Source organism: Corvus cornix, chromosome 7 (assembly GCF_000738735.6).
Source record: "Corvus cornix cornix isolate S_Up_H32 chromosome 7, ASM73873v5, whole genome shotgun sequence".
Taxonomy (NCBI): Eukaryota; Metazoa; Chordata; class Aves; order Passeriformes; family Corvidae; genus Corvus; species Corvus cornix.
In genome coordinates, this window is record NC_046337.1 from 38,259,498 (window position 1) to 38,320,445 (window position 60,948).

The 60,948-nt window shown below is 54.1% G+C and overlaps 1 protein-coding gene across 5 annotated transcripts; it reads left to right on the forward strand.

Moving 5' to 3' along the window:
* Positions 1 to 24,038: 24,038 nt before the first annotated feature.
* Positions 24,039 to 56,824, forward strand: SH3BP4 (SH3 domain binding protein 4). 5 transcript variants are annotated; one of them, XM_039555174.1, is made up of 6 exons: positions 24,039 to 24,127; positions 44,197 to 44,278; positions 46,086 to 46,264; positions 48,057 to 50,419; positions 55,712 to 55,900; positions 56,251 to 56,824. In XM_039555174.1, the coding sequence occupies exons 3-6, from the start codon at positions 46,147 to 46,149 to the stop codon at positions 56,473 to 56,475; spliced, it is 2,895 nt and encodes a 964-aa protein (XP_039411108.1). In that variant the 5' UTR covers positions 24,039 to 24,127; positions 44,197 to 44,278; positions 46,086 to 46,146; the 3' UTR covers positions 56,476 to 56,824. The 5 variants fall into 5 exon arrangements, with proteins under 5 accessions (XP_039411108.1, XP_039411109.1, XP_010406209.1 ...); XM_039555175.1 differs by having other exon boundaries at positions 44,200 to 44,278; XM_010407907.4 differs by lacking the exon at positions 24,039 to 24,127 and adding an exon at positions 40,676 to 41,040.
* Positions 56,825 to 60,948: the final 4,124 nt, after the last annotated feature.

A 60,948-nucleotide genomic window follows, 5' to 3' on the forward strand; every position in this document is an offset into this window, starting at 1 on the left:
CTGGATAAACTCCTTGCCAGGCTGAAGTGGCTGTTACCCTTCCCTGCAAGGGTGAAACACAGGGGAGAAGGAAATGCAGCACTCTCCAGAGGGGCTGGCCCCAGGATCTCTGGGAATACAATGCTCTCCTGAGTTTTCCAGGTGCAAGGACACCTCAGAGCAGGCTTTGAGTGATGTAAGGCGAAGGAGCTGAGCACTGGAGGGCAGGACTGTGTTTCTTGGTTCCCTAAGGATGTGCTCCTCCACAGAGGATGGGACACAGTCACCAGCCAGGCTGGGATCTGCTGGAAATCCCTTCCTCATGGAGCTTCCTGGGGGTTTTCAACACTGCTGTTGTCTCACCCTGGTGGGTGCTGAGGGTCATGAGCTCAGGGCAGGGACCTTTAACCATTGAATCCCAGGATCATTAAGGCTGGAGAAGCTCTCCGAGATCAGAGTCCAACCATTCCCCCAGCACTGCCAAACCTGTCCCCAAGTGCCACATCCACATGGCTTTTGAATCCCAGCAGGAATGGGGACTCCACCACTGCCCTGGGCAGCTGTGCCAGTGCTTGATCCCCCTTTCAGAGAAGAAATTTTCCATAATATCCAATCTAGACCAGGCTGGACAGGCTTGGAGCAACCTGGGATGGTGGAAGGTGTCCCTGCCCATGGCAGGGGGTGGAACCAGATGAGCTTTGAGGTCCCTTCCAACCCAACCCAGTGTGGGATTCTGTGATTCCCTATGATCCCAATCACTCACAAGCTCGCTGTCCTTCCCTGCTAAGCTCAGCTTAGTGAATCTCTGCTGCAGCCTGGAGAACCTGGAGAGGCTCAGCTGAGGCTGTGTGGTGCTCAGATTCCTGCTGGGCTGCCAGGCAAACAAGGCAGGCCCTCCATGGATTGCATCATTTTTCCCAAAGAACCTCCCGCCACGCAGACATGGAAAAATATCCCTAAAGGAAGCTGGTCATTCCCAGAGAAAAACCAGGAATAAAGCGGATTAACTCGTCCACGGTCCCAAATCAATGGAGAAGAACACACAGATGTGATTCAAAGCATCATGAAATTAATTACCAATAAGAATGTCCACCGGTGAGGGGGGGATGGGGCTAGCAGCACTGACACAGAGCTGTGCCCATCCCAAGTGGGTCCCCAGCAGTTAAATCTGGCATTTCAGTGGCTCTGGGCACATCCAGCCTTATTTTGGGCACATCCAGCCTTATTCTGGGCACGACACTGACAGCAAAAAGAGGGGGTCAGACCTCTGAGGGCTGGTTGGGGATGCTGCAGGAGGAGCTTCGGGGCTGTGTGAGGTGACTCCTCGTGGGGGCACTGACAGCTGAGGTGCTGATGAGGCGTTTGGAGGTTGGACTGGCACGGAATGGGGCTGCACCCGCAGCCTGAGCCGTGGGGCTGCCGTGGCTCCATGCCACAGTCCCAGCCAGCGGCACAGCCGAGCCCACCGGGCCCATCTGCGGGCACATTCCAGCCTGGGAAGCAGCAATTACCTCCCAGCCAGGTGAAATTCCCCATCTCAATTCCAAACACAGCTCGGGTTGTGTCCAATGTCTCCCTCCTTCCCTGTCCACAAAGAGCTCTGCGCTTTGGTCGGGGTTCGTTGGGATTTAGAGGCCTGGATTAAGGAGGAATAAGCTGAATTTAATTGCAGGGATAATAAGAGCTGCTGCCCAGGGTGCTGTGAGCAGCAGGAGCTTTACTCCAGATGGAGTAAATGGACTTTTTGAGAGGAAGGATGGCACAGGGATCAGCATGGGACACCCTGTGCTGCCACTGAGCATGGTGGGGACACTCAGCAAGCACTTGTCCTGTGTCTCCTCTGGGACAGATGGATCAGGGAGCACCTTCAGGCCTCCTGTCCTGTCCTCAGCTATAGGGGGAGCCCAGCTCAGACAGTTCCAGACATCTCAGCTGGAGGAGATCAAGCCCAACCATTCCCTCAGCACTGCCAAGGCCACCATTAACCCGTGTCCCCAAGTGCCACATCCACGAGTGTTTTAAATCCCTCCAGGGATCATGACTCCACCAGATCAGCTGCGCCAGGGATTGCCAACTCTTCCCAGGAAGAAATTTTTCCTAATATCTCACCGCCGAGTAGGCAACACAACCCTCTACTCACAAAGCCAACCAGGGAAGGTTATCCATGGATATTGCTGTGACTCCTCATGGCATCTTCCAACTCCTTTGAAGGTCCCTTCCAACCCGAACCATTCCATGGTGACTGGAGAGAAAGAAAATGGAGCTGCAATTTCCACAGGAAACCTGAAGCTGCGACAGCCCCAGCTGCTGAAAAATAAATAAATCCTTGTCTCCAGGACAAGCTGCTCTCGTCAGGACTAATTGCAGGAGGTTTCTTGATCTCTGACCATGGCAGCAGCGCTTGGCTCTGGGCTTCTGCCACCAGCAGGTCTCCAGGCACTTTCCAGAGGCAATCAGTGTATTTTCCATGGATTAATGCGGGAGAAGTGACGGCTCAAAAAGTCCCCAAACTTGTGTCTTTGCTAGGTAACAGCCTGGGGAGGGTTTATCCCTCTCCCTCTCAGCTTTGCAGCCCCCAGGGCTCTGTCTGTGTGGTCACATCTGTGCCTGCAGGCCTGCAGGACACCTGCGTTGTGTGCCTGGAAGCACCGATGGAAATTTATCCATCAGCAACGGAGGCGAGGGTGCGGCCCGGCAGAAATTTAGCTGGCACATGGTCTTTTTCTTGGTCTCAGGAAGGAATCTTTGGGGGTTCCATAGTTTTGGCTGACACGCCATTAATTTCAGGCTCTCGTTAGCAGGGAGGAGGCGATGCTAATTGTGCAAGGCCAGGTGATGTTTGAAATAGGATCTGTGTGGGCATTGTTGTAACTGATCCTCGGCTGCTCGGGAAGCCTTGGCTGGGGCCTGACTGACTCTCCAAATACAAATATTTGCCAGTGGATGGATGCCTCATTATTAATTTAAAGCCTGCCATAAATCACGAGCTCAGAAATGCAGACTTAAGCTCCGCAGACAAAAATAGATGCGGCCTCTTGCATGGGGAGCCATTCCCGATTACGCTTCCATAATTGGATCACGCTGAAATGGATACCTTAAATTTAGTCACAAAGGGCTAACAAGAAAAAAATGCCAGCAATTTATCACAGGCACGGCGCTATATTTAAAGCTGTCAGCATTCCTGGAACATAAAGTGAGCATAAATCCCAGTGATTTGTAAGCGCCCATAGGAATCTGCCTCCACGCTGACATTTAACACCCGAGTTCTCCACGCTGGCAGCCCTGGATTCAGCCACGTAATTAAGCCTTCACCTCCTTTTCAGTTTAGGAATAACCCTGCTGCTCTTGCAGGTTTAGATGCACCGCCAATTGCAGGCCCAAACGTAGTTGATTTCCTTCAGTAATCAATGCCTTGCTGTCGGTTTGGAGGTGGAGGTGCCAGAACGCTGCTCTCACGTCCCATTTAACTGAGATAAAGCAGTGCCTGGCCCTGTTCTGGGGCTGTGGCAGCTCATTAGCTGACACATGAGAGGAGCAGCAGACAAAAAACTCACTGAAGTGTGCTTTTCCGTGAGCCTTTCCGAGGAATCTTTCGAAATTAGACACACAATAATCCATAGTTTTGATACCTCTTCAATCCCCGGAGCTTGTTGGCAGCGGCAGCCTGCAAAAAAAGGGATAAAAATCTTGGAAACAGGCAGGGAATGACTGTGCTGAGGTTCCTTCCAGGTCTTCACTGGTTCATGCCCTGGAGCAAGGGAGTTTACCTTGTTTCAAAAACTCATTTAGAGCTTAATCTCCAACCTCTAGGAAGGTGGTGGTTCTCTTCTCCTCACGCTAGTAAAGGACTTTTCCGTGGATAAAAGCCGTAGAATAATTTTGAATTTAAGCTCGAATACACCTGCCCTCGATTCCGCAGCCTGTTAGGATTTCAAAGCCTTGATTTCTAAAAGTTTCCCCTTTTTTGGGTTACAACCAAACCCAGGTTTGTACCTCAGAGATGCTGGAACTGAGAGCTGATGCCAGCTCTCCATCCCTTCTTACCAAAGCCAGAAATGGAGCACTGATGTCTCCTAAGGAATTCCATTGTTTTTTATTAAATATTTGACAATTTAATTCTTTTTATCATAGAAATAATATTTTATTCAATTATATTTTCACCTTTGTTTGCTGCCACCTCGAGATATTTTACCTTCTCAAGACCCACACAATGGAAAGATGAATCATGATACAGATAATCCCGAAAGAGCCTGGAATTTGGGAAATTGGCCACAAAATAAGCCAGGGAGCAAAGCCTCTGGCTGTGGCTCTGCTCCCCTTTGTGTTTTCATTTCCTACCTTCATTCCTTCTCCCTGACGTGATGTCAAACCCCTGGAATGCACTTATTTATTAGCCGGGTAAAGAACAATAAGCGAAAAAATGCAATAAAAGAAGAAACTGCTCCCAAACCTCCCTTGCCAAGCATGTGAATCCTTCAGGAAACGAATCCACAGCTCAGCAAATCACTGAGGAATGTGGGTTGTCCCATGGGATTAAAGAGCCCTCAGGAAGGCTGCTGAGATACGGGGTGGGGAACCCCACTTTACCACTTCTGCTCTGAGTAGTTTTCCGTATCTTCTAATAAAAGTTGTGCCTATCAAATTTTCATTTTATAGAGGCCAAAAGCTCTTTGTTTGCTCTCTTCAAAGCCAGGACAAAGTCAGGATGCCCACGAAGGGTGGATTGGTCCCTGGAGGTCCAACCATGCTGCGGCCCAGGCTGCAGTAACCTCAGCGCTAGCCAGAGAATCATGGAATCATTTCAGTTGGAAAAGCCCTCTCAAATCATCCAGTCCAACCATTAACCCACCACCCACATCCCAATTTACGCCTCCCAGGAGAGATTTTTCAGGAAAGGCTTCATGTCTGTGTCCAGACCAAGGCAAAAATCCTCTTGAAGTGATGACTGAGCAGCAGGAACAAGCGTGGTCAAAACCAGGCCGAGTTCAGCCCTGCTCTTACTGAAGCTGGAGAGAGTTCCACCTTCCCCATCCCCAGGCATCTCAGAGAGGTTTTGGAAGAGAGCCTTGCCTTCAGACAAGGCTGAGCTCACAGGATTTATGGATGAGAGAAGAGACAGACGGTCTTCCCCAGGGTAAAAACTGAGATAAGCATCTAAAGGTATTCCAAGAGAGCTGGAGAGGGACTTTGGACATGGGCATGGAATGACAGGACAAGGGGGAATGGCTTCCCACTGAGGGAGGGTAAAGTTTGATGGGATATTGGGAAGGAATTCCTCCCTGGGAGGGTGGGCAGGCCCTGGCACAGGGTGCCCAGAGCAGCTGTGGCTGCCCCTGGATCCCTGGCAGTGTCCAAGGCCAGGCTGGACATTGGGGCTTGGAGCAGCCTGGGATAGTGGAAGGTGTCCCTGCCCTGGAACGAGATGAGCTTTAAGCTCCCTTCCAACCCAGACCATTCCATGATTCTAAGCTTCTATTATTCCATTCTAATAGAATTCATTCCTTCCAGATAATCCAGCTCTTGTTCACCCCACTCCCACATCCCGTTTGATGGCCACGTGTGCTTCCCACCCCACGCTCACCGCTGGAGCAGGGTCCAAGCGACTCCTCCTGGCACACTGTTCCCGGCATTCCTTGGGCAGATGCAGGTCCTGGGTGCTCCAGGTGGGATGTGGAGAGCTGCAGGAAGCTCTGCGTGGTCTTTGCCTTGACTTTGCTGGCACCCGCCTTCGTGAGGGTAATCGTGCGCTTAAAGCTGCTTCAGGGGAATTAATTTTCCTAGGAATTAAGTTCCCAAGGGAAAAGTTCTGGCAATTAGTATTCCCCAGAGCTGTGCCTCAGTAACTGGTCAAGGAGGGGCAAATACGTGTGGCAATGTGTGAGTTTATTTCGGTAATGCCAAAGGGACAGGGACATTTTTGGAGGGAGAAGAGGCACAGGGGTATGTCAGCTGTGGAAACAACGGAAAGGATGGGCAGTGGGGGTGTTCTGGATGTTCTCACCCACAGACATCTCCCCACTGCTGCACGTGCCCTGGGATACTTCTCCCAGCAGTCAGGAGCCAGGCAGGGCTTAATTCCTCCCCTACAGAGGCCATCAGGAGCTTGGAAGTTTTATTTTATATGGAAAACTCTCGGCTAAACCGAGCTGAAACTGAGCTGGGAGGTTTTTGTTCACCTAGCAAGTGGCACAAGTGTTAATGGAAGGGGAAAGGGAGCCAAACCAGCAAGTTGCCACTGCCCCAAAGTGAAAAATGTCCTGGCTCTTGAGCCCAAACCTTCAACACATCAGCTCTAAAGTGACTGGTAAGTTTTTAACGGGTCGTCTTACTCGTCTTTCTACTTATCTTCCAGGCAGAAAGGTCGGCTGCTGCTGGTAAATCTCGGACAGGTTCGTGGAATTTTGCCACCCAAGAAACACGCTCAGTCTCCTCCCTGTTTTCTTTCCATTTCCACCAAGATCAGCCCTCACAAACCAAGCCCTGGTGTTTTAGCAGGTATTTGGCACGTCTGCCCCGAACATCAACACTTCACAGCTGACAGACGCTTCTCAGTGAAACAACTTTTCTTTGACATCTCCCTTGCACAAAAAAATTCGGGAAAGCAGCAGCTTCCCTTCCCCCTTCCCTCCCTCCTTGCCGGCTCCTTTGGAAATCTCCCACTGCCGGCGTGACTCATCCAGGTGCCAATAGCAAACGGGAGCAAGGGGTGGCTTTTGATGGTCCAGGCAAGTTTATGTTCCTACTACTCGTTCCTTGGATGGAGTAAAGAGGGCTCTGCCAAGCAGACATCCCAACTGAGGGGCTGACGGCTGCGAGGGACGTTCTCCTCCCTCCGTTAACTTATCGAGTGTGTGGTTAATGGCAAACATCAATTAACGCCAGAGATCGCGAGTGGCAGGGTTGAGGCAGCAGGACAGGCTGTGACTTCCTTTGGGAAAGAGTTTAATGGCTTTGATATCCCAAATACCCTCAGAGTTTAATGGCTTTGATATCACAAATACCCTCAGAGCAGGCAGGGGACAATGCTCAGCCTGGAGTAAGGAGATGGGGCTGAATTTACAGCAGACAAGGACCAAGCCAAGTGGCTGAGGCCTTCTGGGGGGTTACGAAACCTTCTTCTGGAAAGATCTTTCCACCATAAAAACAGAGCTCAGGATCCTCCTTCAAAGTGAGGCTGCTCAGCGGTGCTTTGGATGTCTCCACGTGGGTTCCTGCCCACAGAGACTTCAGAGCTGGGCTTTGAAGTTGTCCACCCTCCTCCCCTGGGCCTGCTCTGACTTTGACCTTCCTGACCCAAAAATAGCTCCTCTCAGTCACGGAAAATATCAAAGGTGTCGGACAATGGCTGGGTCCCCGTTCTCCCTGAAGGTAGTGGGAACTCTGCCACGGTTTGGAGAGAACGTGATCAGACCAGCAGGGCCCTGCGACAGTCCTCTTGGTCTTGGGGTGGGGGACACATTTCCTCTTGGGGTCACACAGCCAAACCCAGCCTCCCTGTGGTGGCCTGTGCAAGAGAGGTCACCTGGCCCAGAGAGGTCACAGCAAAGCACAGGAGCTCCCAGACCGGTGTCAACGAGCCGGTCAGAGCCAGAGCTGCAGCAACAAGGTTGTCCCAACCTACAGGTTCTTCTCCATCCAACCTACACATCCCACACCACCCAACCCACACACCCTACACCATCCCAACCTAGAGATCCTCCTCCATCCAACCCACAGATCCTACACCTTCCTAACCTACAGGTCCAACGCCATCCCATCCTAGAGATCCTCCTCCATCCAACCCACAGGTCCACCACTCTCCCAACCTACAGGTTCTTCTCCATCCAACCCACATGTCCTACACCACTCAACCTACACACCCTATACCTTACTAACCTACAGATCCTCCATCCAACCCACAGGTCCGACACCATCCCAGCCTACAGGTCCAACACCATCCAACCCACAGGTCCAACACCATCCCAACCTACAGGTCCTTCGCCATCCGACCCAGAAGTCCAACACCATCCCAACCTACAGGTCCTTCTCCATCCAACCCAGAAGTCCAACACCATCCCAACCTACAGGTCCTTCTCCATCCAACCCACAGGTCCGACACCATCCCAACCTATAGGTCCTTCTCCATGCAGCCCACGGGTCTGACACCATCCCAGCCTACAGGTCCTTCTCCATCCAACCCACAGGTCTGACACCATCCCAGCCTACAGGTCCTTCTCCATCCAACCCACAGGTCTGACAGCATCCCAGCCTACAGGTCCTTCTCCATCCAACCCACAGGTCCAACACCATCCCAACCTATAGGTCCTTCTCCATGCAGCCCATGGGTCCGATACCATCCCAGCCTACAGGTCCTTCTCCATGCAGCCCACAGGTCCGACACCATCCCAACCTATAGGTCCTTCTCCATGCAGCCCACAAGTCCCACAGCCATCATCAGAGTCACGCAGGTATTGTCACCTCACACGGCTTTGCTGTGTGCCCAACCTGACCTGAAGTTCACTGGAAGCCCCAGATTGTGAAGTCATGTGAACAAGGAACAATCTCCACTCTCACTTTTTAAAGTCTAAAAGTCTTTTTGGGAAATTGCTGTCATGTACTGGGAACATTTTACTCCCTCGCAGTAAGACAGATCCTGTGAAAGCCCAGCCTGTCTAAACCTTTTACTTATTTCTGGGGGCTTGAGGGCTTTGCTGGGTTAAAAAATATATTAGCTCTGCCCACAGATCTTGCCTTACCCATGACCTTGGACTATCAGAGCCACAACAGCTCTACCATTAGGAAAAAAATAATCTTTTGAGCCTGTGGCTGGGAATACTGACAAAATCCAAACTAAGTGCCAATTTCTCTGCTGGAGCTCAGGCTCCATCAGAAGAAACTTGCGGTGGTGTTTCGGTTCACAACCTTCTCTACAGGCAGCACAGTCCAACATTAGAGACGATGAGACAAAAATAAATGGAGGAAACTCAACGCGGGAACATAATCAAAGGCATCGAGCCTTTTAAGATAGCGTCTGCCCTGATGTTTACAGAGTCCTCCCAAAGCCAGGAGACTTCTTCTGGACTTCAGAGGCTCAGTGCTGCTCTGTTCTTGTTTATGGCCCCGATGCCAAAGAAAATCAAGGGGCTGATAAGCACCGTGCACCCTGCCATGCTCTGTCAAAGGACTCTTCCTTGGGATTAAGTGCCTGAACAACATAAAAGTGTTTTCATTCTGCTTTATGTTCTCATCTGCCTCCTGAACAATTATTTTTGGAGTTGTACAGGAACACGGGCTCAGTAGGACTTGGGTTTTGTTCCTGCTTTTCCATCAAGCTACAATGGAAAGCCCACGTGCAGTGTCTCACTCCCAGCCCACGGCATTGTCCTCATGGGCTCGTCTTGTAATTGTCCCTCGTGTGGGAATTTGCTCATCTGAATCCAGAGCACGCTCCAGCCCACCAAGGAATGGCTCCCCTTGGAAAAGCAGACATATTTAAAGGGAGCTTTCACTGCAGCCACTCAATGTTTGGTCTCTTTGTGTGTCTGGACCCTAATTAGAGAAGGGAATTGTGGATCAGGAGCTGGAATTTGGTAGGACTCGCAAAAGAGCTTCACCCCAGGCTTGCAGTCTCCTGGGGTTTGCCATGATTAGTGGCTCCAGTCCCACTGGTTGGCTATAATGGAATAGAAGCCCTCTAATTGCGTGTTAATTACACTTAATTGCTCACCAGGAGGGAACCCAGGCCTTCCTAGCTGATTGTGGAAAGCAGTGATAGCTGAAGGAGGAGCCCCACAAGGCAGGTCCCCTGTAGAGGGTGATGCTGGCACCTTCCTCCTCTGGCCACCTGGATGAATCCAAGTGGCCACAGCCCCAGTCCTGCCAGAGCTCCAGGAGCGTTTGGACACTGTTCTCAGAGATGCCCAGGGTGGGATTGTTGGGGTGTCTGTGCAGGGCCAGGGGTTGGACTGGATGATCCCTGTGGGATATTCTGTGATTCCAGCCCTGCACTGCTCTGGCTTGCCTGGGTCTGCTCTGCTCCCAGGCTGCTCTTTGGCTGCTCCCCATCCCTTGCTGATCAGTCCAACCTCGTTGGGAATGGAAGGCACAGACCTCCTCCTGCTTCAGACCTCTGAAACCCCCTCAGATCCTTTTTCCTCTCGGGAATTCCAGACAATATCAGCTTGAGGCTTTGCGGGTGAGGTGGAGGGGAAAGGAGGCTGAGGGGAGGTGGCGGGGGGGGGGGGAGCTGGGATTTGTGGTGGGAAGGGAGAATGGGTGCACACACCGAGTGCCTGCACCGAATTCCATGGAAAAACTGCCCCAGGAGCTGGGCTGCCAGGCTGTGATTTTGGGAGGGAAAGGGAACGCAGCCAGCAGAACGCGGAGCCTGAAGCAAGCCCAGGCCCAGGATGAATGTGGGGGGCCGGGGCTTTGGCTCTGGTGGGTTTGTTGCTGCAGGGAGGAATGCGAGCAATTCCTTGGCAGGATTTCCCCGCAGGATATTAGCATTAGAAAGGGAGTCGCTGAGCAGGGATGGTTCAGATACGGCTGTTGCTGGCTCGGTTCACCCTCTCTGGGGGTCTTGGTCTGCTCTGCCCTTTTCCAGTTCATACCGTCTGAGGATCATTTGATTCCTACTCACTTTTCACATCCAGAGCACTCCCAAACCACCTGAGGAGGACAGCTGGCAGGATAACATCCCATTCAGCATCCCAAAACTCCTTGGCCTTTCTCTGCAGGCAGAGTGCAACCCGGAGCCTGCAGGAAAGGGGCTCCTGGCAAGGACAAACCAACAGATTGATGCTTTCTTTCCTTTCCTGACGTGATGAAAGGATCCCAAATGAGTCTTTGTGACTCTCTTGGCTCTGATCCACATGAGGAGTTTAAGCCCAATGAGCTCATGACCATTGTCCAGGACACTCAGGCAGGGATAGGGAATCTATACCTCAAGGACAGGAATTTTTAAGGCACAAATGTGGATAGAGCCCAGGGGGATATCTCCCTCTGTAGAAAGTTTGGACTCTGACTACTGGATGGGGATTTTTTTGGGGGAAAAAACCCACCAATCTCTGTGCCTTCTTTTACAGCAAGTTGTAAAACTTTACTGCTTGTCAAGCAACATTCGTACCTGCCCCTTCTGGGAAAAGGAATCAGAGCAGATTCGCCTCAGCACCTCAGGGCTCAGAGGTGCTGGGCACAAATTCACGCCTGCCCTCGATCATTCTTAACAGCACTTTGAAGAAGGCTTCTCGTCCCACCCCCCACTGCTGTGGGAAATCACATCACGATCCAAATGATGTGTTGTTCATGATCCTCCCCTCCTCGGGGGCCGCTCTTCCAATCCAGATTAGATTAAACCCAACCAAAAAGCGTCTGGACTGTGCAGCTGTAAAGGAGCCAAGAATTAATGAGTTTTCATGATCCTGGGTCCACGCTGCGATTTCTTTTGCATTCCTCTGGCCGCCCATGTGCGTGGAACAATGAATGTCCCCCATTTCAGGGTCCATCCGGAGGTGAGTGAGTGTTTGTAAACTGGAAATTGCCCTTTGAGCCATTGCAAAGCGACTGGCTCAGAAATGAAGGCTGGCAGCCCTCATCCATGGATAAGGAGCTACGCAGGCTCCTGGAACAAGGGCAGAGAGGAAGCAGCCTCCAGGTGTAGCCACAACTTCTCCCCTTTGGGCCACAAAATTTTGGAGCCATGTTGCCATGGAGGGAATGGGAGCAATCCTGATTTTCTTGGGAGATTCTCCTAAACCAGTGGAGGAAGAGCACCCCGCTGCTCCTTTGCACCAAGGCACCTTTCATCCTGTGGAGATGCCATTCCTGTTCCTGGTTTCTGTGTGAGCCCTTGCTCCATCACAGGATACCACGATCTCCTTTATGGTTGCACAGTCAGTCCTCCTCCCAGTCCCAAAAACTTGTGGGAAAAATCCCGGAGAGTTTTATGCACTCAGTAAATGATACACCAGCTCTGCCTTACCAAAGAGCCAGGAGTTTTCGGGATAATGATGGGAATGTTAATGGTGAATTAATCAGAGAGGCCAGTGGAGCGTGACACTAATCAGGAGAGGTGATCACACTCTGCTCAAAGTCTGTGACTGCCCCTGAATCACCCGAATTTGGTGCTCCCGGGGGCTGCTGCGGCGGAGCCTGCAGAGGGAGGGAGGCTGAGCAGCGCTAAGGGTTTGACAGCTCTGATGGGTCTCTCCTGAGACACGAAAAAGCCCTGAGATAATGAAAATCCCACTCGAGCAAGATGTGGTGTGTAGGGATGTGAAACAGGGAGCTGAATTGCTTTTTCAGGACCCAGTGAAAGTGAAGACCCTTAAAGTGACTGATCTGGGCACCTGAAAGCCCACCATGATCTTCGCCAGGTCTCAAAGGGACGTCTCATTCTCTCCTGTCCATGAGGGTCACAGCTCCTTTCCAGGGCTGGGAAAATCCACCAGGAGACGTGTATTTGATGAACTGGTGCTCCAGCAGGTCCCTGAGGTGTCGTTTGAGATCTGGAGAGTGACCAGTGACCCCAAAGAGCAAAAGTCCTGTTCTCTGTTGTTGGGTTTGGTGGGGGACAGGGAGGGTTTAACGTGCTTTGAAGTGAGTGTGTATAAAAATCATGCCAGAGTGGTCTGGGTTGGGAGGGACCCCAAAGCTCATCCAGTTCCACCCCCCTGCCATGGGCAGGGACACCTTCCACTTGACCACATAGCTCCAAACCCTGTCCAACTTGTCCTGGAACAATTCCACACATGGAGCATCCACACCTTCTCTGGGCATAATATATATACAAATATATATATCTACATAAAAATAAGTTTATATATGTTTTAATAAGCATATCCTAAAAGTCCATGAGCCCTCAGTGTGGTAATTACAAAATGGACCAGGGCTAAACTTCCCATTCCCATTATCCATGCTCCTCCCACTGATTTTGAGTGAGTCAGACTTGATCATTTTCACTCAGTGTGAAGCAAATGAGGAAAACAAGAGTCAAGTGAGAGGTGCCATTAAGCTGTAGGCAAACTGGCGAGCTTCCAATCCTGGGAATGATTTACTGGAGTCTTTGACGAAGCCTGAGTGGCTGAATCACGGGCAGAAAAACAGGGATGAAAAGGAGAGTACGATGAGGGTATTTTCGTAACCTTTAAATTCCTGCTGGATTTATGCTCTTGATGCTCGGGCGTAATTCCTGATGGCCTTTAAAAAGTGGTGTTTCCATCCCAAATTTACCTTGTGTTGTTTGCAAATATCTGTGACAACCCTATCTCATTCCAGCTGCTCCAGCATCCAGGCTGCTTTTGCCACTACCACAGCCCCGTTATCCATGTGGGGTGGATACAGGGATACAGGATTCTACTGCCACTTGTGTGGGCCTACTTGAAGATAAAGCCATGAAGCAAAACTGAGCATTTTTGTCATAGAAGCATTTACCTGTCACCCATTCCCCACCCTCCAAGGAATAAAAGAAGGGATTTGGACCCAAATCAAAAGGGTTGGTGGAGTTGCATCCAAAGGGGCCTGATACCTCAACCAGGCTCCAAGGAAAAATCCTTGAGCTTGGGTTGACAGCATCCAGCTCCCACAATCCAAGAGTAACACGAAGCCGTGAGGTATTGAAGGCTGGGATCAAAGTAATTCCATGCTTTCCTGTTTGTCCCAGCTCCTGACGAGCACGAGAGCTGCTGGGACTAGATAGGAGCAGTGAACGTGCTCCCGGGGAGGCGAAAGCCTTTTGAACTGAGGGCAGCGAGGCATGAAAAGCACATTTGTGCTTCCCCACTCCTCCCACCTCCTGCAAATCTTGCAGGGTGGGGAAAGCTCCCTCAGCCCAAACGTTTTGCCATGAGAAAGGAATCGAGGAGCCAACACTTGGATGTCCAGGGCTCTGTGTCAGCATGACCTCGGTTCTCTCTAAGGCCCAGGAAGAAATAACTCCTGGAGAAGTGGTAGCACTGGTTCTCCCAGGTCAGCTCAGTTTGCACGGGAGCATTTGGGATTAGTTTATGATTTTTCAGGCTGTGTTTGTGCCAGCCTAAGCCCTGGAGGAAATAACACCAACGTCACACAGCCCATGCAGCTGCAGCCAGCCTCTCCCCCCTTCTGGGTCTCCCCCCATTACCCTCTAAGCTCCCAAGGCTGGTGTGGGCTAAGCCATTCCTTGTTACTTGTTTTTGGATCCAGGTTACTCTGCTTCCAGGCTTTTCATTCCTGGTTTTAATTTTCCCATCCAGCCAGAGCCAAATCCAGCCCCAGGGACCCCAGGGAGCTTCAACCAGGGGTGAGTTTGGCCCAAGGTGTTTCTATCGCAAAGCTGTCAAAACCAATTTCCTCTGATCAGACTGATCTCTGACTGAGCTGAAATCCCAGTGGAGGCAATTCATCTCCTGCTGGATGCTGGCTCAAATGGCAAATAAACATCAGAGGCAGGAGAGCCCGGCTGGAGATGAGAAATCTTGTCCTGTGATGAGAGGTTACGAACCTTTCTTATCTTATCTCACCTTATCTCTTTGGGTTTCGTGAGGAGGAGCCTGATGTGGCAGCTGGGGCCTGGCGTGGCTGGGGGTGCTGCAGGGGGACAGCCAGCTCTGCTCCCCATGTTTGTAAAGTGGGATGAGGATGGGGCAGGAAAACTGGAAAAATCCTTGTGTCCTTGGCTGTGTTTACTCATTCCCGGGAGCGGAGGGGCCAAAGGACAAGGTGGGGAGGGAACATGTCAGCGTTAGAGCCATGGTGGATTTCACAGCAAACCCTTCATCTGCTGCCAAGGGGGAAGCAAACACCTGTGGGAAGGTGCCAGCCCTGGCCAAGGTCGCTCCTCCAGAGCTTTTGCCCACGCTGGTGTTTTGGGATGCAGCAGTGCCTGGGAGCTGGCAGTACAGAAGCTTCATTGCCTTCACCTCCAGCTCAAGCTGTCCTTAATGGTGATACCTCCGCCTGTCCAAGCCCCAGGACCCCTCTGAGGGCCACCTGTGACCACTGGCCTGGACATATTCCTCCTCTCCACGCCTTGCAACTCCCGCCACCTCCCACCACAAAACCGCAGAATATTCTGAGCTGGAAGCAAACCACTTGGATCACCACAGTCCAGCCCATTCCACCTCCCTGGAAAATGGGTGATTTTTCCCCTATTTACCCACAGCAGCTGCCACACGTCTGCTGAGTGAATTAACCCGTGGGGACGGACCCCTCCCACTCAGCTCCCATGGGAAAGGGGTGTCAGAACACCCCTTGCCTCCCATTCCCACACCGCTCCGCTGGCAGCCGGCGGTGCAGCAGCGAGGAGGAAATGCCAGGGCTTAAGTGATTTAGCTTGGGGAACGAGTGAAATCCACTTACATGGGCTAATTGATAGCAAATGGTTCCTTAATTAGAAATGATAGAACTGCCCCCTAATTTACGAGGAAGAACAGGACCGATGTGATGAGGAGCTGAGGGGTGTTTCCCGTGGTTGCCGGTGATTTTCCTTCAGAGAAGCTCTCGCCAATTAACTTTTCATGACATAAATTTGTTTGCCTTAAAATATCCAGTTAGGAGCATTCGCAAATGCATTATTTAAGGCCTGAAAATAAATATTGGATGCTAGGGCTGTGCTTTGTGAGAGCTCTGAGCAGCGTGGCTTCTCACTCAATTATTGATCACGCTTTCTGCCGTGCTGGAGACATTCCCGCATGCACAGGGGAAAATCCCAGCGTGTTTACTTGCTCCTTCCATTTCTCAAAGTCTCCAAAAAACTCATCCAGTAATGGATTTGGGGATGTTTGTAACTTTTACATCTCCCTCGATGTGCGTTTTTGAGTGTTTAATAAGTTATGAGCACCTCGTGCAGTTTTTTTCCCTCGCCGAGGCGTTTGCGGATGTTTTTCCACATAAAATTTTGCCAGGATGGATTTATCCTTGTGTCAGATTTGGTTGTAAATAGAACCATAGGATCACAAAGGCTGCACAAGGCCTCCAAGATCTTCAAGTTCAACCTTGGAGGCTCCTCAGAAACTGCGGTGGCTTGGACCTTGTGCAACCATCAGCACAGAGAAGCGATGAAAACTCACAACCAGGGAGCTGAGATTTGTAACGGAGAAGGAATTGCACAAACCTCACCTTTGGGAGATTGCAGAGAGGTTTCCAGGGATATCTGGGGGCTGCCAGTGCCCAAGAACTGCTCACCCTTGGCTTTGTGGCAGGAGATCTGCCAAAAATACGCAGGTGGAAAACTGGGCAGCCCGGCTGCTTGGCTTTGCAGCCGAAGCCTTGGCAGGAATGGGAATGCCATGTCCAGGGGGAAGAAGGTTTCTGCACCCCGTGAAACACTCTGTCCCACAAAAGAGCTGCTCTGAGGATGCTTTGTGAGAGGCCCAGCATCACCCTGGATGGATGTGAGCGTTGTCAGAGGCATAAATAACATGGGACCTGTTCGGAAGCATCGCAGGGGGAATTCAGTTCTCCTCCCAGCTCCTTCCCACCCGGCAAACTGGAGCCACAGAGCTTGGAAACCCTGCAGACTCATGGCCATAATTAATAGTACAAAGGAGCTGGCAAGGGGACACCACCAGACAGGCTCCAGCTCTGGCTCTGACCGTCAGCAGGTCTGCAGAGAGCCCTGGCCATGCCATGGCTGCTGGGCAAAGCCAGCGGGAATTTCACTGCTGCCTTCAAAGAGACCAACATTTCGCCCCAAAACCCTGCTGCTCCCATCTGCTGCTCCGTCCCTGGCACGGATGGACCACACAAATCCCAGATCTTTTCCACAGGATGTCCACCACAAGAGAACCAGCCTGATAAACGCGGCCTCGCTCCAATTTTCTCACTTCTAAAATGGGAATCGTGCCATTCGTGCTGGTGGCAAGCTCAGCTTATGGGTTGGTGGTCACTGTTCTTGCAGGGAGGGTCTCAACATCCATGCTAATAATCCCATGGCCCTGGGAACTAAATGAGGCCCCGGCACTCGCCAGCTGGAAAAGAGGAGAATTGGGCATTTCTTTGCCAGAGAAAAGGAGGGCAAATAATGGGCTTAGAAAAGAGGCAGGGCCAAGAAAAACGCGGAGCCGAGCGCTGGCTGCTCTCCTTCAAGAAGGCAATTCAGGCTCAGCACACACAGTCATTAAATGGGGAAAAGAGAAATAAATTCCCGTGACTCGGTTTCTTCGCGGGGCAGCCGAGCGAGCTCCTCGATCCGCCGTGACCTTGGGACATAATGGGCCATTGAAAAGCAAATCCGGCGGCACAGAAAGGAAGCGTGTTCCACCAGGCCAGAGGAGGCACTGGGGGAAGGAACAGCCAAGTGGTTATCTCTGACGGCTTAAATCTCAGCCAGGCAGAGCTTTGGACAAGCCAGGCTTTGTTGGGAGAGCCACAGCGTGTGGGGCTGTACCTGGCAGCTGACGTTTAACATCGTTTTAGAATGATAAAACTCACTCAGGATGCTCTCTGCCCTTGGCAGGGTGGAGAAACTCCTCAGGACAGGCACCTGTGTGGCAAAACAGCCACCACGTCCTCAGCCTCGTCCTTGGGGGCTGCTCCAGGATTGCTGGTGAAGTAGGGAAAGGTTTGTGGGGTTATGGATTTCAAACCCTGCCGGGGAAATGAGGGGAATGTGAGCATCAGCATCCCTGCTTTGCCCTCCTTGTCCTGGCAATCAGTGTCCCCACTTTTACCTCAGCATGGTTTTGGGGTGAAAGAGGTGTCAGCACTTCAAGCTGGGCTTGAGATCACCTGAAATCACTGGAAATACCCTGAATTATGGGCATGCTGGCAAGTTTTAGCACCGTGCTCTTGCTGTGCTACATGGGGCTGACCAGAGGATCCCAGGATGGTTTGGGAAGGGATCTTAAAGCCCATCTTGTTCCACCCCCTCTGCCAGGGGCAGGGATACCTTCCACTAGACCAGGTTGTCTCAATCCCTGCCCAGCCTGGTCTAATTCCTCTCTCCCACTTTCCTCTGCCTCTAAAAGCCAGGGAATTCTTATTTTCTCCTTTATCTTTCGAGTCCTGAGCCCTCTTACAAGGTGGATAGCACGTAGCCGAGGGTGCTGATACTTTAATCCTCTGCTTTTATCCCAGGAAGCTTCCACCCAGCATTCCTGGGATAAATTTGCAGAAAATGCTGCTTGTTTTGGGCTTGCCCTGGATTTGTACCAGGATCTTCCAAATGCCTGTCCCTGTCCCAGGCCACACCGGTGCCTAGTGAGGACACCCAACAGGTGGAAATGAGCAGGGGTGGATCCTCTCCTTAAAACGGGGCTAATGATGTGAGGCAGCTGCTCTGAGCACAAGCCAGCACACTCATCAGTTCAATTAACCCCACTGATTAATGCAGGAGCTCAGCAGTGGCCACAAACGAGGCTGTTTGTCACTGGACGCGGGGAATTATTGTGCCTTACACTGCCGAGGGAAGGAAACTCTCCCCCGTTTTATCACGGAGCTGTCTGGAAGCTGGAAGGGCTCCGGCAGGGATCTGAGGGAAGGGAATAAACGATCCTAATAAATAAAGGTGCATCCCTTGGCAGCACCACAAAATGGCTCTCACTGCCCATGCCTTTGCCCCAGAGAGTCTTTAGATGTGTAGGGGAAATTTGGGAGTCAGCAGCCCAAAAGTGGTGGGGAAAGGGCTGCTCTGAGCCTCTGAGGGGCACGGAAAGGCAGCCCAGGAGGATGTTCAGCTGAAGACAAAAGTATTCTTGGCTGAAAAAGCCAGGACTTTGTGCTCCTGGGCCTTTTCCAGACCCACAGAGCTCTGCTGGAGCCTCTTCACCGACCGCAGAAATCCCACAGTCTGGAATCTCTTGGTACACACAGGGTGGAGGCTGGAGCCATCTCACTCTCGTGTCAAGGTTCACAAGGATGCACCAACAGCTGCATCCCCCTTTGCATCCCCCCCTCTGCTCGGCAGGGATGTTTATCCATCTGGGAAGCCATCCTAACCAGCAATTCCCATTCCTGTTCCCATTACCCCGGTGCTCTCTGCCCTGATGATGACAGTGAAGCAGCCTCACCCTGGTGCTTGGTTTTAGATAGAGCTGTCATTGAGTCTGGGGATTTTTAATTTTTTTTCCTTCCGCAGCTTCCGTGGTTCTGTTGCCAGGAGAATCTCCAGCGGGAACAAAAGCCGGTTTATTTTGTGGGATGGGACTCGGGGAGGGAAGGGGGAAAGGGGAAGGGCAGCAGTAACTCGTGGGTTGTGGAGTCTTGCTGCTGTGAGTGGCCAGGCAGGGTGGGAGGTGAGGACAGGGATTCCTTGGCTTCTAAAGGGTGATGAGGAAAAATGAAGCAGGCGATTTACAGGGAACGGTGGCTTAAAAGAAAGGATTTTGGTTACAAAAAAATAATACCTGAAGGGGGTCCAAGGAGAGCTGGAGAGGGGCTTTGAACAAGGGCCCGGAATGACAGGACACAGGGAATGGCTTCCCAGTGCCAGAGGGCAGGGCTGGATGGGATATTGGGAAGGAATTGTTCCCTGGGAGGGTGGGCAGGCCCTGGCACAGGGTGCCCAGAGCAGCTGTGGCTGCCCCTGGATCCCTGGCAGTGCCCAAGGCCAGGCTGGACATTGGGGCTTGGAGCAGCCTGGGACAGTGGGAGGTGTCCCTGCCCATGGCAGGAGGTGGGATGGGACGAGCTTTGAAGTCCCTTCCCACCCAAACCATTCCAGAATCCTAGGATTTAGGCCATAAATAAAGGACTTTGCCATATGGAGCAGTCTCCCAGGAGGAGGGAGGTTGGTGCAAAGCTCTCCAAAATCCACCCCTTGCCACAGCACAGAGTGAGCAGCAGGCGAGGTTTGCAGCCTGGCAGGGATGAGGGGTGTGCTGGGGGCAGGATCTGTGGGCAGAGCTGAGGGCATCGGTGGAAGGGCACTGTAGGATCCACCCTGAGGAGCAGAGAAGGTGCAGGACCTGTCCCTGTGGCTCTCCCAGCTCTCCCCTGCACCTCTCTGCTGTCCTTTGTTCATTCAGTCTCTCAGTCCATGTCAGGCAGCCAAAGATATCAAAAGCCTCTCCGGAAGCTCTGTCCTTTGCTCTGTGCACTTCCTCCTCAGGCTTAAAAGCCTAATCCCTGTTATTAGTGGGAAGTGGTTGCTACCTGGCTGGGTGTTCCTGTCACCTCACAAATCCCGTCCAGGGGTGATCACAGGTGATATCAGCCCCCCTTCCCACAGCTTTCCCTCCCCTGTGGCACCAGCAGGGCCACAGGTTTATGAATCATGGGATGGTTTGGGTTGGAAGGACCTTAAAGCTTAAAAAGCATCATGGGCAGGGACACCTCCCACTGTCCCAGGCTGCTCCAAGCCCCAATGTCCAGCCTGGCCTTGGGCACTGCCAGGGATCCAGGGGCAGCCCCAGCTTCTCTGGGCACCCTGTGCCAGGGCCTGCCAACCCTCCCAGGGAACAATTCCTTCCCAATCTCCCATCCAGCCCTGCCCTCTGGCAGTGGGAAGCCATTCCCCCTTCTCCTGCAACTCCATCCCTTGGAAACAACCTCTCTCCATCTTTCTTACAAGTCCCCTTCCCCTGGAAGGCCACAATTAGGTCACCCCAGAGCCTTCTCTTCTCCAGGCTGAGCAATCTCAATTGTCTCATCCCAGGGTGGGCATGGCTGGCAATGCTCTGCTGGACTCCGAGGAAAAGCAGAAGCAGAGGCCAGGCTTGCCAATATCACGTAGGGAATTGCTGCCTTCAGCCATTGGAACGGACGGAAAGGGAAAAAATCCCCCAGAGTCCAGCTCCAGGAGGAAATCAGGTGGATGCCTGCAGAGATGGGTGTCGGAGGAGCAAATCCGCCCTGCTTTAATCCCAGCCCGGCGCAATGGAATTCCAAAAATGGAGCAGAAACAATCCACGTGGGGAGCCCGGCAGAGGGACGGCAGTGCTCTGTTTGCCAGCTCCGAAGGCAGCGAGCCTCGTTTACGAGGCACGAGGTGGGAATGTTGTACCTACAACATGAATCTTGTTGGAATTTATTGGCTTTCTCCAGCTCCTAAGCCCTGAGCACCTCTGAGTGAGCAGAGCCCAAACACCTGGAAGCGCTGCCTGTGGCAGCAATGCTCCAGAGCCTCCATCCCTGCCTCGGGATGCAAACAAAGAGCTGCTGCTTCCCCGGATGGAGTCAATAACTCAGCTTCCATAGGAGGAGAGGGACATCAAACCCCGCCGGTTATCCCCATCCGTCGTCATTAACCATCAGGGCTGCAATTAATTCGCGGCAAGGGGAGGATTGGCCCGGGAAGAGCTCACCCCGGGGAGTTTGCTGGGAGCGCTGCGCTAGCCAAGTGTTGTTAAACACACCTTGGCAGCCGAGCTTGCGCTCCCTCGGCTCCAGAGAGCCATCCACAGCACGATCCGGGCACGGGGCTTCGCTGGATTCCTGGCAGAGCTGCAGGAGCGCAGGAAAAGCAACAAACACGGAGCTCGGGCGCGCCCACCGAGGGCCGGGGTGTTCCGATACTGCGCGTGGAAGCGGGTTTTGTCAGGCTCAGGTTTGGGAACATTCCCTTTGGAAGGTTCCAGGAGCTCGGGGTTCATGGTTGAGCCACTGCAAGAGCATCCCTGCCCCGGCAGGGGTTGGAATGAGGTGGGCTTGAAGGTGCCTCCCAACCTCAGCCATTCCATGGTTCTGTGATTCCATGATGCTCCTGGTGAGGAGGGTCCACGCTCCAGCCCTGGTGAGGGGGATTGGTGCCACTGGGTTTGGGGCTCAACAGACCCCGGTGCGGAGGTCCAGCTCCTGTCTGCAACTTCCAAAGGAGCATCAGAGCAAAGAGGAGCTTTTCTCTTCCCAAAAAAAGCTGGCTACACCCATACCTGAGCTACGGGAATGGCATCCCAAACTGCCCAGGCCAACAACTTCTACCTGGATTTGTGCTTGAGAAACACCGTGGGGGAACGCACGGAGAAATGAACCTTTCCACGGAATTCCTGCACCACAGAAAAGCCTGGCCTCGTTAGGGCATTCTGTCCAGGTCTAATTGCTCCCTGGGATCGCTTCCTGGCAGGGGAAACGGGAGTGGCACCATTCCAAAGGTGGGATAGACGCCTTCGCCACTGTGCCTGGCTCCTTCCCAGTGGGAGCAAAGGGAAGGCGGCAGCAGGAGGAGGGAGCAGGGCAGGGAGGGTGGGAGGCAGGAGCCATGGGGCATCCAGCACCCACTGGAAGGGCACTGGTGGAGCATCCTCTAGCCGTGGATTCTGCTCCATGACGTGGATTTTGGTCCACCCTGCGACCAAAATCCCCTTCCTCGCTCTGAGCTGCTCCTGGGCATTTGCAAACTGCTGGGAAAACAGAGAGGGATGGATGCGGATGGAATGCTCATCCCTCCGTCCCAGGCTCGGCACCGGCAATGCGCCCAAGGCGTACCCTGAGTGCTGGGAAAGCTGCTCCCGGGATGGGAGCACAAACTGATGGAGTTGAAGCAGAGTTTTCCCACCCGGAGATGTGGTTTTCCCCAAGGGATCGTGAGGATGCTGAGCTGGAGCTGCAGATTCTCGTACACCTCCTCCAGCCCATCGGAAAAGACATTTTTGTCCCCACAGCCGCTCAAGGCATCAGCCTGGGATGATCCAGCCCAAGGCAGGAGTCATTTTGGACTTTCTAGTGTCCAAAAGACGGGGAATCACAGCAGGGATAGAAAAGAGGAATAAACCAGCAACTCAAATACTGATTTTAATGAGAGTTTTGCAGGAGCACCCCAGGCTCGGTGCCAAGGCGCGGATGGGGGCAGCACCCAGCCCAGCTGCATCCCAGGTGCCATCCCAATGTTTTCCACTGGCAAAACAGGATGGGAATGCCCCACTGCAGTTAGAGAACCGAGTTATCCAGCTGCAGGGAGCTCACCTCGGAGGAACCCCAAAGCTCCCAAAAAAGCTCCGCAGAAAAGAGCTCCCAAGGGTGCTTTGAAGCAGTTCTGTGGGGTTCATTTTGGGAAGCCAGGAAAAAGGTTGGATGAGGCCGGGAAGTCCCAGCTGACCCCCCTGGATGGGGTCTGGCCACTCAAGGATTCGCAGCCACCCCATTGCCACCCCACTTTTGTCACAGCCCCGCCAAAACTCCGTCTCCTTCTGCTGTGCTGGGCGCAGGAGGAGCCAGCACCAGGAAGAGGAAATTTAATCATCAGATCCCGATTAAACCCAGGAAAAAACAAGGAGGGGGTGGGAAGAGCGGCGGCTCGTGTAGCCCGGACCCATCTGCTCCGGTATTTCGCACTCAGCCGCTTTTCCAAGGGGTGTTCCAACGGGACATGGCCACTGTGGTGGTGTTGGTGGCCACCATCTCTGGGTGCTCTTCGTGTCCATCCCTGTCCTGTCACGATGTTGCTCCTGGTATCCCATTTTCCTAACCCTGCATCTCGGCCAGGCAGCACAACCCCAGGGTGGGATGCTGCCTTAATCCATGGGATTTTAGGGAACACAACCTCCTTTTTCTGGCATTGGGAGTCGCTCTCTGACTCTGGTTACCTCAAGAAATCAGACTTCAGCGTTTTCCCTCGTGTTTCTCCTGCCTTTCCCATCCTGGGAGAGGAACAGGGGCGGGATTTCTGCTTTACCAGGATTTCACGGCTTCCCTTCCGTGACAAAAAAGGCCAAAAAAAAAAAAAAAAAGGGGGGGGGGAGGGGGGGCACATAAACCCTCAGCTGCCCAGCGTGCAAGGGAAGGAAGGGTTTGAGTTCGCCCACCACCACCGCCGGGCTGGGCGGGGGTGATTTTCACAAGCACTGCCCCTTGCACGGGCACAGCCACACCCCCTCCCATGTTTTGCACAAGGACACCGCTCCGTGACAATCTATTTCGCGCAACCACCGTGCCTTGGTGCAGAAGGCTCGTTCCGCCCGCGGTATTTTGCACAAGGACACCCATTCCGCGCACATTCGCTGTGCGCAGCTTCCCCCGGTGCACGCCCGCTTGGTGCCCCTTGCACGAGCACACTCCCACCCTTCCACACGTGTTTCACACCACCATCTCCCCCTCCCCTCCCTTCCCTTCCCCCTCCCTTCCCTTCCCGGCCCTTCCCCTCCCCGCACCCCCCGCTCCCGCCCCTCCGCTGGGCCACGCCCCCCGGGCCACGCCCCTCGGTGACGTCAGCGCGGGCGGGCGCGCGCGGCCCGTGCCGGCGGAGGCGCGCGCGGGAGCGCAGCGGGGCTGGGTCCCGGTGCTCCCGGTGCTCCCGGTGCTGGAGCGGGCGCAGGTGAGAGGCGGGAGCGGGCGAACCCCGGGGCTACCGAGGACGGCAGCGGCTCCCCGCGGGCTCCCGGGGCCGCCGGGGAAAAGTTTGGAGCGGCGGCGCCGGGTGGGCGGGCGGTGGTGGGGGGTCGGGGCTGGGGCAGCGGCGGAGCGCGGGGAGGCGGCTGGGGAGAGGGTGAGGGTGGGTGTTTGTGTGCGTGGGGCTCCGCGTAAGTGTCCCGCGTGTGTGTGTGTGTGTGTGTGTGTGCCAGTCAGTGTGGCTGTGCCGTGTGTCCTCTGCGTGCGCCAGGCTGGGTGTCGCGTGTGGCTGTGCGTGTCGCATGTCCCCCGTGTGTGCGTGTTAGTGCGTCCCCCGTGTGCGTGACTCTGCCTTGTCCTCGGTGTCCGTGTCCCTGCCCGCTGTCCCCGCTGTGTGAGGGTGCGGACGTGACCGTGTCACGCGTGGCTCCGTGTCCCCGTTCCCGGGGCTGTGCGGTGCCCTCCGTGCGGGTGCGCACCTGCCCCGCGTCCCCCGGGTCCCCCGCTGGCGCTGCCACCCGGGGATGGGGACCATGGGCCCCGGCTCGCAGCGCTGTCAGCCTGCCGGTGTCACCGGGCGCTTCTCGGTGTCCTGCGCAGGGACCGGCGTGGCTCCTCTTCTGGGGCGCTGCGGGGAGTTCGCGGCTGTTTTGAGCAGCGTTCCAGCGGCTGTGCCTGGCATTCATTTTCCGGGAGGGTTTTCCCAGCTGCGGCTCGCCGAGGGGTGGCTGACCCCGTTGCTCCTTGCTGGCTGCCCGCGGGCGATGCTGTGGAAGCGAGGGATGCTGCGCAGGGCTGGGTTTTCCAGCTGTTGCTCCCGGGACGGTGTTGTGCGGGTTGCCTCGGGCTCCCAGGAATACCCATTTTTTGGGATCCCTGGCTGTTCAGGAGTTACTTAGGCTCAGCATAACTTTGGTAGCGAGGAGGGGACAGCAGTGACCGTGAGTCATTTTGTGCCTCCGCCCAAATTAAACCACGTTGCATCGGAGCCCCCAAAACCCAGAGGAGCTGTGGGATGTGGGATCAGGCGGATGCAAATTCCTAGCGAAGCATCCCTGCTCTGGAATGCCCATCACTGCCTTCCCCCTCCCCGAGCCTGTCCTTCCCTGAGATTTGCAATGATTAAGTTTTGGCTGTTAATTAATATATACATTACAAGTTGATAATTGAGTTATGCTGAACGGAGCAGCAGCTCGGGCAGGAGACGAGAGAGGGGGGTGTGTTGTGTTGACAGCTGTGTCTGGATGCCGAGACTCTGGAATAAGGATTCATCCTTGATTTCCTCGTGCCTGACTGCAGCAGCGGGATGCTTAGATTTGCCTTAAAGCAAAAAATTCCTGGGACGGGGACAGGGGTTAGAGGTGGGTTTGGCACTTGGGTTAATGCTTGGATTTGATGACTTCAGAGAGCTTTTCCAACCCGAGTAATTCTGGGATCCTCGGAACGGTCGCGTCTCCTCCTGGCTCTTGCTCCCAGCAGACCCCTGCCGAGGGGACAGCATCTCTGGTGGCAGCTCTTCCCTCCTGTTCTGCTTTTCCCTTCTTTCCTCCTTTTTTCTTGCCCTGACAAGCTTGGTTGCTCCAAGCCCCATCCCCGGAAGTTTTGGAAGGGGCTTGGAGCAACCCTGGTCTGGTGGAAGGTGTCCCTATCCATGAGGTGAACTTTAAGGTCCTTTCCAACCCAAACCTCCCACGATTCCATGAGGATTCCCTCGCCTTTCCAGGGTCTCCGTGTTCTTCCCACAGTGAGCTTTACCTGCCCTGGTCACTCACAGCGAGAGAATTCCCACTTTTCTCGTGACCCCCCATCCCACGGACCCGCAGCCTCCTCTGAGCGCATCCCGTCCTGGCTGGGGAATTTTGCAAGCAGAGATGCCAGCTTTCCATGGATTTGTATTTCCAAAATAACCCCGTCCAGGCCATGGAAGGGAATGTGCTTTTCAAAAATAGCAGCTTCGTTACTTTTAATCAACTAAAGCCAGAGCAGCGTGGAGCGATTGCAGCCGCTGCTCGGCATCCTCGTTACGTCCTCCTTTTAATGAGAGGAGAACTATTTGCCAAGCTAAAATATTTCTTTTAGCCTGGTGGGGTTGCTCTCTCAAGAGCTTGTGTGGATGGTAAGGAGGTGGTTTAGACGCTGTGTGGGGTTTTGTTGTTTTTGGTTTGTTGTTTTTTTTTTTTTAATGGGAAAATCATTTAAATATGGCAAGAGGCGTTTTCATGGCCGGGGTTGTGTGTGAGGAGGGAGCTGGCAGCTGGAGAGGTCGGGACGTGCAGGGGAATTTGCATCCTCCTCAGTCTTCTCATTTCCAAGTGGTCTGGGAGTTGCGTCGCCTCCTGGCTCCGTGGGTGGATTTCGGACGGCGGCTGGCACAGGAGCGAATGCAAATAACCTCACTTCGGAGCCTCTCGGCCTCGGGTTTGGCACCTGCCTTTTCTTTCCTGCCCAAAATTCATCCTGAAAGCACCTGAGCTTTGCAGGCTGCCCAGGAGCTGGTGAGGAGCTGGGATGGGTTTTCATAGAATCATGGAATATCATGAGTTGGAAGGGACCCACAGGGCTCATCCAGTCCAATCCCTGGCCCTGCACAGACCCCCCACCAATCCCACCCTGGGCATCCCTGGCAGCGCTGCCCAAACGCTCCTGGAGCTCTGGCAGCCTCGGGGCCGTGCCCATTCCCTGGGGAGCCTGGGCAGTGCCCAGCACCCTCTGGGGGAAGAGCCTTTCCCCGAGATCCAACCTAACCCTGCCCTGGCACAGCTCCAGCTGTTCCCTGGGTCCTGTCCCTGTCACAGAGAGGGGGTGGCAACACCCAGGAAGGTTTTGTAGCCAAATGTTGACTTCCCCAGTGACCAGGGATGAGTCAGCTTCAAAACGAGGGGATCAACCCACTGGAAAATGGATTTCTGCTTCTTAACTGGGATATCTTAATGGGAGCCCTCTGGGAGAGCCAGACTGGGACAGCTGGGAGTGCTCACCTGGAGAGGAGGAGGCTCCAGGGAGAGCTCAGAGCCCCTTGCAGGGCCTAAAGGGGCTCCAGGAGAGCTGGAGAGGGACTGGGGACAAGGGATGGAGGGACAGGACACAGAGAATGGCTTCCCACTGCCAGAGGGCAGGGATGGATGGGATATTGGGAAGGATTTGTTCCCTGGGAGGGTGGGCAGGCCGTGGCACAGGGTGCCCAGAGCAGCTGGGGCTGCCCCTGGATCCCTGGCAGTGTCCAAGGCCAGGCTGGACATTGGGGCTTGGAGCAGCCTGGGACCGTGGGAGGTGTCCCTGCCCATGGCAGGGGTGGGATGGGATGGGCTTTAAGGTCCTTCCAACCTAAACCCTTCTGGGATTCCCTGGTGGCTGCAGCGAGGTGTTCATGGAGAGCAAGGTGTGGGTGCTGCTGGGGTTCCCTGCCCTCTGGGATGGGGGAGGCATCTCCAGTGTCAGCACCAGCTCAGGACCCTTCCAAGCTGCTCCCAAAATTTGCAGGGTGAGATTTAAAAGCACGGAGTGTGTCCCGGAGCTGAGTGGGGGATGGTTCCCGTGGCTCCCTCCGTGCAAACAATCCCTGGATGGGCCGGTCCTTGGGCACAGGGCTGGCATTGTCCAGGGACCTCGGCAGCGCCGTGCCAGCCTTGGCTGGGGCAGGGAGCACGTGGCTGCGCTGGCGCTGGCACGGGGAAAATCCCTCTTGGACTTGGGAAGGGGCAGGAGAAAGCCTGGGCTGCTCCTGGTGGAGGCAGTGGGGCTGAGTCCTGTCCCTAAAGGAGCTGGAGGGTTGGTGTCACCGAGCTGTGGGGACACCAGGGCAGTGCTTACGGGGCTGCAGGGTTTTTGTAAATTCAGAAGGATTTGCAGCCCCAGCTGGCTTTGTGACCACACATCGATAATGTCTGGGATTTTAGGAAGGGGAGAAAGGAGAAGGCTCTTGCGGGACCTGCAGCTTTGGCACGCGCGTGTCCTGACAAGTCCCTCTGCTTCCCAGGCAAGGCGGAAGGACTCGCTCCCAGCGGCTCAGATCTGGTTTTTAGTGCCCAGGTGATGTCCCAGTTCCCTTAACACCACGCTGAAGGATCATTTCTCAGGATACCTATGGCATTTCCCCCCTCCCGTGGTCCTCCTTGCAGCCGGGGGGGCCTCAGTTTTTCCCGGTGGTGCTGGGAGTGATTTCCGTGTATTTCTGCTCCCGTGGGCTCCTAAGGAAAAGCGTGGGAGTGTGGGCAGGGATGTGTGTGGATGGCTCCCAGCGCCAGGGAGTGCAGGAGCACATGGAACCCTTCTGCTGCCTCGGTCCAGTTGTTTCCCAGGGTGAAGTCAGTTTTTCACGGATCAGAGAGCAGGCTGTAAAACTTCCAACTCTTTCCTCCTGGCCCTGGATTCTCTTTTTTCCCCCCTCTGCTGGGGAAGGTGGCATTTTGGGTGCGTCGCACGTTTTTGGGAGGGATCACTTGGTGCGCCACAAGCAGCATTCCCTGGCTTTAATCCCATTTTTTTTGGTGGCCAAGCTGCTGCCCCTCCATTGGGAACCCCTTGAGCCGTGCCCCCAGTCCCATGGGATGTTTCTATTTTTGACCCACCGATTCTGTGTGGATTTGTGTGAGGGGTTATTTTCGGTGCTGGGAGGCATCATTCCCATTCCCAGCTGGCATATCAGTGGGAGAGCAGTGCTCTCACTCCCCAGCTCCTGGGGCGAAAGAAGTGTTCCTGCTTTTGCCTACATAAGTGGGTGTTCCCGCTCTGCCCTGGAGAGAAGTGGTGTCACATCCCAAATTCTCTTTATAGGACCATCACAGAATCCCAGATTGGTTTGGGCTGGAGGGACCTTAAAGCCCATCTCATCCCATTCCACCCCTGCCGTGGGCAAGGACACCTCCCACTGTCCCAGGCTGCTCCAAGCCCCAGTGTCCAACCTGGCCTTGGACGCTGCCAGGGATCCAGGGGCAGCCCCAGCTGCTCTGGGCACCCTGTGCCAGGGCCTGCCCACCCTCACAGGGGACAATTCCTTCCCAATATCCAGTTTCTTTCAGTTTGGGAGAAATGCTTTGTAGCCTCAAACCTCTGAATATTAAAGTACAAAGGCGGAAGGTGGCCCAGCCACTTATTTTGTAATCACTCCTGTGTTTCTTCCAAGTGAAATGGCTTCAAAAAGAAAGAAAGTTGGTTTAGATGGGATATTGGGAAGGAATTGTTCCCTGGGAGGGTGGGCAGGCCCTGGCACAGGGTGCCCAGAGCAGCTGGGGCTGCCCCTGGATCCCTGGCAGTGCCCAAGGCCAGGCTGGACACTGGGGCTTGGAGCAGCCTGGGACAGTGGGAGGTGTCCCTGCCCATGGCATGGGGTGGAATGGGATGAGCTTTGAGGTCCCTTCCAACCCAAACCATGTTGGGATTGGGTGATTTTTCCATCATCTGGGTGCTGTTTGTGTAAGTTGGAGGGATGGTGATGCACATCTGGTTTGCCGTCCCGTTAAATGATGGGGAAAGCTTTAATAATAACAATAACAACAATAATATTAATATTATAAATAATAATAATATTGTGAAAGCCTTTCCTTCTCACTGTTCTCTGTGTTCTCTGGAGTTGCTTCCTCTCCTGCCCCACAGGAGGGTCGCCCTGGGGACCATCCCATCGTTTCCAAGAGGGAAATCGCTGCCACGGAGCCAAACCAGATGTTTTCTAGCTGACTCCAGAAAATTTTGACCCAGCAAGGACTCCTGGCTGTGGTGTGGGGTTGGGAGGCTGCCCTGCTCATCCCGTGCTGCACGAGCTCCGGGCACGGCTCCGTGCTTCCCTCTCTCCGGGGCTAAATCCAGCTGCCGCCCTTCTCCCGCCGTGCCTGGCCACTCCGCCCGGGTGAAGTGCTTTAGGTCATCCCTACAAAGCGTTTCAGGTCGTTTTTGGGGGGCAGGGTTGGCGTGGTGTGTGGCCTTGTTTGAACAGCCGCCGGCTGTTTCCTTAGGAACAGGGAGAAAAGGCTTTTTGGGAATGGAACAATCAATGGGTCAGCGCAGAGGAGCGGGGCAGGAGGTGTTTTAATGGGCACTGCTGCTGGAAGCAGTGATCCTAAAGGTCTTTTACACCCTAAATTGTGACTCTGGGATAAGTCCCAGAGTGGGTTTGGTTGGATTCTTGGTGTGTCTGGGGCTGGGTGCAGCATCCATCGTTTTGCTTGGTGTGGCGGGGGAAGATGCTCAAGTTATCCATCTAAAAACACCTCCACAGGTAAAGGGTGGAGAGAGGGAGCCAAAAAGGAGCAGGAATTGGAATAACGGATGCGGTGGTCACGCAGGGAGTTCAGAGCCAAGTCTCCCAAGTCTCACCCACCTCTGGGACTGAGAGCATTTCAACCCGGCTCGTGTGGCTGTGGGAGATGTGAAACCCTTCATTCCTGCCTCATTCCCTGCTGCAGCTCCGTCCTCTTGGCTCACATCCGTTCCCAGAGCGGCCCAGGGCGGGGGGCTGCTGGGTCCCTCTCTGCAGAGGCTGCCACGGCTAAAATTAAACAAAGAGAAACTTCCCATTTTTTTTTTTGGTGAGCGCTCCGGCTTCCGGAAAATGGCAGCGCGCTGGAGGCAGGCGAACAAAACAAGGCAGCCCTGGCCAGAAAAAAACCTCCTCACCTCTGAGGCATTTCCTTGCTTTCTTTCCCCCCCCTTCTCCAGCCTCTCTCCCTCCCCATCCTGGCTGCTCCATAGAAAAGCTGCCATCAGATTAGGGCTCCTGGGGTGGGGTTGCTCTGGGAAGGCTGCATGGAAAGGCAGCCTTGGGAATGGCTCTGCTCCCTCCCCCAAGTCCCCTCCGTGCTTCTTTTGCCAAAAACACCCTCAGTGGGTTTTTTCGGGTGCGTGTGGCTGTGCCTTTGGGGCAGGTTGAGCTGTTGGGATCCGTAAGGAGGCCCAGGGAATAGTTCCCAATGGGCCTGGGAGCAACTGGTCCTTGCAATGGATAAGGTTTGGGGTGGGAAAAAGAAGAGGTGCTTGAGTGCATCGTGAAAAGAGGAGGAGATCCGTGGGTACATCCCACAAAAGCAGGAGATGCTTTTGAGTGTATCCTGCAAAAAAAGGAGGAGGAGGTAGGGGTGCATCCCAGAAAAAGGAGGAGGTGGGAAGTGCATCCCGCAGAAAAGGAGGAGGAGATGTGTGAGTGCATCCCAGAAAAAAAGAGAAAGCAGGAGGAGCGGACGCGTGGGGAGATCCTGGATAAAAAGAGATGTGCAAGCGCATCCCACAAAAGGAGAAAGGGATGCGTGGGTGCCTCCTGGAAAAAAGAGGAGTTGGCTGAGTGTATCCCGTAAAAAAAAAAAAGAAAAAGGATGAGGAGGTGGGGGTATCCCTCAAAAGGAGGAGATGTGAGGAAATCCCACAAGAGAGAAAGGAGCAGGAGATGGGGGTGCATCCCAGAAAAAGAAAGAGGAGATGCCCAAGTGCATCCCACAAAAAAGACAGCAGGAGATGGGGGATGCATTCCACAAAAAGGGAGGAGGAGAAGGGAGGAATGCATCCCACAGCTTGTCTTCCCGAGCTCCAGCTCCTCCTTCCCTGTGCATGCTGTTGGCTCCAGGTTTCCTGGAGCAGCCTCCCCACGAGTGGTAGCTCTGCAGGGATGCATCCCATGATTGCTGGGATGGGACAGGTGGGTTTTTTGGGGAAAGGGGAGGAAAACCTGGCATCCCCAGCACCGGGGTGGGTTATTTTGGGGGTGTTTTGTGCCTTTTTTTTGATACCAACTTCCCAGGAAGCGTCTCCTTTCCAGCAGCCAACCTTGTTGGGGAGTGAGACTGCAAAACAAGGCTTTGCTGGGGTCTTTGGAAAAGTTTTCCTTGGTTTTCTGGGAATGGGCCATGGACATTTGCTGTCCCTGGGGGGGGTGGCAGTTACCTTGTCAGCAAAACAGAGCCACTGGCCTTGACCAGCTCATCATTCCAACGTTGGGAAGGATGCTCTGGGGTCGGGACACCGGTGTGGCAGCTCCCCTCCTCTGCCTGGCTCTTCACATCCTGCTCAGCCTGGAAAACAGGTGAAGTTTTGGGGACTCGGGGTTGGTTTTTTCACTGCGAGTTGTTGGAGTCAGCAAACGCTGCAGAGGAACAGCTCAGTGCCGTCGGTGCTTCCAAGTAATTTTTCCCGTCTTTCCCGAGCTGTGGCCCCTGCTCCCCAGGGAGAGGCTGCCTGAAAGTTAATCGCTGCTGAAAAATGCTTTAATTAACTCAATTAGCCAGACGGTCCATCTGGGCTCCTGCAGAGCCCGATGAGATCCCTGGAATGAGGTCGCAGCTCCAGCCCGGTGACGGGGAGGACACGGGGACTCATCCGAATCCCCATGGGATGTGCTGTGCTCTCCAGAGCATCCCTGCTCCTGGACCTGCCGTGGGAGATGCCTGACAAGGGCATGGAGTCACAGGACAAGGGGGAAGGGCTTTAAACTCCCAGGTTTGGAGGGCAGGGCTGGATGGGATATTGGGAAGGAATTCCTGGCCGTGAGGGTGGGCAGGCCCTGGCACAGGGTGCCCAGAGCAGCTGGGGCTGCCCCTGGATCCCTGGCAGTGTCCCAGGCCAGGTTGGACATTGGCACTTGGAGCAGCCTGGGACAGTGGAAGGTGTCCCTGCCCATGGGAATGAGATGGGCTTTAAGGTGTTTCCAACCCAAGGAATTCCATGATTGTACACCTTGCACTGGACATCCCTGAGGCTCCTCCAGGTGGGACTGGTCAGAGCAGCTGGTGCCTCTCCCAGCCCTGCTGTGCCCATGAACAGGAGCTCTTAGAACATCCACCACAGCCAGGCATGGAAAGAGTGAGCAGGAAAAAGCCCTGCACGGTGTCTGAGCAGAGGAATGCAGGGCTCTGGAGCAGGGATTTGGGAAGGGTGAGTGTTTAACCCCCTGTCTGCACTGTGACCGTTCCATCCCGGCTTTAGCTCCTTGTGTTGGGCTCTGTTTTAACGCCTGGCCTTACAGACATCCCGAGGGAAGCTGGTTTTCCTGGCTGTGACAGGGAACCTGAGCACAGGCAGGCGGAGATGTGTCCTTTAGGCACAAGGGAGGAACGCGTGTCCTGAAGGGTTTGGATACCGCGGGGAAACTGAGGCACGGAGCGTCAGTGGTGGAAGGTTAAACCATGGTCTCTGCACTCATGGTGCCCGTGTCTCCAAAAATGGGCTCTGAAATCACTCCAGAAGGGCTTTTGTTGGGGGTGGGAAGAGAAATCAGTGTGTCCAGGTTGCCCTGTGGTCGGGCAGGATAAATGGCATGGGAATATTTGCTGTTGGGCCTAATTTTTAAGGGATCATGACCCTTAAAAGTGGTGATGCTGCATCAGATGCTTCCCTGCCTCGGAGAGGGAAGGGGAGGTGTTTTGCTTTGGGAAAGGGGAGGTGATTCCTGGTTTATGGCTGCTTTGAGGCAATAGAGCTCGTGAAAGTGGGACAGAAGGTAATTCCCAGTGGGAATGCTGGCAGGGAAGGTGAGGCTGCTGGGCACCACCGGGATGCAGAGCATCTTCCTTTGGGATGAGCATCCCTTCCCCAGTGCTCCTTCCTGCCTGGAGAGCTCCCAGCTCATCCTCAGCTCCAAAGCAGCACAGAGTCCGAGCGTCTCCCCGATTTCTTTCTCCTTCTGGGGATGGGAGCCGTTTGGAAGCAGAGGTCTGAGCCTGTCCATGGAAATCCCACGCTCCACAGTGCTGCAGACACTTCTGCCTCCCTTTTGCCTTTCACCAGAAAATCCTCATCCCCCTTCCTGCACAAAGAAAAGTGTGAGTAATGCTGGAGAAATTTGGGATGAGGCCCAGCGAGCAATCGGATATCCGGCTAAGCAGGGCTCTGACTTCTGGACTGAGAGCTCCCAAATGAATAATGCAGCAGGAGGAATGGCAGATTTCGAAGTATTCTATTTTTCTGGTTGCTCTGCTTTATTTCTCTTTAAATCTTCACCCTGCAAAGCTTAGGAATGGCTTCTTTTTTTTTTTTTTTATCACCTCGGTATATTTGTTTTATGCTCAAGCAATAACACATTTCCCGTTGTCCTGTTAAAAGCAGAAGCTGATGGTATTTAAAAATAATACTGGTGCCAGTTGTCTTGTGATACACATCATGTGTTCCTGCTGTAAATGTTGTTTGCTAGGATCATGCCTGGCAAAAAAAAAAAAAGCTGAATTCACTGTAAAAGTGGATTGTTGGGAGGCTAAAATGCCAGGGGATGTTGCCCTAAGGAGTAATGGGTGGTGGTATCTGTTTCCCTTTTGGTTTTCTTTCCTCCTTCTGGACCCTGCTGAAAAAGTTCCCATTTTTTTTTTCCCCCCTGTTGATCGAGTACTTTAAGTCGTTCTTCTAAATATAAATCTCTCCTGATGCGTCAGCTGTGCCTGGGATTTCACTTCTTTTATGTGGCACTTCAAGCAAGTTTTAATTAAAAAAAAGAAAGTTCCATCTGCATTGGTTTGATATTGAGGGTTGTTTTTTTTTCTCCTCATCAAGAGCGTGTCTAATTCCAGCCTGACCCCTCAAAGTCCTGAAGGCTGCATGTGGCCGTCAGCTGGTTGGGCTGGAGAGCGTCCTCAGCTCCTGGAAAGTTCTTGCCGTGTCCTGCTTGGAATCATGGAAGGGTCTGCGTTGGAAAGGACCTTGAATTCATCTCATTCCAGGGCAGGGACACCTTCCACTCTCCCAGGTTGCTCCAAGCCCCGTCCAGCCTGGCCTTGGACACTTCCAGGGATCCGGGGGCAGCCACAGCCTCTCTGGGCACCCCGTGCCAGGGCCTCATCACCCTCCCAGGGAGGAATTTCTTCCCAATATCCCATCTCTGTCAGTTTAAAGTCATTCCCCCTTGTCCTGTCCCTCCAGTCCCTTGTAAAACATCTCCCATCCCCTGGAGGTCCAGGTCTTTTCCTCAGGGCTGCTTCTCCTGACAGAGCTGTCCCATCACTGGCACCAACATCTGCTGGATGTGACCAACACTGAGGTATGGAAGAGCTCAATCCTAACAGGGGGGGAAAAAAATCTGGGATGTTGCTGTGGAAGATGCTGAGAACAGGAGGTGTCGTCTGGGCAGGTTGGTGAAGGTGCCATGGATTTGTCTTCTCTAGCCGAGAGCCTGCTGCTTGCAGCCCCGTGTTTTGGGTCTGAAAATTAAAAGACATCCCTGTGGTTGTCAAAGCAGCCTCCAAGCAGAGCTGGTGGTGGGGTTGAGGTGGTTTTCCCACAGAAATCCAGAAACGGAGCAGGTTCTGTGCTGTTCGTGGCCTGCTGACGTAGGGAATCCGTCCCTGAGCGTGTGGGGCTTTTTAACCTCAGTTTGGTCCTTACTCTCTGAAAAGAGGTGTTCTTGTAGAGACAGAGGACAGGCTTTGGGCTCTTCTGTACCCCCTGAGTGGCTCTCAGTGGCTTTGTCTTGTTTCCTCTAATTTGGGCACTTTGTGTGTAGGCCCAAAACCGCCCCTTGTCACAGCTGATAACGCTTCACCCCTAATTCAAGCTGCAGAAATCCAGAATTTGGCTCCGTGGTGTCTTACAGATGGGAGCTGAGCAACCTGGTCTAGTGGAAGGTTTGCCCATGGATGGGCAAAGGCTTTCAGGTCCCTTCCAGCCCAAACCCTTCCGGGGTTCTGTGAAATCTCAGTGGGAATGAGCGGAGCACGTGGCTCTGGGGCTCCAACGGGGAGGCTCTGAGGCTCCTGTCGGGCATGAGAAGCCAGGGCAGGTCTGTCTCCTTCCAGCCTTGCCTGGGGCTGGCTTCTTGGAGCCAGCAGAGAGGGAATAACTTGTCCTTTGGAAATGTTCCCTGTGTGGTGGCTTGGAGTTGTCCCTTCTTTAGGGAATGCTCTGTGTGTGGTGCCCGTGTGGGAGGGTGTTTTGTGCTTACAAGTGCAGTGCAGAGAGTTGTAGAAACGACTCCACTCAACCAATAAAGCTCTGCCTTGAGCAGGGAACAACCTGCTGTGGCTTTAGGATGACTTTCAGGTGTCATTTTAATTTCCCCTGGTGACTAATGCTGCAAAAAGTGTGTTGGAGATTCAGCCGTGCTCTGTCCAACGAGACTGAGCGAAGATTTTGCCAAATTTGCATAAATTACTATTTCTGTGCCCAAACATCCTGCTAAATAAGGGGAATTTTCCCCCAAAAAGGCTAAATTTTTTGCTGAGGGTTATGTCCTTGGCCCAGAGCAGCAGCTTTGCCATCACACACGGTGGAGGCTGCAGAGAAAGGACTTTGGCTCTCGCCTCACGCCGCCTAAATCCCGACACAGACCTCGTGTGTTCTCAAACTGACCTAAAGCTGCAGTTCAAAGTGCGTGGCTTTGCTTGCAGACTGAGCCTTCCCATAAACATTTGGGGCTTAAAGTGATGAAATTGGTTCCTTATCAGCCATCTGACCCACGGTGATGGGGCTGAGCAGCTTTTAACCTGGCGAGACCGAAACAACAAAACCCCGAAGCAGCTCCGAGACCGAAACAACAAAACCCTGAAGCTGTGACAGATGGAGGTGGGTGGTGTTATTTTATTGGGTTTTTTTTCCCCTTCATGGCACTCCTGATGCTGTGGAAAACGCTTGGAGCCACTGCTTGGATGCTATCTGACCTCCCTCACCCCCAGGTTGAGTTAATTTGCAGGTTGCACAGAGTCTCTGTGCAGTCTGATGTGCTTTAATTTTGGGGTGATTAATTAAACAAGCAGGCGTGGTGTTTGCTCTTGTGTTGCATAAACAGCAGCCGGTTTTGGTGTATCTCAGGCACCCTCCTGGCTGGCAGGGGTAGGTGTCTGCACCTGGAAAACTCATTCCCACCGCTGGAAAAGCTCTAAGCGAAATTAAGGCGAGGACTTGTGCTGCTGAAAACCACCTGGAATGAGGCACGTGGTCTTTTGTGTCTGTGTAGTGAGGGTGGTGTTCAAAGCATGCTCTGGATTGAAGCAGGAACACTTTCTGGGATGGGTCTGCAGCTGGCTGGATTTGCAGGTGGGATCAAGCCCCATGTCCTAATCCCGGCTCTGTTTGGGGTGGTTTCGATCAGATATTAAGAAATTGTTCTCTGTGAGGGTGCTGAGGCTGTGGCACAGGGTGCCCAGAGCAGCTGTGGCTGCCCCTGGATCCCTGGCAGTGTCCCAGGCCAGGCTGGAGCAGCCTGGGATAGTGGAAGGTGTCCCTGCCCATGAGACAGGCTTTGAGGTCCTTTCCAACACAAACCATTCCATGATTCTCTGATCTGCCCTCACATCCACTTCCTACTTGCATCATCACCTGGGAGTTTGCTCTCCAGGCATCTGCTCCCAACAAACTTGCCCTCTTTCTACCATGGAAATCCCTGGTTTGTGGCATTGGGTCAAGCATGGAGCATCCCATGATGTGACCAACCCCCATCTTGCCTTCCTATGAAAGACCATCAACTCCAGCAAAGGGTTAAGCTGCTCACTCACACCCAGGTGTCCTGGGCAATCTGCTTTGGGAATGTTTACCAAAGAGGAGCTTAAAAAAACCCTGCTGTTTTGAGGGAATTCTTTGCAGTGTGCTGATTCTTATTTGTTTCTACCTAAAGAGAGAGAGGAAAGGAGGTTTTTGGCTCCCGTCAGCATTTTCAGCATAGAGGAGGGTGTCCTGTAATCCAGCAGCAGATCAGTGCTGGACTAATCAGGAAGGTGTGCAAGACCATTGAATTGAGGGAGTGGTTTTGTCCCAGCTCAGATGAGTTCTTGGAATCCAGAGAGATATCATCCGTCATTGCTTGGTGTCCATGGGCTCGCTCAGGCAGTGAGCTGGGGACAAAACCCCTTGTTTTTCCCAAAAATGGGCCTCCTGACTGAGGATACCTGGAGACAGATCAGTCTTGGTGGAGTACTTGGGCTGGGAGAGCTGCATGGAGTTGTCTGTGTGATGATCTGCTCGGAGCTGCCTCGTCTCTGGTGGTCTGCAGCTCATCTCTGGAGCTTTGTGTTGTCCTCTCTGCACCAGTTGTGGTGGCAGCCTGTCCAGCCAGCAGCAGGAGTGAGTTTCTTGTGCCTGCCCTTCTCTGGACATGCTGGTGGGACTGGTTTTCCAGCCAGCAACAAGGAGAACACGTGGCATTGCAGCAGCTCCTCTCCGTCAGACAAGGGCGGAATCGCTGAAGGGTGATGGGGACAGGGCTCTGAAGTGTTGCTGCAGTTAAAGCTCTGTCATCATCTCCTCTTGGGGGAAGCTCAGCAGCTCAGGGACTTCGGGTTTTGACAGCTCTTGAAGGCCAAATTAGCATCCAAATTATCTGAGGAAGGAGACGCTGCAGGGATTGCGGCTGGAGAGTGGAAAGATAGCGAGTTGCTCCAGGATTTTCTCAGTTGGTGCCTTTAGCCTTCAAGCTTCCATGGATCTAGTTGATTTGAGATGGGGAGGAGGGGTTGAGTGGCCCCCCCTTGGGTGGTTATGAGATGGTTCTTGCAGCACCCACCGAGGTGGGAAATTGTTTCCCCTCCTTTTGACTTCCATGGTTTCCCTTACTCTGCTCTTTGTGGGTGTTGGCCCGAGATCTCCTGGGTGACCATGGTGTCTGTATGCATTTTCCTGGTGATTCTGGCAGGATCAAGACCACTTTTTCTTTAAAAGTGTCTTATTGTGGTTTTGGAAATTTGGGTTTCATTGTTCCTCCACCTCCGACTGCCTGTGTGAGCTTGAGCCGTTGCCTGATCCAGCTCAAATCTGAGTTTCCCTGGTTTGAGAGACGTTTGGTCCATGCTTTTGGCCCTAAACATCCTTTAGGAACAGTCTTGCTTTGGCTGTTGGCTGAACTCTGGGGCTTCTGAAGGACTTTGGAGGGGCTGTGAGGGCTTGCAGGAAGTTGGTTCTCTCCTGGATTCCTGTTCCATCCAAGGGTTTTAAAGCTTGAGTTCGGCTTTTATGTTTAACTCCTCTGGGACCGCAGCAGTAGATGTGACTTTGGGTTTTCATGGTTTTTTTGGTCCCCATGGGACTTGTCTGGATCAAACTCCTTGCCCTGCCAGAGGAGCATCCATCCACAGGTCCCTGTTGAAAAGCCAGGACACCTTTGGGAGTGCCCTGCCTGGATTAGGAAGTGTTTTTTCCCTTGGAAGAACATTGAGCAGACATCAGGGGCACAGTGGACCAAGTCTGCCTCTTCTGATCCGAGGGCTAGTGGACATCAGATGAGAGCCTGTTCCTGAGGGAGATGAGTTTTCCATTGCCTTCCAGCCCATCCGTGGAGTTCCTTGCTGCAGGACTTTGTGGAGGCAAAAATGTCTGTGGGTTCAGGGAACCAAGCCCTCCCCTGGGCAAGAGGTCCACAATGGTCCCTGTTGAGGTCTCCTTTGATCCCACTGCCTCACCAAGAGACGTTTGGGCAGACACCGCCTCTGGGTTTTTAATTGGCTCTGTGGAGTGGAGGAATCTGTTCTTGGGGAGTGCCTCGCTCTCCGTGCTGGCATTCCAGCAGCATCCCTTGCACCAAGGACCATCCCACTGGAGACATCCCTCTGCCTTGCTTTTTTTGGGGACGCCAGGGCAAGTGGCTGGTTTTGCAGTCTTGAAACCATGGAAGCAAGTCCAGCTTTATTTCCTTCCCTGTGTTATCAGGACGGGCGTGCGTGTCGTGGTTTTGTTGCTGTGGAGTGGGAGGACCTGGGCTGTTGTCCCAGGAAAACCTTTCCTGTGGCCCTCTAAACCTCACAAGGGTTCCTGCCCCGTGCAGCACCTCCAGCACTTTCCTGCACGTCCAGGTTTTTTAAACCTCTGCCACACCAGCACCGCTTTCAGGGAATTGGGGTGGGTTTTGGGCTTGCTGTGGGTGCTCGAGGGCAGTGCCTGCATCTCCAGGACGCTCCTCTGCCATGGCATCAGTGCTGGGCAGCAGCAGGAGGTCCTGCAGGGAAAGCTCCCTTTTCCCACCTTCAAGACTGATCTATATTTGAGTCTCTGAGCAGCTGGTGATGGATATCCAGCGGGACTCGTGCTATAAAAGGAAGCTTTCCCGTCCTTCCCGCTCTGCCTGTGAAGGATGACATCCCCAGCAGGGAGGCCGTGACGGACTCCAGGCACCAGCAGACACTGGCAGCACGCACTTGGCCAAAATTGCCTTCATTCCCTTCCCTTCTCCATCACCCTGGCCATGCTTGGCTTGCCCTTGCCTGGCAGCAGGAGCTGAGCCAAGCTGGAGCTCGAGGGCAGGGTTTTTCCGTGGGGCTTGGCAGGGAGCGGAGGGCACGGCGCGGGGCCGGGCTCCGCTGCCGCCGTGCTGGGTGCAGTCATTCCCACATCACATGGTGGGAATGGGCTCCAAAGCAAACCCCTGGGACGTGAGGACGCTGCAGGAGGGATGGGAGGTCCCGATACTTCCACAAGTCCCTTCTTGTTTGCTGGGAAAGGGACTGAAGCGCCGTGTGTTGTGCTCCTGGCAGCTCCCGCGAGGCTCGTGCTGGGACGGACGTGTGAGTTCACACCAGGCTGTTCTCTCTGGCACAAAGAGCTGGTGTTTGGTGTTGTCTTAAAGGGGTGGTTTATCTTTGCTTGGCTTGGGTGGGTTTTCTTTTTTTTTTTTTTTTTTTTTGGAAGATGAAAGCGTTGGCTTGGCAAGCACAGGCGGTGAAGGAAGAGGAGGAGGAGATAAGAGAGAGGCAACGGGGTCAGGAATCACCGGGATACGCAGCACGGCTGGCGTCAGACTTGGAGAATGCTCGGGCCAGGCTTCTGAGGGGAAGAACTCAACAGCAGCCAGCTCTCCCCCACCCATCCCCTCCAGCATGGAAGAGACCTGGATCACTGGGAGATGAGCTACAAGGTTATCTGAGTCTGTTCCTTGCCACCAGCAGCTTCCAAAGCCATCCCAGCCTTGTAGGGGGCTGCCGAGGACCTGGGTGGGGCTGTGCTGGTGTTGCCAGTTTTGAAGGTGTGCCTGAAGATCTGTCTGTACGAGCACGGAGAAAGGAGGGAATTCTCGAGGTAGTGGGATCATCTTCCACTGGGGGGGGGAAGCGTGTTGAGCAAGGGCCAGCGTTGTGTTGTGTCGTAGCCATGCGGGAGATCTTGAAGGTGGAGAATTCACGGGGCAAAATCAAGTTCCTAAATCAGATTGTTTGCTAAAATTTGGCAGTTTCGGCCACTTTGGGCCTTTTCTCAGTTTCTTTTGAAGGCCATTGCTGACTGCAGTGTGTTGGTGTCACCAGGCACTCCCTGAGCAGCTCCCTCAGGGCTGGGGTGTCCCCAGGGTTTGGAGGGGCCTTTTCTGCATCTGCTTCCATGGATTTGAGTTACGAGGGTTTTGTGACTGATGAAAGCAACATTTTCAGTACATTCATTGTGTGGGACAAGTGGTGTGGCACAAGAGCACTGTGGCTCTGGGACATGAGTTCCTACCTAGAAAGTGTTTAAATTTGCTCATATCCAAGCAAAGCTGACTGTTTTTAGAAGAAACCTCCGAAAACACTTCCATGGTTGTAGGAGAGCCAGAGGAACTGGACTTTGGGGAACGAAAAAGCAAATTAAAAGCCATAAGCAACGAGTGCGTGGAGTTGATCTTGGCTCTGGCATGGGGAGGGGATGATGAGTGATTGATTGGAAGCTCTTTCCTTTCTTCCCAATTTTCAATTTGTGGCCAGGGGCAGGGTGGGAGATGGTCTTGCACCATGGTCTTGAGAGGCTTTTTATGGATTTTCCAGGGAAAACAAGGTTGTGGGGTGGTAGTCACGGCGGAGTTGACCAGCCTTGTGTCACGGTGGCTCCTGTTCCTTGTGCTTCCCATGGACGTGCCGTGATGGGATGGACCCTGCAGCTCCAGGGAGGGCTGGGAAGCATGGGATGGGCAGGGATTGCTCCCTTTGCTGGCAGCAGGTCCGTGGCTGCACCTGGAAGGACCTGGCTCCATCTCCAGCCCTGATGGTGCTTGGTACCTGCCAGCCCTCCTGGGTCTTATCAGCCCAAATTCTTGGCATTCTGGGATTTTCCAGCACTGAGGCTCCTGGAGGGGTCCTCTCCCACCTACGCTGGGCTTGTTGGAGAGACATTCCCTTGGCCAGCAGCAGATCCTGCTTCCCACCCTGGGGCTGTGCACTTTGGGGTGTTCCCGTGGTTTTTATTGCATTTCTTTGCTCCAGGACGTGGGTTTGGTATTTTTCCCCGGATTGCTTTTCCCTGCCAGCCCTGTCCAGCATGGCTGGGTGCCCGTGGTGTGTCTTTGACTGATAGCTCAGTGTCCGGACAGAGGTGTGTCCATCCCGTAATCCCATCAGGATGAGCTTGGAACGATGGGTGGAGCTGGGAGCGCTGGCGAGGACGGGGCTCTGCCTGTGCCAGGAGGTTTTAGGTGGCTCCCCTGGGCTTGCAGTTGGATTTCTGGGATAAGTTGCAGCAGACAGTTTGCAGAAGTTATTTTTAACCTTTTCCATGCCGGGAAATGCTGCAGCTGGGATGCTGAATGCTGTGTGTTCGAGTGCTGCAGGAAAAGTGACCTTTGGGTTTTGTTTTTAGTACGTTTTAATAGGTGTTTTTTTAGTAGATGTGACACTGCCACCAGCCCCAGACCTGCTGGTGGGACCTGAGGGAGCAGCTGGAGCTGGGCCAGGGCAGGGTTAGGATGGATTTCAGGAAAAGGTGGTTCCTCCAGAGGGTGCTGGGCACTGCCCAGGCTCCCCAGGGAATGGGCACGGCCCCGAGGCTGCCAGAGCTCCAGGAGCGTTTGGGCAGCGCTGCCAGGGATGCCCAGGGTGGGATTGGTGGGGGGTCTGTGCAGGGCCAGGATTTGGATTGACCTTCCTTGGGGTCCCTTCCAACTCAGGATATTCCATGACTTCTATAAGAGGAGATCCAGGAGCACTGATTCAAGACCCTGGAGATGCTCCCTGCTGTCTCCTCTCTACCCCTTGAGAAGCAGCCAGGCTCTCCACAGTGTGCTCAGCCCGCACATCCCATCCCCAACCCCTTATCCTTACCCCCAGCTCATGCCAAGTTAAATCTGGGGGCAGCCCCGTCCATCCCAGGAAGCTGTGAGGATGCACCCATGGAAATGTGCTCACCGGGGCCTCCCTAGAGCTTTCTCCAACTCCCAGCAAAGCCTGCTTAGGATTTTGGCCAGAATAATGCAACCACCGTGGGGCCCTGATGCAGGCAGCCGCTCTCTGTTGGGACGGGGGGAGCAGGCAGCAGGTCCCCCTGGCTCGCAGGCTTGGATTTGACCCTGCAGCATTCCCTTTTCCTAATGGGAGCAGGAAAACCGCTGTGAGAAGCAGGTGTGGGTGCCTTTGAGAGGCTGCAGGACGAGCTGCTGGCACTGTCAGGGTGAGCCCTGGTCACCCACTGGTTTCCTTCCCACCCCCTCCTCTCCGCCGTTCATTTCGGATGCTGTTTGTGGCTTTGGGTAAACACGTGGGGCCGGGTTTTTCCCTGGGCTATATTTAACCCCAGGCTAAATTTAAAGCGCTTTCAGAGGAGTTTGCAGACCATTGTCTCAGTGGTTTCTAAACAAATCTTGCCCCTTCCACCCTTTGTTTCCCCCCACGCCGCTCCCATTGTCCCTTTTATCCTCGCACAGCCTGAATTTGGGGGTTTGCTGGTTATCTCTGCACTCAGGAACGTCTTGGGTCCGTCCCCAGCTCCAAAACAGGGCTCCCATCCCGAATCCAGCCGTGGGGGGCCTGGATCCCCATCCTTTAAAGTGTGTGTGTGCATCCCTAGATCCAGGAGGGACGGACAGATCCAGGATGCTCCTGCCAGGAGAGGAAATCCCTTCCCATTATCCCTCCTTTGTGTGTAGATTCTTGCTGCCTTTTGAGGCCTCAGAGCTGGATGCAGAGGGGGGTTTTTCCAGCTGTTTCTCCACACAGCCCACGTCTGTCAGAGACCTTTAGCACGAAGCTTCCCATCTCCTTACATAAATAAAGGAAGGGGGAGCATCCCTGCGAGTTCCAGGCTTGAGGATATGTCAGTGAGAGCTGTCAGGGCTGTAGCTGCCATGATTCATGTAAAATTCATGCCATGCTGGACCAGCAGGCAGGTGTTTCAAAACATATCTGTGGCTTACACTTGGTCTTCTCCTACTTTGTGCAGGGGGGAGTTTTGGGATGCCACAGTGGTTTGATTTTATTTATTTATTTTTTTTCCCAGCAGGATCGTGTGCAAGAATTGCCAGAATTGGTGAAAACTTTGCCACTTGAGCTCTTTCTGTGCTGGTGATGCCGTTGTGGAGGTTTGTTTTTTGCCTCTGTGAAGGTGGGGGGGGGAATTGTCCTCCCAGCCAGGGAAGAAAAAACCCTATAAAAGCTCACAAAGTGTCTGTGGGGTCTCTAGAGGGGAGGCACCGTGTGTTTGGGGTGTTTCCATGCCACCTGGAAAACCTGCAATCCCAAATGGCATTAATGGGAAACACCACAGCCGGGCTTGGAGCTGGGGGAATGGTGCCGGCCGAGGGGAGCATCCATCCTTCCTCCCTTCCTTGCTTCCTGCTGGAGCTTGCCGCTGGTTTTTCCTTTGTCTTGCCCCCTGGCAGCAGCTCCAGGTCTCCTGTCTTACCTGTCCCAGCCCTGATAAGCTCAGCTTTGACTCAAAGCCCGGTTGCCCTGTGTTTATTCCCTGTCAAACCCTCTCCCTTTGGATTGCTCCCGGCAGGAGGCTCTCCTGTAAGGGGAAATGTTTGCACACAAGTTCTCCCTTCCCTTTTCTGGCTGGAGCCTGGTGCATCCCTTCCAGCCAGCCGCATTCCCGGCATACCAGCCCCGGGGATGGCTTGGGAAGCATTTCAAGCAGGCTGGAGTATCTCCTGCTCAGGCTCTCCCCAGCACATTTCCTCTTGCTGCATTCCAGAAAAGGGCACCAAATCCTTCAGGACTTGCTGTTCCCCCTCACAGTGCCGGAGGAGGCATCAGCTCTGTATTCCCACCTCAGGAATTTGGGTCTGGCTGTTATTTTCTGCTTGATTTCATTTTCCAGCTGAGGGAGGAAAAGAAAAAAGATTGCATGGGAGAGGCAGAAAGGAAGAACAGCGTGAGGAGTGGATGAAAATCCCTTTGTAAAACAAGGGATTCGGACATAACTTCTAATTAAAACTTGGATGTTTAAGACCTGTTGGTGTTTTGCAGCCAGGCTGGAGTTTTGTGGCAGGTCTGAGGGAGCAGGAGGCAGGGGATGGATCCAGAATTTCCAGCATGATCCCGGGTACGCCCGGCAGCGTTCCTGCTCCCTGGTGCAAACCTGGCGTAGCAACTCAGGGCTCAGGCTGTGCTCCAGCTGTGCCTTCAGCCTTCCCTGCTTGTCCTGGCCCATCTGGCCACTGTCCCAGCTGCAGAGGACACGGGTGACGTCAGGGCAGCTCTTGCCCACGCTTGCATCAGCCGCGACGTTGGTGGTCGGAGTGTCCTGTGGGAACGGGCTCCTTTCCCTCTCAGCTCCGGCGCACTGATGCAGCTGCTCTTCCACAGGGGTTCTGGAAGTGTTTTTGCAAGTGCTGCTGGAAAAAAAAGGAGGAAAAACCCCTTTATTTTTATCCTATTCAGTGCAGGAAGGGATGTTGCCCTGCCTGGTTGGCTGGGTGTGGAGAGAGATGCGGGGAGCAAGCGGGAGGAGCCAGGCCCCATCCCAGGAGATCCCAGTGCTGCAGCTGGGAGACAGGGATGACCCATTTGAACATGGAAAAAAGCCCAGTCCCGTGGGTCTTCCATGCTTCCACAGCAGCCCAGTGCTCAGTGGTTTCATAATTGTGTGACAGCAACGAGCAAATGCTTGGGAAACGGGGAGAAGGAGCAATTTATGATCCTGGGAGCAGCGTATTCCCAAAAAAACTCTGTAAGGCCAGAGGGCTGCTTCGTATGGGGGTGTGCCCAGCATCATGCAAGACCAGGCTGTCCTTGCCCTCCAAGGATTGGTGGTTCCTGGGAGCATCCAGGTTTAAGGAGAACAGGAGGACGCTCTCCTGTATCGGCACCACGGGATCAGCGTGCGGGTGGCATGGGGGAACCCGGAGCCTTTCTAACACCCTGGCCTTTGTCTCTGTCCCCCAGGCTGGTTCCCCGAGGTGACACTGGGGTCCCCATGGCCATGTAGTGCCTGCCTGGAGCGGAGATGGCAGCGCAGAGGATCCGGGCGGCCAACTCGGGAGGGCTCCCGCGGTGCAAGTCCGAGGGGACGCTCATCGACCTGGGCGAGGGCTTTGCTGAAACCGCGCTCTGCGACGTCAAAGGTGCGTGGGGCTGATCCTTCTCCTCATTTCAGGCCCATCCTCCCCTCCTGGGAGGGCTCGGTGACGCCAACAAGGCGGTGACAAAGGTGTTCCCTCTCCCCAGCGCTGGGATCCTGCAGGTTGCTCCAATAATCCTTTTTTTCTTCCCCACCTTTTATTGCCCTTTTTTTTTTTCCCCTGCTGTGTTTTCCTTACCCAGCATAAAAGCCGTGGTCAGGTGGGAGGGGAATTGCTGCTCCTCTGGCAGGAGAGCATCCCAAGGAAAAACTCCAGGTGGAAGCTGGAGTGCGCTGAGGGCCTCGAAACAAACAAAACACGCACAAACGCGATTGTTTTTGCAGGTGGAGCACCTGAACATCAAACACTTGCTGCGAAGTGGATGGGTTTTAATGCAGAAATAGGAATGACTCCTCTTCTCCAAGGGGTTTCAGCACATCCCTGTTAACCCTCCACATGCCCAGCTGGAGGGACACAGGAGCAGCCACTTGCCTGTCTGATCTGACACCAAAAATGCTCCGTCCTGCAGGATGACCGAGTTAGCAGTGGCTTCCAACCTGCCAGGCTGCCCAAATAATTCCAATTTGGAGGTTCTGTGTAGTTTTCCACTGGATAAATGTCCTCACGCCTTTGCCTGCTGGCGGATGAGTCGTTTGGGATGTGTACAAAACTCTTCTCCTCTGAACATTTGATCCCCAGGCTATATTTAAAGGCTTCTCTTTGCTCAGCTGTATCTTTCCTCGCCTTGTTATTTCCATGGTGAGAAGTAGTGGCTGCAGGGATGTGCAGTCTGAGCTCCCATCCCTTTGTCTCTGGGATTTTAAGGGCTTCCTGTGTTTTCTAAACTCCCTTTTCCTCCCAGAGAGCTCTCGAGCCCGTTGAAGCAGGTGCTGTCCCAGTTCCCTTGCAGCTCCCTGTTGGTGAAAATCCAGCTTTCCTTGTTTTCTTCAGTCTGCCGAGGGAGACAGCACACAATTAACCATTGATGGAACGTCAGCTGCAGCTCGGCTTTGGTGCTTTTTACAGAAACACATCCTGAAAATGAGAGCAAAGCCAATAAATAGGGTGACAGTGTAGGCTAAACCCTGCCTGGATGTAAACTGGGGTCCCCTGGCAAAACAACTTTCTGCTGGCACTGCTGCAAGGGAGGTTGGAGATGCTGCCAGGACCACGGCAGCACTGTGGGAGGGAGGTGCTGGGATTCTGTGGGGGTTCAAACTGGGTGACCTTTAGAAACACAGAATGGTTTGATTTGGGAGGGACCTGAAAGCAGGGACACGGTCCACTATCCCAGGTTGCTCCAAGCCCCATCCAACCTGGCCTGGAACACTTCCAGGGATCCAGGGGCAGCCACAGCTTCTCTGGCCATGTTTGACCTGGGCAGGAGAGGGGTTACAGCAGAGCAAGAGGGCTTGTCACCTGTAGGAAGAGTTATCTTGGGTTTGGATGAACCCTTTAAGGAAGAAAGGTGTGAATGTAGCAGAAATGGTGGAGATTTCTTGAAAACCTTCTTCCTTGAGAGGTTGCCCAGGGAATTAGTGGACCTGGAAGTTTCCAGAAAACACAGAGATGTGGCACTTGGGGACATGGCTTAGTGGTGGACGTGTCAGTGCTGGGTTAATGGTTGAACTCGATGATGTCAGAGGGCTTTTCCAGCTTTAGTGATTCAGTGATTCCAAAACTTACCTTCATCACTTAGAACAGTGTGGAATGGTGACCAGGAATAAATGATTGCAAATCTGTGGTGGCTCTGCTGTGCGTCTCTCACAGTGCTGTCTCCTCCTTGCCTCTGCAGTGCCTTCTCCCAGTGCCTTGCTGGTGAACAATCCCACGTCCTTCGGGAACGCGAAGGAAGTCGTAGCAATCAAGGATTACTGTCCCACGAATTTCACCACCTTGAAGTTCTCCAAGGGGGACCACCTGTACGTGCTGGACACGTCGGGAGGGGAGTGGTGGTACGCCCACAACACCACGGAGATGGGATACATCCCGTCCTCCTACGTGCAGCCCGTCAACTACCGCAACTCCTCCCTCACGGACAGCGGCATGATCGACAATCTGCTGGAGAGCCCCGACGAGGGCGTCAAGGAGCTGGACCTGCTCGGGGAGTGGGCTGATGTGAAGAGGAACTCTGCCAAATCCTACCAGAACAACCCCTTCCTGAACGGAGTGCAGACCAACCCGTTCCTGAATGGGAACTTGCAAGCAGCGCCCGGCTCGGATAAAGAATCCGACTCCAGCGTCGCCGTGGATTTGTTGCTCTTCGACACGGGGGCTCCCACGTCGGCTCTTCCCAGCTCGGCCGCCAACAGCAGCCTGGGGAACCTTTTTGATGAGTTTCCCTCCACGAACAGGCTGGATGTGGAACAGCCCGTGAGAAGGGACAACCCCTTCTTCCGAAGTAAGCGCTCCTACAGCTTGTCCGAGCTGTCCGTCCTCCAGGCCAAGTCGGACGCGCCGGCATCGTCGGGTTTCTTCAGCAGTTTGAAGTCTCCCACCCCTGAGCAGTTCCAGAGCCGGGAGGATTTTAGGACAGCGTGGCTGAACCACAGGAAGCTGGCTCGGTCTTGCCACGACTTGGATTTGCTTGGCCAAAATCCTGGCTGGGGTCAGACGCAGCCGGTGGAGACCAACATTGTATGCAAGCTGGACAGCTCCGGTGGGGCCGTCCAGCTGCCGGACACCAACATCAGCATCCATGTGCCCGAGGGCCACGTGTGCCCCGGGGAGACGCAGCAGATCTCCATGAAGGCCATGCTGGACCCGCCGCTGGAGCTGAACAGCGACAAGTGCAGCACCATCAGCCCCGTCCTGCAGATCAAACTCAGCAACATGGAGGTGAAGACCTTCATCATCCTGGAGATGAAGGTGTCGGCGGAGGTCAAGAACGACATCATGAGCAAGAGCCTGGTGGGGCTGCAGTGCCTGCGCAGTGACATGAAGGAGGGGCCCTACACGCCGATGCAGCTGAGCTATTCCTACGGGGACACCATCCAGGTGCAGCTGGAGAACCTGGAGCCCTGCATGTACATCGCGGCCGTGGCACAGGGCCAGAACATCCTCTACCCCTACACCGTGTGGGATTACATCAGCAAGAAGATCACGGTGGGCGTCTACGGCCCCAAGCACATCCACCCTTCCTTCAAGACCGTGGTGGCCATGTTCGGCCACGAGTGCGCGCCCAAGACCCTGCTGGTCAACGAGGTCACCAGGCAGTCCCACAGCCCGGCTCCCGTCGCCCTCCAGCTCTGGGGGAAGCACCAGTTTGCCCTGTCCCGGCCCCAGGACCTCAAGCTCTGCATGTTCTCCAACATGACCAACTATGAGGTGAAGGCCAGCGAGCAAGCCAAGATCGTCCGGGGCTTCCAGATGAAGCTGGGCAAGGTCAGCCGCCTCATCTTCCCGATCACGTCCCACGACCCCAACGAGCTCTCGGACTTCACGCTGAGGATACAAGTCAAGGATGACCAGGATGCCATTCTGACCCAGTTCTGCGTCCAGACGCCGCAGCCGCCTCCGAAAAGTGCCATCAAACCGACGGGACAGAGGCGGTTCCTCAAGAAGAACGAGGTGGGGAAGATCATCCTCTCCCCTCTGGCTGCCACCACCAAGTATCCGGTTTTTCAGGACCGGCCGGTGCTGAGCCTGAAGTACGGGAAGCTGCTGAAGACGGTGGTGAGGCAGAGCAAGAACCACTATTTGCTGGAGTACAAGAAGGGAGACGTCATAGCCCTCCTCAGTGAGGAGAAGATCAGGTTGAAAGGCCAGCTGTGGACCAAGGAGTGGTACATTGGCTACTATCAGGGGAAAATCGGCCTGGTGCACACCAAAAACGTGCTGGTGGTCGGGAAGGTCAAACCCAGCTACTTCTCCGGGCCGGATCTCACCACCAGCCTGCTGCTGGAGCAGATCCTGAGGCCCTGCAAGTTCCTGACCTACATCTACGCCTCGGTGAGGACTCTGCTGATGGAGAACCTCAGCAGCTGGCGCTCCTTCGCCGACGCCCTGGGCTACCTGAACTTGCCACTCACGTTTTTCTGCCGGGCGGAGCTGGACAGCGAGCCCGAGCGAGTGGCCTCCGTCCTGGAGAAGCTGAAGGAAGACTGTAACAGCATGGAGAACAAGGAGAGGAAATCCTTCCAGAAGGAGCTGATGACGGTGAGTCTGAGGCCTGGTGAAAGGGGGGCTCCGTTCCTGGCTCTGCAGAGGGATCAGGCTGAACAGGAGTTGCAGGTTTCTGAATTTGGTCTGTAGAGAGAGAAATCCATCTTTCAGGTCTTTTGAACACTGCTGGGTGCTGTCAGGTGGTGCCAGCCCTGGGGTCGGTGGGCTCTTGCTTTAGGGGGATCACGGCAGTAATGAGGGAGGCGCTGAGGCACTCGGAATTCCGCAGTCACGCAATGGTTTGGGTTGAAAGAAACCTCAAAGCTCATCCCGTCCCACCCCGTGCCACGGGCAGGCACACCTTCCACTAGCCCAGGCTGCTCCAAGCCCCGTCCAGCCTGGCCTGGAACACTGCCAGGGATGGGGATTCTTTTTTTTCTGAGTGGCAGCTAAACCAAGGACACCTCTGAGCTGGGACGTTTTATACATTGCAAATGGAAATGGGTGGCTTGCTCCTTGTCCTGAAAGGAATTTGGGAGAGCGCTGCCTGCTGGTACTTCTAGGATGCCATTAGCAAGTCAATCCCGTACGAAACATCATCTCCGTGATCGTTTCTAGCATTTCACAGGAAGCGAGCCAAAGAAAACACAGGGCAAAAGGTCTGGAAGAGATTTGCAGCTCTCTCCTGTTCCCTGCCCTCCCGCAGGAGCAGGATAACTGAGTTAGGGGGAACAGCGTGGTTTAAAATGGCAATTGGATTAAGGAATAGCTTGGCAAAATGAAATTGTGGCAAAGGGGACTGGAGCTGAACGAAGGAGTTCAGTTCCCACGCTCCTATTAGGGAGAAGGGGAAATGTAAGGACTGAGTAGAAGGTGTCAGGAAGGGTATTGAATCTGTTGTTATTTATGGAAGTGTTGTCCGAAGAGTTCCCTGTGCCCGGGCGCCACTTTGGGGCCTGGGGGTGCCATGGTTTAGCTTTGCCTTTCAGCTTTCAGGTCGCGCCGCCAATGCTGCTTCTGTTGCAGGGTTCTCCTGGCCATCAGTGACCCCTTTCCTCATCCAGGAGTGGAAAATCCGCCCTTTGCCCCCCGAGGGAGGGTTTGCCCCTTCAGTCATCAGGCCCAGTGAACGTTGGGATGAAATCCATGCTGCTCTTGCTGCATCTTTCCGGGAGCTTTGCGCTGTTTGCTTTCCCTGTTTGCCAACCCCGTAGGTGTTGCTTTTATCTATTCCCATTGTTTTCAGGGATCCCAGGCGGTCTGTAGGTCATGGAGAACCCTCAGTGGGGAGACAAAGGGAAAGATAAGGCTCAAGGAGCTGCAGGAAAACATCCTGCTCCCCTGTGGCTGCCTGGAGAGCAGAGTCCCAGGGCAGGTTTTATTCTCCTTGTCTCTCTAATCCTGCTCTCTGGGAGGCTGAGCCCGTGGATAAAGGATGAGCTCCCTTCTTGGTGGAACACGATGCCGCTTCCAAACCCCTCGCTGCCGTCAAATCCTCCTTAGCCTATGGAGAAATTAGATTGAGCCTGTTGAAAGAAGGAAATAATGATGTTTCAGGGCATGGCAATGGAGCAGTAATGGGTTTTATTGTGTTTAAATCTGATTTTATTTGTAACAAATGGACTGGCTTTCTGGCGAGGGGAACCAGGTGCACTAAGCTCCAGTGTGGCCATTTCATCTGAAAATTGGTTGTCTCCCCTCAGAAGCGCTGGGAAGGGAGAAGCAGAAGCAGGTTTATCAGAGTTCAGCGTCGAGCACGCAAAATGCCAGTGGCAGAGTCGTGCACCAGCAGCCAAGCAAGGCAAAGCCTGGCCATGATGACTGGTTAATCAGTAATCTGCCTCTAATTACTATTTTTCTAATCAGGCACTAGCATTGGAGTGTGACGGTAACTCGGGGGGGGATGTGGCTCAGGAATTACTCAGCACAGCAGAGAGGGAGGGAAAGCTCTCCCTCCCTCCTCTCTGCCCGTCGGAGGCAGGCAGCACGTGGATAAAAAAGTAAAAAAACTGGGTGTGGATTCGAGCAGATTTCGTTGCCCCTGGTGCCTGGCCCGTGGGGATAGACGTGCCCTGAGACACAGCATTTCTCCCTCTCTGGCTGTTAGAGACACTCTGGTTTGTCATCCCTCCAACACACACTGCTGTTGGGAAGAGCACGGCTCTGCTGGGAATGCTCCTGGCACGGCAGCAGGGAGCCATGCAAAGGAAACTCTGAGCTTGTTCTTCTCCAGGCTGCTTGTAAAGGTCACACACGAGATGAGGTTGGGAGGGTGGTTTTTTTTTTTCTTCCCCTCCCATTGTTTTGTTTGCTCTGACTCCCGGTATCCAGGTATCCATGTGCTGCCTGTCTCCTGCCAAGAGTTTTTCCTTGTCCCTGGTGTGTGCAGGCCTCAAAGAGCTGCTGGGGGGGCTGCAGGTCAGGGTGTTCATGGCTTTCGGTTGGGAGAGACCTTAAAGCCCATCCCATCCCACCCGTGCCATGGGCAGGGACCCGTCCCACTGTCCCAGGCTGCTCCAAGCCCCAATGTCCAGCCTGGCCTGGGACACTGCCAGGGATCCAGGGGCAGCCCCAGCTGCTCTGGGCACCCTGTGCCAGGGCCTGCCCACCCTCAGCATGCTGAGATCCATCCAGCTGGGCGTCATGTCCAAGGAAATTACCCCAAGGAGCCAGTATGAGGCAAAAAAAAAAAAAAAAATCAGTATTTAAGGCTGACAGTGTGTATTTTAAATGTGTGAGATGATTTTGGAGGTGGTGACAGACAAAAAACGAGTGGAAGAGACGTTTGATGCCTAAACAAGGGTTGTTTTGGGGAACACTTGTACAGAGGCAACTTTTTTGGGTCAAAACCTGACCTATATCCCAAAGAGGAGGATGAGACAGGAGCCTGTGCATGAGGATCCTCTCACCCCGTGGGTCTCACGGTCTCCTTGGGCCTTTATCCCATGTTTATATGTTTGAGGAAGTCCCAGGTGGGAGCTGTTTTCCTCCACTAGCTGCTTTCCTTCGTTAGGAAATGGGATTCTGCATTTCAAAGCTGGGATGTAAATTCCGCCTCCCCTGGATGCCTTTTAAGTGGAGGTGTTTCTGCTTTGAACCGGGATTTGAATATCAAACACCCTCTCTGCTCTTTGCTGGGCTGGCGGAGCCGGTTCCCAGCTGCTGCCAGGGGAGTAAATAATAAATAATAAATATTTTGGAGGGCTCTGGCAAAGCACAGCCCAGGTCACACCTGGGTGCTGAGGGATGGAGACGCAGTGGGTGCACCCAGCTATCCCGGGAGGCTTGTCCAGGGCGAGGGAGGAGGATGGAAAAAATTGGGCCATAATCCCACTGGAGGATTAAGTCTGCCGAGCTAATCCCAGTGTGTCGCCGTTCCCAGTAATATTCCCCCTCTGGCTGCCACCTCGGTGTCTGGGATGTCTCGCACCCCTTCCCCACGTGGCTCTGGTGCTGTCCCTGTCTCCTGTCACCTCTGCCCGTGTGCTTGGAGCTGCCAGGGCACAGCCCGTGGTGCCGTGGCCAGCAGTAGGTTTGGGAGCTAACACGCGGCGCTCCAGGCCGATCCGTCTCTCCCGGACTCCTTGTTTTGGATGATTTTGCAGCTCGTGCTGAGGTGGCCTCCCGGCTGCTTTCCTTTGCTGCTGTTTTGTTGTTCACCTGGAGCAGCAGGAGGAGCAGGAGAATCCATCTCCTGCAGCTCCATCCCTCTTAACCCTGCAGCGCTCCCGGCTCCGGGAGGCCTCTTCCGCTGCCTCTGACCTCGGGCGGGAGGTGACAGCAGCTCCTTCAGCCTGCTTTCCTAAATGCCAGGTTCTGCCCGGGATTGGGATCCAGCTGCCTGGAAAGGCGGGTTTGGGGATGTTCAGTCTGCCCCCTTCCTTAGGACCCTCCAGATCCTTCCCCTGCAGAGAGGGCGGTGGATCCGTGCGGCTCTAGCAGAGGAGGCGGTTCTGGCACAGGTGTGTGACATCTAAATGCTTCCTCATGTCTTCTGCACCACCAAATGAGGGCTCTTTCCCATGGATTTTCCTTGCTTGTTTAACGAGGGGGTTTATGGCCGCCCTGGCTCCCACAGGAAGCCGGTGTCAGCACTTTGGAGGAGCAGCCACGTGCTGGGCTGCAGCTGTGATTAGAACCCAGCTCAGCTCTAAGCTGGGAGCAGATAAGGGGGAAAATCCACGGTGCTTTTGCTTTGCAAATCGCTGGAGTGGTTTCAGATGTTCCCATCTTCCCTCCCCCAAGTGAGACCTCCACTGGGCGGATTTAACCCTTCTTTGCCCCACAGCCAGACCTGGATTTGCCTGGCCCCCTGTGTTGGGAGAGGGTGTCAGGGCCCACGGAGGCAGAAAGGTGGATTCTGGCCACATTTCTGGGAGAACCATCCCCGTGCTGCTGTGAAGGAGCTGGTGGGGTCTGTTTGCTTGATTTCCATGTTTAATAACATCAAACCCCTTCCTGAGGCTCAGGGTAGGATTTGCCCAAGGACTGGGGTTGATGCTGCTGGGACTCTTGTGATCCAGAGGCTCTGGTAGAGGCTGGGGGAGCCCTGGGGAGTGGGGTGACGATCCTGGCAGTCAGATCCCATCCTCTGAGACTGAGCACTGCCATTAAACCCTTCCTTTCCTGGGCTGCTCTGGGGGTTTTCCCTTACTGCAGCTTCATCCCACCGTGAGGGGATTTTAATGGGATTTGACACTTCAAGGCAGGAGCTAACCCTACTCCATCCTTTTTTTCCTGGCTAAGTCATTCCTACCTAGAAAACCCGGAGTGATGCAGTTGCTCTTTCCACTTCAAAACCATTTGTGGAAAATCTTGGCTTTTAGGACAATAAATGATGCAGGAGGAGGAGAGGAGGAAGAACATCCCGAGCTGAGCAATGCTTGTACTGTCGGAGTCTTCACCTGGGTCTCACCCCAGCCCATCCCCTCACAGGGCTGATGTCCAGGTGCCATCCCAAAATGTCCTGGTTGTGCCTTGCCCACTGCTCTGCAGGATAGTGCAGCTCTGGGATGGAGTCTGGATTAGTTCTCTTGATTAAAAGCATCTGTTGTCCTCAGCCCCCGGGATGCTTTAAACTGCTTAAGGTGGGGCCTGGACATCCCGGGAGGGGTTGCCTGGAGAATGAGGCTGCCTTGGCCAGCCCGGCTGCAAAGCCCATCCCCGAGGGGTCGAGTGCTTTGTCCAATTAATGGGATTACTCTCCTGCCCAGGCCTGCTGGCCTGATTTCCCCAGCTGTCGCTAGCAAGGAGGCAGGAGGAGTTTTGGGATGCTCCTGGAGGGAATTCCCCTGCCACGCGCCCCCGGCCTTGACTCCCTGCTCGCTTTCCCCCCCTGTCCTCCAGGCCCTGCTGAAGATGGACTGCCAGGGGCTGGTGGTGCGGCTGATCCAAGACTTTGTGCTGCTGACCACGGCCGTGGAGGTGGCCCAGCGCTGGCGGGAGCTGGCCGAGAAGCTGGCCAAGGTGTCCAAGCAGCAGATGGACGCCTACGAGGCCCCGCACCGCGACAAGACGGGCACGGTGGACAGCGAGGTGAGAGTGAGCTTCCACGGGCCCTCCGTGGAGATCTGGGCCTCCACAGGCCCTCCGTGGAGATCTGGGTCTCCCTAGGGCCCTGTGGGTTGCAGATCTTGGAATTCTTTTGGCTGGAAAAGACCTTCAAGGTGTTGGAGCTCACCCAGCACTGCCAAGCCCCACCAGTGTGGGCCCAGCGCTCTTAAAGCTTTCCAACCAAATGATTCCACGTTTCTTTGGAGATTCCTCCAGAGCACACTCTTCTTGGAGGTCCAGAGGGATCTGGGGGGTGTTCTCCTGGGAAGGTGCTTGCTCTGGGCTGCTGGCTGAGCTCTGATCCCCTCCCACCTGTCACCCCTCTGCCCCAGGCCATGTGGAAGCCGGCGTACGACTTCCTGCTCACGTGGAGCAGCCAGATGGGGGACAGCTACCGGGACGTCATCCAGGAGCTGCACACGGGGCTGGACAAGATGAAGAACCCCATCACCAAGCGCTGGAAGCACCTCACGGGCACCCTGATCCTCGTTAACTCCTTGGACATGCTGCGGGCAGCTGCCTTCAGCCCCCAGGACCACGAGGATTTTGCCATCTAGCCCGCGTTTGTCCACTTCTCCCTGGCTGGGAAGTTTGTCCTGTGCTTTTTCCCCCCTCTCCTCTTTCTTGAGCTGACTTTAAAGAGAAGAAGTGGAGGTTGCTCTGCGTGGGTTGGAAGAGGCCAAAGTTTGCAAGTTTTCCACCAGGACTGGAAGGCAGCGGGAGACATCCCACCTCGATGGGAATTCATCAGGAAGGGGACGGCTTTTCATCCAGTTAAACTCTTTCTTACTAAAGAAACCCCAGACTTTCAAGAGGGTAGGAAGAAGGGGTGGGGAGGGGGTCCCAAAAGAGATCACGTGTTTTTTTAGGCATTTACAAATAAAAGTCTAATTTTTGTAACGAGCAGTAAAAGTTGTAACAGCTTTGGGGGAGGGGTGGGTGAAGCTGTGGCTGGTTTTAGGTCGTAGAAACTGCTTTTAAATGATGGGGTTTGAGACAAATACGGGTCCTGTAAACACATATTTTAAGAGGAAGCACAGGAAATGCCCTTTCCCCCTACCACGGGCAGGATCTTGGCTACCAGATGTGACTGAAGCACTGTAAGAACTTGGGGTGTCCCCAAATTTGGGGTGTGCTCAGCCCAAGCAGCACCTTGCACCAAAAAATACTTTTTTTTAAAATTGTTTTATTTTATTCACAGGCCCTGTGAGCCTTTGGGTTGTTTTTGGGGTTGTTTTCGTGTCTCTGCAGACGTGGATTTTCTTGTTTGTGGGCAGGGAGATGCTCGTTGCCTGTTCCTGTTTCTTTAACCAGGAGGAACTTCATCCCCCCCTGGATGTGGTGCAGGACAGCTCTGGAAGAAGCTGGAGGTTTGGGGCTTGCCAGAGACCTCAGGAGATGGATCAGGAGGACGATGAGAGGGAATTGTTGCCATCCACAGAATCCCTCTACCGGCCAAAAAAAAAAAAAAAAAGGAAGAAGAGGGAAAAGAGAGAATCTTCCTCCTAGTTTGAAATCCGAGCTCATTGGGGATGGTCCAGGTGCTCTTTGCCATTGATTTCTAATTCTTCAGGGCTCCCCAAATCCAGTTTAACCTGTCAATAATCTTTGCTATAAACCTGCTGCCAACAGCCTCAATATTTCTGGCACCCTGTGCCCGTATGTTTTTCCCCCCTGTTCCTCTTAAATCCGAGTTTTTGGAACTACTTCCTTTCCTCCTTCGGCTCCCCGGCGTTCAGGTATTTCACCTGGGAGGGGAATATTTTTGCACAGAAAGGTTATTTTAAGTGCAGAGGCTCTTTGTAGTGAGAATGTGTAAGGGTTGTTAAGGGATGGGTTTGGGTTTTTTTTCAGGTTAATTAAAAAAATAATGGAAGGGAAAAAAAATGGAAGAAAAAGAGTAGGAAAGGCATCCTGTGGAGGGAATGGTGTATTTCCCTCTTCCCAAATTCCCATCCCCAGAAGTGATCGCTCTCCATGGACCCCACAACAGCACCTTCAATTTCTCCTCGGGGCTTTCCTGTGCAACTCCCCATAGCACAGAGGGTCTGTGAGCACCCAGCCCCTTTCCCTCTCCCTGAGGCACCCCAGGAGCCCATTTTTCCATGCAGGAGCTGAAATCCCTGCTGCAGTGAGGGTGACCTCCACGTGCAGGCAGCAGGATGCCTTTTCCCTGGGCTTTTACCTGAACCTGGGCTCTCCCCCTTTGCCTGGCAGGCTCCAGAGCTCTGCAGAAGGCTGTGCTGGGAGAGTGGCAGCAGCAGTGAGGGCAGGAGTCGGAGCCTCCCGTGAGCCATGAATAATCCCAGCTTTTTTTTTTAGCCCCCCTGCTCCCCCTTGGTTTTTCTGTCTCCCTCAGGTACTCTGAATACCCACCCTGGCATTCCAGCAGCTGCCTCAGACCCCCTGGGCTCAGCTCCTCAGCACCCTGTGCCCTCCCCAGCCCGCTGGGACCACGGCCAGCACCACGCGGGGTGAGGCTGTGGTAATTTGGTCCCAAATCCAGTCCTTCCTCCCGTGCTGGGACTGGGAATGTGTCCCCCAGATGCCTTCTGGACTAAATGTCAAGGCCTTCTCCTAAAAATCTGTCTGGGCCTCTGTGTTGCCACCCTTGTGCAGGAACTGGGTTTTGTTCTTATTGGGAATGGGCCTTTTTTTAAAGAAAAAGGAGTTTTTCGGGGGAAAACCCCAAAAAATCCAAGTAAAGCTGTTACTCTCCAGTGCTCCCAGTTAGATCTCATCTGTGTTGTCTCTTCATCCCCAAAGCACCTTGGATGAGTGGGATTCATTTAGTGGGGTTTCCACTGTGCCAGCACCCGGAGCCAGTGGTCCTCAATCCCATTTCCTCCCCTCAGCCTCCCCATCCCACTTTGTCCAGGGAGAAGTGGCTGGGAACAGTCTTGCTGCCCAGACTGCTGCTTAGGCTCAAGCTGCAGCTAAGGGACTTCCTGAAGGTGGGGTTGCAGGGTTTGTTTTGGCACGGGGGAGTTTCCCTGGTTGTTTTCTGGCCGGAGAAAACATCCCTGCATTTAGCCAAGGCTGTTGTGGTGCTCCCAGTCCCAGTGGAGGTCAGATGCCAAGCCAGGAAAAGGAAATATTCAGGTGTCTGGCTGTGGCTTCAGGGCTCTCAAGGGTGGAGGAGTGACAGGATGGATCTGTGATCCCAGATGAGGCTCCCTGGAGCTTTCTCTGAATTATTCCTGAATTATTTGCACAGAAGTCTGGTTTTCCCTGGGGTTCTCAGCCCTGGCCAGCCCCAGCTCTGTGGGATGGACACAGGTGATGCCCCACATGGACACCCTACCCTGCCTTGTGCCTCCTTTCCCTGCTCTGGGAAATAGGGACACCAGCCAGATGATTTGGGGAGTTCCCCCTTGCCTGGCTCCCTGGAATATTTCAAGGAAAGGATTTGGCTTTTTATTCCTCAGGGAGCCAAGCGCTTCAGCACGGGTCACCCTGCAAGTGCATCCTCACAGCATTTTCTCCTCTGCTTCAGCCCTCACAAGTGAGGGATCATCTTTTGTGGGCTCATCCAGCACCAAAAGGGTCAGGGAGAGGTGTCAGGAGGGGAAGGGAGAGGAAAGTGACCCCTGGGTTATCGGGGTCTCCACACAAAGCGTGGCTTGCAGGGAGATCTGGAGCCTGGGATGAAGGACCCTGGCGGTCTCCGGGTGTTCATTTTCATCCCTGGAAATCCCTGCTGCAAATCAATGGATTTGCTGCCTTCCCAGCTCTTTGGGGGAAGCCTCTGGTGGATTATCAGGACACCACGTGAGGAGCTGCTTGTGAGTGCTTGGAAGAGCAGGGTTGTTCCAAGGGTTGCTCCCAACTCTTCCTTAGGTTTCTTTGGCCACCAAATCCCCCCTTTCCCAGGGCTGTCCCCTGCACCCAACCTCCTCTGAGGGCCATTTCCCCGTGCCAGCTGGAGGCTTGATGGATGGTTTTGTGGAAAAACCGTGGTAGGAGCACCTCCAGGATCACAATGGATCCCTTGGAATCCTGCCCTGGGATTTGCTGGTACTCCCAAGTTCAGCAGTCCTGTTGCAGGTTTGGGTTTCCTTATTTGCTGGATCCTTCGTTTTTTTTTTACCTTAATAGCCCGGGGTGACTTCATCCGGCCTGACCCCTCACAGAGCAAGGCTGGAAACGAAGGGAGAGGATCATCCCAGGAAACGCAGCTCCCATTCTGAGTTCAAGCATCCCCTGGGGCTCCCCTCTTCACAGCTCAGCAGGTTTCATCCACTGCAGGAGTCCAGGGGCTTCTGAGCAACAAATGGCACCTTTGGGCTTTTTAGTTTTGTTATAATGGGGGGGGGGGGGAAAGAAGGATGTAAAGGTGTGTTTTTCCCAAGGGGTGGCTGCTTGCTGGACTTGGAGTGGAAGGACCCTGATGTCCAAGTGGAAAGGAACAGGGCTCTCTCTGGCTGGGGGGAGGAAGGTGTGATTTTTTTTTTCCCCGTTTCACAGCCTCCCTCGGTGTTGGGATGTTGGGAGTGACACGCTGGTTGTGGTTTCCCCTTCCTCCCCCTGCCCCTCCCCGAATCACCCGGCTGCCTCCCTCCTGCTCTGCTGAAATCATCTCCAAAGGGGTTGGGATCAACCCAGGCCCCCTTCAGCACAAATCGAGTCACTGGGATGCTCCTCAGTCCCTCACCGGGACAATGAACCATAGAGGGATGCTTGGATCTGCCCCAGGGAAGCAGGGACCGTGCCTCCCCCTCCCCTGAGATAATCCAGGCTGGTGGCATTCCTGGGAAGAAATCTGCTCCTTTTATTCAGGCTGGTTTTTGAGGATATTAAGTAATCCAGGCAGGAGCTGGCTGGGGGGATTTGGGATTTGCTTGATGACTCGCTTTTATCATCCTAAGCAATCAGATGTGAGACCTTTCACCCTTCCTTAAAAGAAAGGGAATTGGTGCTGGGAGCCCTCGGTGGTTCCTGTCACAGCAGAGTTGTGTGACAGTGGCTTTGTGTGTGAGCTGTGACCTCCTGGCTCTGCACAACTCCCTGACAGGAGGGGGCAGCCGGGG

Bases quoted from the DNA above. Each gene is read 5' to 3' on its own strand.
- SH3BP4 (XM_039555174.1), top strand. From the start codon at position 46,147: ATGGCAGCGCAGAGGATCCGGGCGGCCAACTCGGGAGGGCTCCCGCGG. The intron at 50,420-55,711 runs GTGAGTCTGAGG...CCTGTCCTCCAG, and splicing joins TCCAGAAGGAGCTGATGACG to GCCCTGCTGAAGATGGACTG. The intron at 55,901-56,250 runs GTGAGAGTGAGC...CCTCTGCCCCAG, and splicing joins CGGGCACGGTGGACAGCGAG to GCCATGTGGAAGCCGGCGTA.